Source organism: Somniosus microcephalus, unplaced genomic scaffold, assembly GCF_052327205.1.
Source record: "Somniosus microcephalus isolate GS21.2 unplaced genomic scaffold, FLI_Smic_1.0 unresolved_chr1, whole genome shotgun sequence".
NCBI lineage: Eukaryota > Metazoa > Chordata > Chondrichthyes > Squaliformes > Somniosidae > Somniosus > Somniosus microcephalus.
Window position 1 is genome coordinate 59,760,604 of NW_028225179.1, and position 72,089 is coordinate 59,832,692.

Genomic DNA, 72,089 nt, shown 5'->3' on the forward strand with positions numbered 1-72,089 from the left:
TGAAAGTCCAAAATACACCACATCCACTGGTTTTCCCTGATCTACATTACCAGTTACATCCTCAAAAAATTCCAGTGGATTAGTGAAGCACGATTTACATTTTGTAAATCCATGTTGACTTTGTCCGATCCTGCCACTGTTTTCCAAGTGCTCTGCTATTACATCTTTCATAATGGACTCTAGCCTTTTCCCCATTACTGATTTCAGGCTTACCAGTCTATAATTCCCCGTTTTCTCTCTACCACCTTTTTTGAATAGTGGGGTAACATTAGATACCCTCCAATCCATGGATACTGTTCCAGATTCCATCAAATATTGGAAGATGATCAGCAATGCATGTAATATTTCTAGGGCCACTTCCTTAAGTACCCTAGGATGTAGATTATCAGGCCCTGGGGAATTATCGGCATTCAATCCCATCAATTTCCCTAACACCATTTCCCTACAAGAACTGCTTTCTTTCAGTTCCTCCCTTTCGTCAGACCCTCTGTTCCCCGACATCTCGGGGGTGTTATTGTGTCCTCCTTTGTGAAGACAGAACCAAAATATGTATTTAATTTGTTTGCCATTTCTTTGTTCCCCATTATAAATTCCGCTGATTCTGACTGCAAGGGGCCTGCGCTTGACCTCACCAATCTTTTTCTCTTCACATATCTATAAAAGCTTCTACAGTCAATTTTTATGTTCCCTGAAAGCTAACTCTCATATTCTATTTTCCCTTCTTAATTAATCCCTTTGTCCCCCTTTGTTGAATCCTAAACTGCTCCCAATCCTCAGGTTTACTGCTTTTTCTGGCCAATTTATATGTCCTCTCCTTGGATCTTATGCTATCCCTAACTTCCCTTGATAGCCCCGGTTGAGTCACCTTTCTGTTTTATTTTAATGCCAAACTGGGATGAACAAATTCTGTAGTTCATCTATGAATGTTTGCCATTGTATATCCACCATCAACATTTGCGTGACATTCCCCAATCAATCCTACCAAACTCGCGCCTCAGACTATCATATTATGATCGCTCCGACCCTAGGGGCCTCGTACAACAAGATTGCTAATTAATCCTTTCTCGTTACATAATACCCAGTCTAAGATGGCCTGATCTCTGGTTGGTTCCTCGACATATTGGTCCAGGAAACCATCCCGTAAACACTCCAGGAATTCCTCCTCCACATTATTGTTACTAATTTGGATAGCCCAATCTATATTTAGATTAAAGTCACCCATGATGACTACTGTGCCCTTATTGCACGCATCTCTAATTTCCCTTAACGCTCTCTCTGATCTACAATATCTGCTTTATGTATGTGAAATTATCATTGCAGAGATTAAGCATTCTGTGCAGGATTAGCGGTTCCCTGCTTTAGAGTTGTGTTTCACGTTTTGGCACTTCACATCAATTAAAATGGAAGCGGTATCGGGTTCAAATCCTGGACGCGCCCCAATATTTTAATTGCATCACTTTCCTCGGCCAGGAGACATTCAACAAATCTTCAAATAATAACTGCCTGAAAATCAGCATGTGTTCAGTACATCGCAAGAAAACGGCAATTGTATTATTTAAAGCAGGAATTCAGTCCCAGAAGTACCGAAACTGTGAGGTAAATAATTAAATCCATTTGTTTCCAGAAGCCTGCTCCACATTTTCCACATTGTCAATCTGGGAGGACGGGCAGGACATGCGTGCTGTAAAGGGCCTTTATTAAAGGTTGTTTCTACCGTTTGGAAACAGAAATACTGAAATAAAAGGGATTTTTGGATGAGTCCTTTTGGATAATAATGTTAGTTCGAGGTTGGTGAGAGGTTAAAGTCTCAGGACTGTTAATCCAGTTGGAAGATACGTAGACTGAAAATGTTACAGTCCCCAAGTTAGACGATATTTTCTCTCCCTTTGGTAAAATTCTCCCAATTTCTCAACCTAATATTTCACCCAGCTCTAATGGAAAGAAGATGGAATCGAGTGCGCCTTCCTCCTTCCTCCCTTCCTTCCCTCCTTGCTTCATTCCCTTCCTCCTTGTTCGTGGTTTCCTGCCTCCTTGGACAATGAGGCTGACTTTGATTTTAACTGTGTGATCAACATCTTATCAGTTCCAGTCCTCACCTCGTCTTTATGCAGATTTATTCAAATCTATTTGATGGAAACTCTCCAAAATTTATAAAAACCACCCATTAATGCCTGTGAGTTATAACAGGCTTTTTCAAGGTGAAGGAAATATTAGAGGAACAGAACAACTCCTGCAGCAATCGAAATCTGCTGTTCGGGGCAATCCTCATCTCCTCGTGTTTCATTTTCACGTTGATGGGAAAATCTGAGTGCGAACTCCAATCTACACGGGCTTTACACTGGTTAACAGACATAAAACAAAGTGCAGGGATAAACAGGTTTTTTTGAGGATGGCAGGCATTGAACAGTCGGGTACCACAAGGATCGGTGCTTGGGCCCCACCTATTCACAATCTATATCAATGATTTGGATGAGGGGATTAAATGTAACATTTACAAATTTGCTGGTGATACAAAGCTAGGTGGCAGTGTCGGTTGTGAAATGGAAGTGAGGAGGCTTCAAAGGGATCTCGACAGGCTCAGTGAGTGGGCTAGAACGTGGCAGATGGAAGATAATGTGGATAAATGTGAGGGTATCCACTTTGTTAGAAAAAACAGAAAGGCAGAGTACTTCCTAAATGGTGAACAATTGGGGAATGCAGATGATCAAAGGGACCTGGGTGTCCTTGTATATCAGTCACTTAAAGTGAATGTGCAGGTGCAGCAAATCATTAGGAAGGCAATTGGTATGCGGGACTTCATTACAAGAAGATTTGGGTACAGGAGTGAAGAAGTGTTACTCCAAATATATAGGGCATTGGTGAGGCCGCACCTGGAGTACTGTGTACAATTTTGATCTCCTTTCCTATGGAATGATATACTTGCCATAGAGGGGCTGCATCGAAAATTAACGAGATTGATTCCTCAGATGGCAGGACCATCCTATGAGAAGAGATTGAGTAAACTAGACCTATATTCTCTTGAATTCAGAAAAATGAGAGGGGATCTCATTGAAGCATGCAATATTATTATAGAGTGGATGCTGGGAGAATGTATTCCAAGGCTGGGGAGTCTAGGACCAGGGGCCACAGTCTCAGGATAAAGGGTAGGCCATTTACGAATGAGATGAGAAGACATTTCTTCACACAGAGGGTGGTGAATTTTTGGAATTCTCTATCCCAGAGGCCTTTGGAGGCTCTGTCATTTGGTATATTCAAAACAAAAGTCGATAGTTTTCTGACTAGTAAGGGCATCAAGGGATATGCCGATAGGGCCGGTGAATGGAGCTGAGGCAGAAATCAGCCATGATCTCAATGAATGGCAGGCTGGGCTCGAAGGGCCGAATGGCCTACTCCTGTTCCTATTTCTTATCTTCTTATGTTCTTACACCGCTTGAAAGATTAACGGAAAAAGCAAATGATGAGGGAGCTGGAAGAAAGGGTTAACGTTATCCTTTGGAAATTAATTTAATTTCAAACTTTTACCGATCACAGGCCAGTGCAGTTTTCTGATTCGCAACAAGACAGTACATTTTATTTCTGTTAACCTTTATCCCTGCTCCCGCTCTTAATAAAGAACACAGGGTCCCGCGCCATGGGAATTCAAAAACATTTCAATTATGGCCAACCTCCTGTAATCGCTGCATTCACCCACTAGCGCTCTTTCCATTTATCCTCTATTTATTTCAATCACACACTTCAAAAGAATTGTTAAGATTAAGACGGAACACTTCTGATCTAACTGCAACATAACAGCGGGCAAATAGCTCACATTTCAACCCTCGTTGGCAGCTAAGTAGTGCTGCCTGTTGCTCACGTACTGCAAAAGTTTTGGCAAAAGCGCCAGCCAGCAGCAAAACAAAATCCAGTTAACAAGATATCACAAGATTCTCCAAGGAAATTTCGTGAACAATCCGGCCGCTGTCCTTCTAAAGTCCAGTCCTGCTTTCGTAGCGCTTATCTGTCAAGTGGTCACACAGATCTAAATGTATCGACTGGTTGTACATTGCTGCGAATGGGACATGTGCCCCCATGAACCGCGGTGGTAGCAGAGAGAAATTAACCACGTAAGCACATGAAAGTGAATGTTAGATTAAGGTAATACCGCAGGCAAGTGACAATGAAATGTAAGGAGGCAAGTAAAGAATGGCTACTGATTGTTGAAGAAGAAAAAGCTGGGAGAAGAGTCGGTTTTGAATTATGGAGCATCAAGCTCAGGCATGTGAGAGCGCGGGTTTAAAAGGAGTGAATGGGTTTTCACCGCCAACAAAACATAATTTTTCATGTCGTAAAGATTGATTTTTCAGTCTGTTCCATTAGCAGGTGCTGCAGAGGACAGAAGATGCAAAGCGAGCTGTGACGTGATTTAAGTTTGAACCGAGGTTACTGCGGCCACAATGCAGGGCACTAACCATGATGTGATCACAGCGCCACACGTCGGCTTCGCGTATTTTTTCTGACCACAGCATAGTTGTGCACGGCACGGATATTTTTGCTGTTAAATATGAATAAAATGCGATGAATGTTTGCAGCTGTTGATGTTTCTGTCCTGTTACTGTCATAGAAACATACAAAGAGGAGGCGGCCATTCAGGCCCTCGAGCCTGCTCCGCTATTCAATTGGATCATGGCAGGTCTGTATCTGAACTCCATCTACCTGCGATGATTCCATAAACCTTCACATCCTCGCCGAACACAAAGCTATCGATCTCATTTTGAAATTGTCAATTGCGCCCCAGCCTGAACAGTTGTTTCGGGAAGAGAGTTCAAGATTCCTACTACCCTCTGTGTGAAGAAACGCTTCCTTACATCATCACTGAACGGGGTAACTCTAATTTTACGGTTATGCCCCATTGTGCTGGACCCTCCCAACTGAGGAAATAGATTATCTCTCTCTCTCTTACACCTATTTGTTTGCAGCTCTGACCGAAGTTCTCACCCCAGAACATTAACTGTCCCTCTGATCATGTCCCGCTAATTTGGATTTTGAGTTCATGCCTCTTTCCCTGATGATTCTTAGCGCCCTGTCTCTGCAAACGGATTTGCTGCAGATTGCTGGCAGCAAGCAGCAGAAGCAAGTGGGATATGGGCGCTGATAGGGAATGCTGCTTCTCAAGGCTGTCTCACAACCCGCGGGAGCTGGCGGGGGTTGGAAAGCCTTCATGTGTCACACAATTATAATTGATGACGTGGTATCTTAAAATACCACCCTATAATGGTATATGGTAATGGTTGTGTAAAGGTCATTAAAAGGTTGAGGGTTCGACTCCCGCCAAATTCGCTGTTCATTTCGGTTTCGGTGATGAACTTTTGAAGCAAAACCACATTGCTGTCCTTCAAGGACTGAGAATCGCCAATGAGGTCGGTTGAATTGTGAACAATTAACATGTCAGCTTCAATCTGCGTACATTCTGCAACTGTAAAAAGACATCATTTGAACCTGGGATCCTCTCCCATATCAACCAATGAAACCCCCCGAGCGAGATTCAAACTCCGAGACCAACGAGCAGCTGGCAACGAAACCGTAAGATTTCTTTCAGACCGCTTCTTTCCTTCCAATCTCGCGTTTCTATAAAATGTACAGCAACTTCAAGTGATGCACGAAATATTTCAAGTCAACAATATCATCCTCACTTCACCGGGTTCGGTCTGAAAGTTCGATTTTGACTTTTTAAATACGTCCCCTGCCGTCTCAGTCATTATTTCTTTCTTTACCCTTTCCTGCCTGAGACGTCCATCAGTGGAAAACACAAAGAGACAAGACACAGAGACGGAGACATTGAAAGATGGCGTCTAGCGGTATGATTCCCGCAGAGAAAAACCCACTGATTTAAATGCGAGAGGCGAGGACCGAAATCCCGGATGAGCCCCCGCTCTTTAGACAAAAATCCCCAATTCCCTCAGTTTGACGACATTGCAGAAGATTTAAAATAATAACTGTCAAAAATTCTGCGGTTTTATTGTTAAAAGCGGGAATTCAGTCCCAGATGTGCGGAAACTGTGAGGTAAGTATATAAATCCGCTTGTTTACAGAAGCTTGCTCCACATTTTCCACATTGTCAATCTTCTGTTATTCATTGATGGGATGGGGGCGTCGCTGGCTAGGCCTGCATTTAGTGCCCATCCCTAATTGCCCTTGAGAAGATGGTGGTGAGCCACCTTCTTGAACCGCTGCCGTCCATATGGTGTAGGTACACCCACAATGCTGTTAGGAAGGGAGTTCCAGGATTATGGCCCAGCGACAGTGAAGGAAGGGCGATACAGGTCTAAGTCAGGATGGTGTGTGGCTTGGAGGGGAACTTGTCGGTGGTGATGTTCCCATGTGTCTGCTGCCCTTGTCCTTCTAAGTGGTAGACGTCGCGGGTTTGGAAGGTGCTTTTGAAGGAGCTTTGGCGAGTTGCTGCAGTGCATCTTGTAGATGGTACACACTGCAGCCACAGTGCGCCGGTGGTGGAGGGAGTGAATGTTGAAGGTGGTGGATGGAGTGACAATCAAGCGGGCTGCTTTATCCTGAATGGTGTCGAGCTTCTTGAATGTTGTTGGAGCTGCACTCATCCAGGCAAGTGGAGAGTATTCCATCACACTCCTGACTTGTGCCTTGTAGGTGGTGGAAAGGTTTGCGGAGTCAGGAGGTGAGACACTCACTGCAGAATTCCCAGCCTCTGACCTGCTCTTGTAGCCACAGTATTTATATGGCTGGTCCAGTTCAGTTTCTGATCAATGGTAACCCCCAGGATGTTGATAGTGGGGGATTCAGCGATGGTAATGCCATTGAATGTGAAGGAGAGATGGTTAGAGTCTCGCTTGTTGGAGATAGTCATTGCCTGGCACTTGTGTGGTGCGAATGTTACTTGCCACTTTACAGCCCATGTCTGAATGTTGTCCAGGTCATGCTGCATATGGACACGGACTGCGTCAGTATCTGACGAGTCTCGAATGGTGCTGAACAGTGTGCAATCATCAGCGAACATCCCCACTTCTGACCTTATCATGGAGGGAAGGTCATTGATGAAACAGCTGAAGATGGTTGGGCCTAGGACACTGCCCTGAGGAACTCCTGCAGTGATGTCATGTGATTGAGATGAATGACCTCCAACAACCACAGCCAACTTCCTTTGTGCAAGGTATGATTCCAACCAATGGAAAGTTTTCCCCTTGATTCCCATTGACTTCAGTTTTGCTAGGGCTCCTTTGCTGATGATTGAGAGTAGACTGATGGGACGGTAATTGACCTGGTTGGATTTGTCCTGCTTTTTGTAGACAGGACATACCTGGGCAATTTTCCACATTGCCGGGTAGATGCCAGTGTTGTAGCTGTACTGGAACAGCTTGGCTAGGGGCGCAGCTAGTTCTGGAGCACAAGCCTTCAGTACCATTGCCGGAATGTTGTCAGTGCCCATAGCCTTTGCAGTATCCAGTGTCTTCAGCCGTTTCTTGACATCACTTGGAGTGAATTGAATGGGCTGAAGACTGGCATCTGTGATGCTGGGGACCTCAGGAGGAGGCCGAGATGGATCATCCACTCGGCACTTCTGGCTGAAGATAGTTGCAAATGCTTCAGTCTTGTCTTTTGCACTCACGTGCTGGGCTCCACCATCATTGAGGATGGGGATGTTTTTGCAGCCTCATCCTCCTGTTATCTGGGACCGCTGGCATGACATATCTACAAGTCTGCCGCTCACCCACAAAGCAGCACAAACTCACGGATTCAGAAACAATTCATAGATGGAGAATGAAAGATAAACACAACCAGAGAAACCTGCAATACCTGTTACCCAGGGAAAATGCTTTGGCACAAAAGCAAAATACTGCGGATGCTGGAAATGTGAAATAAAAACAGAAAATGCTGGAAGTACTCAGCAGGTCAGGCAGCGTCTGTGGAGAGAGAAACGGAGTTAACGTTTCAGATCGATGACCCTTCGCCGAGCTGAAAAGTTACCTCTCTCTTTAAATTCCATGGCTCAGTTGGTTAAAGTGCCTGTTCAGTAAACAGGAGTTTCTGGCTTGGACTCCAAACTTTGTTTTATAATTTGTGAAATTAAGCAACAAAATAGCCCTGTCTCTGGAAAATCACACTGAACATAGCTTGGAAATATCAATTTTAATAAATTACCTGCAATTTTTTCAGTGATTGGTGCAAAACCTTAGATCTGAGGGGAGCTCATCGACCTGAAACATTAACCCTATGTTTCCCTCTCCACAGATGATCGCTGACCTGCGGAGTATTTGCACAATTTTCTGAATAATTTCATTTGCAGACGCTGCAGTATTTTGCTCTGTCTTTTATTCTTTCATTAACAGAATCAAGAATGTGACAAGAGAAGTGAACAACCGGGTATGTTGCACAGTGGTGGTTGAGGGGTAGAATTATTGCCTGTAATGCGGCAATCCAGGATTCGATTCGCGGTCTGTGCAACGTTGAAATTTATACTGTAGCATTTTGAAAGAACTTTTAATTTATGGAATTTTCATGAAACGCACTACAAAATATACAATTTTTAAAATATGTATCAAACTCTCCGTCATTCATCAGTTAAGAAAGGTAAATCCATCCTCTCACATCCGTGGGACAACCTCAGGCAAACAACTCCGAGCCTCTTTAAGAATTTCTTCACTCAGAGGGTTGTGAATGTTTGGAATTCTCTGCCCCAGAGGGATGTGAATGCTGAGTCTTTGAGTATATTCAAGGCTGAAACAGATCGTTTTTTGGGCTCTAGGGGAATCATGGGATATGGAGATCACACCGGAAAGTGGAGTTATAGTCGATGATCAGCCATGATCTGATTGAATGGTGGAGCAGGCGCGATGGGCCGAGTGGCCTTATCCTGCTCCTAATTCATATGTTCGTACAGATAACCCGTGAGTTTACACATCTTCTCGATGTGCCAATGTCTCAGTCACTGCGTTGAAATCGAATTTATTTCCTGCACATTATTCTTTGCTGGTTTAACAGTTATAACTGGCCCTAATTTCGTCCTGTCAATAAGTAGCATTGAAGGGATCCTTTAAAACTCTCATCCGTTATTGCAACACGGTGGGCCTGAGGAAACTAAGTGCCCACGTGGAACAGCTAATAAGGAGAAAGCTTCTGGAAACACCAATTGAACCATCTGCTCTGGTAGAAATATTATACCGCAATAGCATTGGCTGTTTGAGGTGTGGCTCGAACTCTTAACAGCGGCATTTTCAAACCAGTGCACTGTCAGAAGTACCACGCGATAATCAAATGCACCACTACAGCCCCGCAAGGAAGGTGCGAATTATCCGTGCACATTTACTTACACATTTCAAGTTGTTTAATAGTGCTGGGGGCTGGGACACTGGTTACTATTGTTTATTTGAGGGGCATTGGCTGTAGTTATATGATATAGTGCAGCAGGAGATACTCTCATGTGTTCGCGATTGCTGAATTTACTAAAGGCTGCACCAGGTTCCTGGCGTCATAAACATTGAACATTTTTACTCAACTCCTAAAAGTGCAGTCTATAAAATGAGAATGGGTGAAAATTCATCACATGCATAACACGCATTTTTTTTAAGTTTTGCGTATGGCTCGGTAACCATGTAAGTATTTCGGTCCGTATGAATCAGAAAGTTAGCGGTTGATTAATGGCGATTACCACAAACTTTTTGCACAGATTAATTAGTTTTGCATAATTAATAGAATAAGCAGTTTTCTAAATGTTAATGGAACCCATTAAGAGCATTTATAGATGACAGTTCTCTGCTGAGTTGTTCCTATAATTCTTTACAGAGCTGCATTTTCCGAAGTGCACCAGTTATCACTTCCGTCTAAAGTACAACAGGTCCCCGGTTCAATCATCTCTTGTAGGTAGAGATCAATAAAATAAATTAACAGCTACGCGGTATTCTCCTTTTCTCGATACAGTTCTGTATACAATCAAAATCTACATAGACACCGACAGTGTGAGAGATGGAATACAATACTGGAAAGTGTGAGGTTATGCACTTTGGCAGGAAAAATCGTAGAGCAGGCTATTATCTTAATGGCAAGAAACCTGAAAGTACTGAAGTACAAAGGGATCTGGGGGTCCTGGTGCACGAAACTCAAAAGGTTAGTATGCAGCTGCAGCAAGTGATTAAGAAGGCCAATGGAATGTTGGCTTTCATTGCTAGGGGGATAGAATATAAAAATAGGGAGGTATTGCTTCAGTTGTACAAGGTATTGGTGAGACCGCACCTGGAATACTGCATACAGTTTTGGTGTCCATACTTAAGAAAAGACATACTTGCTCTCGAGTCAGTACAAAGAAGGTTCACTCGGTTAATCCCGCGGATGAGGGGATGGACATATGAGGAGAGGTTGAGTAGATTGGGACTCTACTCATTGGAGTTCAGAAGAATGAGAGGCGATCTTATTGAAACATATAAGATTGTGAAGGGGTTGGATCGGGTGGATGCGGGGAGGATGTTCCCGATGATGGGTGAAACTAGAACTAGGGGGTATAGTCTTAGAATAAGGGGCTGCTCTTTCAAAACTGAGATGTGGAGGAACTACTTCACTCAGAGGGTGGTAGGTCCATGGAATATGCTGCCCCAAAAAGCTGTCGAAGCTACATCATTACATAAATTTAAAACAGAAATAGAAAGTTTCCAAGAAGTAAAGGGAATTAAGGGTTACGGGGAGCGGGCAGGAATTTGGACATGAGTCTAGGTTCGGACCGGACATGGCCCTGCGGGTCGCGGAGCGGGCCCAGTGGCCGTGTAGCCTGATCCTGCTCCTATTTCGTGTGTCTAATTCTGTTAGATTCAGGAGATGTTTCTGTGATAGTAGATTGGCGGTTAGGATCAGATCAGCCATGATCTTATTAAATGGCGGAGCAGGCTCGAGGGGCCCATGAGTTTGTTTGCTGTCCCCCAGCTCCCGGATTGAGTGAGGCCGGGACAGCAGCGAAGTTCAGGCCGCCTGCCCGGCCCCGTTCTCTCAAAGCTCCCACTGCCGGCGGAAAGCAGTGATTGCAGCCTCAGAGAGCGGAAACTGCCCATCACCGCGAAACAAAATATCACTGAAGCAGAGGAGGGCAGAGATTTGCATCTGCAGCGTGTATGTGAGGATGGTCGAGGTTGATACCGATCGACTCATTGTTGTTGAAACCTCTGAAATTGAATCTTTCTCCGGCACTTGTTTCAGGTTTACGTATGAAAAGTGCCCTCGACTTGCAATCGAAAAATTTGGAAACGCGGTGTCGTGGGACAAGTTAAAGGATCAGCACAGTTAATGTGGAGAACAAATTAAACAGTAGCTCAAGCTGATGAACATTGCATTGGTGAAAATGCTGGACGGAGATTGAGAGTAAGCGAAAGTGGGAAGGGCTGTACTGCAATTCTAACACTTCTCCAAGCACATTCCGGGCAAGTCATCGACAGTAAAAAGAGGGCTTGGAACGGGTATGGAACTGTGGGCACACGTGACAGAGCATTGGTATTGGGAATGTAAAACTGCTGACTCCAATACTCTGACTACCTGAATCAGACAAAATGCAATGGACAATACATGATAAATCCATTTTATTTTTGATAACCAGTTGATTCGGTCTGCATTCTAGACAGAATGTCTCTTACGTCTAGGGGCATGAATCTCGCTTTGGGGACTGTAGATTGAAATTTGCGACCGGTCTTGCGTGAGCCCCGTTTAATGTCGACTTCTAATATTGGACTTGCGCTCAAAACTTGTTCTAATCCGCCTAACAAAAAATCGGTCAGGACCCGAATCATTCTCAAACAAACTCCAGTGGCTTTGGAGGAACGTCAATGCAAACTGCCATGTAAATATCATGGCTTTTAAGACAAACTATTAAAGTATTTTATAGCAATCTATCACTGTGAAGGTTGTAACAATATTTGGGTCTGTCCATGTTGGATACAAATGTATTAGTGGGTTGCTATTGTGTTAGATGTAAATGCTTTTGCACCTCTGTTCGTTATAAATATAATTAGATTTATTTGTATTATTTTCGACTGTATTGGGTGGGGGAAACTGTGACATTTATAAATGTATTTCTGAGCGCTGCCAAATGTCCAGTCCGACCCCATTCTACCTTCTCATTTTCCCCACGTAGCATTTGGCATAATATCTGTTACATCAGGATTCAACTTTTGCTTTTATTAATATTTAGAAAATGTGAAGCTTAGAAAGTAATAACTCTGCATCCATCAGCCTCTCTGATATCTCCTGAGCACCCGTTACCCTGTCTGATAGACCCTGCGCGTCTATTCCCCTATCTGGCATCTCTTGAGCATGCCTTATGCCTCTGACAGATCAGGAACGTCTCCTACCATGTCTGATACATGCATAGCATCCCTTACCCTGTCTGGTACATCCGGAGAGTCCCTTACCCTGTCTGATGTATCCGAAGAATACCTTACCCTGTCTGGTACCTCTGCGGCGTCCCTTACCCTGTCTGGTATATCAGGAGCGTCCCTTAACCTATCTGGTAAATCCCGAGCGTCCCTTACCCTATCCGATCCATCCGGAGCGTCCCTTACCCTGTCTGGTACATCCGGAGCGTCCCTTACCCTGTCTGATGTATCCGAAGAATACCTTACCCTGCCTCGTACCTCCGGGGCGTCCCTTACCTATCTGGTAAATCCCGAGCATCCCTTACCCTATCCAATCCATCCGGACCGTCCCTTACCCTGTCTGGTACTACCGGAGCATCCCTTCACCTGTCTGGTCCATCCGGAGCGTCCGTTACCTTGTCTGGTACATCCGGAGCTTCCCTTGCCTTGTCTGATCCATCCAGAGCGTCCGTTACCTTGTCTGGTACATCCAGAGTCTCCCTTATCCTGTCTGACTCATCCAGAGCGTCGCTTACCCTGTCTGGCACATCCGGAAAATCCCTTACCCTGTCTGCCACATCCGTAGCATCACTTACCCTGTCTGTTAGTTGCTGAGCACCGCCTATCCTGCCTGATCCATCTGGAGCGTCCCTTACCCTGTCTGGAATATCCGGATCGACCCTTACCCTGTCTGATCCATCCAGAGCGTCCCTTTCCCTGTCTGGGAAATCCGGAGCATCCCTTACACTCTCTGAACCACGCGCAGCGTCCCTTACCCTGTCTGGTCCATCCAGACCGGCCCTAAAACTGTCTGCTACTTCCGTAGCGTCCCTTACACGGTCTGCTACATCCAGAGCGTCCCTTACCCTGTCTGCTACATCAGGAGCATCCCTTACCCTGTCCGATCCATCCAGAGCGTGCCTTGCCCTGTCTGCTACCTCCACAGCGTCCCTTACCCTGTCAGATCCATGCGGAGGGTCTCTTACTCTCTTTGTTCCCTCCTACGAGTCCATTATCCTGTTGGATTACCATTTTGCCAAAATTGCATATTTCTCCCCTCATTTGCAGCTATGAACCGCTTCCCGTCGCTCACGCTCATCAACTGTTTAGGGAAAAGTGCCAACTACCAGGTAAACAAAACCCAGTTCTTCAGTTAGCCTCCCCAGTTCACTTGATTTCTCAAGGACATTTCGTGTAAAATCGAGCTGCTTTGGTTCCAACCGTCGGCCCTGCTTTCGCAGCGCTTGTCTGTCGGGCGGTCCCGCAGGTCTAAATGTATCGACTGGTTTCAAAGCACCAATTCAGTTTGGTGCGAATGGGACATGTAACAGGTTTTTAAGCACCATCATCCCTTTTGTCTCTTAATCCCTCCTGCCTTCCATCCTATCACAGACCTTCCCTTTTGTTCTTTCCTCTCCTCCCCCATGTCCTTGCCCCTAAACTTGCTTAAAAAACCTGTTACATCTCCAGCTTTTTCCAGTTCTGACTTAGGGTAATCGACCTGAAACGTTAACTCAGTTTCTCTCTCCACAGGTGCTCCCTGAGCTGCAATGTATTTCGCGTTGCACTGCAAGTTAATGGCTGAAAAAGTCATTCAAAGTTTATGGGTTCCATTTCCACCAGAGTCGCTGTTCAGTCCGATTTCGGTGATGAACGTTTGCAGCAAAACCACAACTCGTTCATTTGCGTCCTTCAAGGAATGGGAATCGTAAGCGATGTCGCTTGAATTGTGAATAATTAAAATGTCAGCTTCAATCTGCTCACCACCTTGAAATATTTGCTTTATTCCTCGTGTCTTGTGTCGACAAACCCTGTGCATTCTGCCCTTTGGAGCTCAAAAATTCTCTGGAGAAACTTCAATCGTGCCTTCTGTAAATAAATCATTTGAACCGGGTAACCTCTCCCATATCAATCAATGAAGTCCTCTAACTGCAGAGCCTGTGTCCAGGAGAACAAGGGGTTGACCATTTAGGGCTGAGATGAGGAGAAATGTCTTCACTGAGAGGGTGGTGAATCTTTGGAATTCTCTATCCCAGAGGGCTGTGGAGGCTCAGTCTTTGAGTCTGTTCAAGACAGAGATCGATAGATTTTTGAATATTAAGAGAATCAAGTGATCTGGGGATAGCGCAGGAAAGTGGAGATGAGGTAGAAGATCAGCCATGATCTTATTGACTTGCGGAGCAGGCTCGAGGGTCCAAATGGCCTACTCCTGCTCCTATTTCTTATGTTCTTATGTACTTAAGTGAGAATCAAAATCCCGAGACCTACGAGCCGCTGGAAACGAAGCCGTAAGATTTCGCTACCACGCACAGCTTTCAGACCGCTTCAGTCCATCCAATCCCGCTTTCTAATACAATGTTCAACGATATCAAGCGATACACGAAATATTTCAAGTCAACAATATTAGCCCCACTTCACCAGATTCGTCTTGAAAGTCCATTTTTAACTTTTCTGAATTAATTCCCCTGCCGTCTCAGTCAGTATTTCTTTCTCTACCCTTTTCTGCTGGTGTTGCAGGTTAGATCAGCCTCGGCCGTTCAAGGAAACCTGAGAAGTCCATCAGGGTAAAGCACAGAGAGACTAAAAAACAGAGACAGGGAGAGAGATGGAATCTATTGGTACGATTCTCGCGCAGAAAATTTCGATGTTTCAAATGCGAGAGGCGAAGTTTCAAATCCCGGATGAGCCCCTCGCTTTTTAGTCAAAATCAACAATTCCCTCGGCTTGGCGATATTGCTGAAAACTTAAAATAAAAACTGCCACAAATACTGTGCAGAGCCTGTGTCCAGTTTATATCAAAAAACCCGCGATTTTATTATTAAAAGCGGGAAATCAGTCCCAAATGTGCCGAAACTGTGAGGTAAATATGTAAATCCATTTATTTCCAGAAGCCTGCTCCACATTTTCCACATTGTCAATCTGGGAGCGCGGGCAGGACATCGCTTCAAGCCCGCCGCTCTCCCACAAAGCAGCACAAACTCACGGGTTCAGAAATCACCTTATTTTAGCCTCTTTACCAAAAAACCACCGTTTCTAAGCAGTGCCGTGTGTGACTTTACTGTGGTCAGAACAGAATTGCAGCAAATAATGTGTGACGCCGTGATGGTATCGTGGTTAGTACTCTCTGTTGTGGCCGCAGCAACCTCGGTTCTGAATCCGAATCATGGCACAGCTTGATTTATATCTCCTGTTCTCTGCGGCACCTGCTGATGGAACGCAATCCCTTAATCAAAATGTTAACTTTTACTAAATGAAGAAAATATTTACTGATAGCGTTACGCACAAAACGTGGGATATGGGACAAAATAACCAGCATAAGCACGGTCGACCACATGGTTTCCTTATGCACTGTAAGTTTCTACGTAGTTTTTGATGAGGTAACAGAGAGGGTTGATGAGGGCAATGAGGTTGACGTGCTGTACATGGACTTCCAAATAGGCGTTTGACAAAGTGCCACATAAAAGGCTTGCCAGCAAAGTTAAAGACCATGGAATAAAAGGGTCAGTGGCTGCATGGATACGGAATTGGCTAAGTGACAGTGAAACAGGGAGTAGTGGTGAATGGCTGTTTTTCAGACTGGAGGAAGGTACACAGTTGTGTTCCCCAGAGGTCGGGACAAGGACCACTGATTTTCTCGATATATAGTAATGACTTGGACTTGGGTGTACAGGGCACAATTTCAAAATTTGCAAATTACTTTCCCTGACTGAAATGCGAGAGATCCCAGACGAGCTTTTGGCTTTTTGGTCAAACATCACCAATTCCTTCAGCTTGGCGACATTGGAGAAGTCTTGAAATAATAGCTGCCCAAAAGTACTGTGCAGAGCCTGTGTCTCGTATATAACAAGAAACCCGCGATTTTATTATTAAAAGCGGTGATTCAGTCCCTGATGTGCCGAAACTGTGAGGTAAATATGTAAATCCGTTTGTTTCCAGAAGCCTGCTCCACATTTTCCACATTGTCAATCTGGGAGAGCGAGCAGGACATCTCTACAAGTCTGCCGCTCACCCACAAAGCAGCACAACCTCACGGATTCAGAAACAACTCATAGATGGAGAATCAAAGATAAGCGACAGCAGAGGGACTGGCAATTCCTGTAACCCAGGGAAAATGCTTTGATCCGTGGGTTATTTGGTTAAAGTGCCTGTTTATTAACAGACGTTTCTGGCGTGGACTCCCAGCTTTGTTATATAATTTGTGATATTAAGCAACAAAATAACACTGTATCTGGAAATCACGCTGACCAGAGCATGGAAATAACAATTTTAATACAATTACCAGCATTTTATGGAAATGATTGGTGTAAACCTTGGATCTGTGGAGAGCTCTTCGACCTGAAACATTAACCCTGTATTTCCGTCTCTACAGATGATCCCGGACCTGCGGAGTGTTTACAGCATTTTCTGAATAATTTCATTTCCAGACTCTGTAGTATTTAGCATTGTCCTTTAGCCTTGCATTATCAGAAACAAGACTGTGACTGGACAATTGAAACTCTAGATTTGGAAAGTATTGGTGGTTCAGGGGCAAAATTCGCGCCTGCATTGTGGGAAACATGCTTTCGACTCCCGGCCAATGCAAGTGTGAGCTTCTTACCAAAATACTAACAGCAAAATACTGCGGATACGGGAATTCATACTAAAGTACTTCGATTAACATTTTAAATTAAAGAAGTTTCATGAAACGCAGTACAAAAAAAAATTGTATCAAACTTTCCGTCATTCTGCTTGCAAGGAAAAGAGTAATAATTTGAGTTAAGCATCCGTGGGACAAACATCAGGGAAACAGCTCCGAGCTTCCACGAGGAGGGAGACGCTGAGACCCGAGCGAGAAAGGAGAAGGATTGGGAGGAAGGATTTTGTTAAAGGCGGTTGGAGCCCGAAGCTGCGGTAATATTTTGGTGTTTGTGGTGGGTTTGCATGGTGTTCTGAATTCGGAACCCGTGGGACCATTTCAAAAGCCAGCTTCTCACATCGTTTCAGCGCTAGACAAAGCAGCACTGTCTAATATTCAGGGCAGAAGGTGTTTCAAGAGGATTGACGCTGAATGTAAGTTTAACACAATTCAGGCTAGCTCATGGGTGCAGAAAGCAAAATGTAAAGGTCCTCCATTGGCCAGATTCGAACACGGGTGTAACACGTCCAATGAAACACAGAGACGGACCCTTTAACTTTACTCAGTTGATTGGTTTTCAGTTGCTCCTGTGAAGCTCTGGGATTTCGAAAGAAAGGGTAAAAACGACATGTTTTTAATGGAAAGTATTTATGATTTCTACAATGTCGATTGGCTGTAAGAAGCTGAGTTTTGACTAAAATCTAGTGGGGTTCGTCCAGAATTTAAAGCTGGGACCTATTGCAATTCAGCTGTAATACGCCTAAAGTGATAACAATACGCCTAGACCAACGAGCCGCCGACCTATAAGTGTGAAACTCATTAACTACTGGAATCTCAGATTCTGACGGTACTGAAGTAAGCTGTCTCTGAGAGTGCTATCTAATTAGTCCCACTCTCCATAGACTTACAAGTGTTTTCCCTTTAAAGTATATATTGGTAACTTGAGACATGACATAAACTAAATTAAGCAGGCTTGGGAGCAAAAGGTGAATTTGGACATAACGTTAAAAGTGAGTGTGAAAAGAACCGAAGGTGTCAAAACTTTAACACAAACGACGAAGATGGGATTTGGAACCACGCGTACAAAGCACAATGGCTTAGCAATCCATCGCCTTAACTACTCGTCCACGTCGTCTGCCGTTAGTTATTTCGTTTACTACTCTTTGTATCCAAACAGAACTAATCTGCAAGAATGTCCGCTTCACCAATTGACCTGCCCGTGCACCCAGATCAACAATAAGCAAAAGGCCGTCCGTTAATTCAGGTGACGGACTGTCAAAAATGGTCGGTTTGATGTCAAATTCAGAACAGAGAAGAAAAAGTTTGCCGTCGTCAAGAAGTTGTGGGGAGGATTGTGAGCAAATCCAGCGCAACACCTCATATAAAGGAGTGGATTTAGGAAAAGATTGATATATTTCGAATTATGCGAGCTGGGTTCGCATCTGCGCAGGGAAACCCAATGCTACTTCGAACACAACACCTTAACAACTCGTACGATAGAAAAATACTGCAGATGCTGGAAATCCGAAATAACAACAGAAAATGCTGGAAAAACTCAGCAGGCCAGGCAACATCCGTGGAGAGAAATTAGAGTCGACGTTTCGGGTGATCCCTTTTTCAAAACTGGAATGGAAATTAAATAGATGGAAGGCAGGGCTGCGATGGAACAAAAGAAGTAAAGAGACATTAAGAAGTATTCAAAACCAGACGAGATGGTAATAGGACAGTGGAGACAAAAGACAGCTCAGATTAGGTGTGAAGTGTACTGGCAGGATGAGAGACAGCTGCCATGTGGGAAAGAGAAAAAAAGGAAACGGGGGGAAGGGAAAACCCAAAACAAAGGGGTGGAAAAAAATGTTAGTAAAAATGTAATAGGGGCCGAGGTTATGATCTGAAATTATTGAACTCGATATTGAGTCCGGAAGGCTGCAAAGTGCCTAATCGGAAGATGAGGTGCTGTTGCTGGAGTTTACGTTGAGCTTCCGTGGAACAATGCAAGAGGCCACGGACAGTGAGGTCCGAGTGGGAATGAAGCAGTGAATTAAAATGACAGGCGACCGGAAGCTCGGGGTCACACTTATGGACTGAATGGAAATATTCCGCAAAGTGGTCACCCAATCTGCGTTTGGTCTGCCCAATGTAGAGGAGACCGCATCGGGAGCAGCGAATACAGTATACTAGATTGCAAGAAGTACAAGTAAATCGCTGTTTCACCTGGAAAGGGTGTTTGGGGCCCTGGACAGTGGGAAGGGGGGAGGTATAGGGGCTGGTGTTACATCTCCTGCGCTTGCACAGGAAGGTGCTAGGTGAAGGGGAAGGTCTGTTGGGGGTGATAGAGGAGTGGACTAGGGTGTCTCGGAGGGAACAGTCCCTACAGAATGTTGAAAGTGGAGGGGAAGATGCGTTTGGTGGTGGGGTCACTTTGGAGGTACTGGAAATGGCGGAGGATGATCAGTTGAATGTGGAGGCTGTTGGGGTGAAAGGTGAGGACAAGGGGAACCCAATCGTGGTTCCGGGAGGGAGGGTCAGGCGTGAGGGCAGAAGTGCGGGAGATAGAACAGACGCGGTCGTCGCAGCTGAAATCGCATTCCTTTAAAAAAGGCTAACACACAGAATGATCCGGGGCTGTGAGCTCACCCATTTTAAATAGGCACAGAAGCATCCGTGACTGACAACAATCCCGATTACGATTAGCAGCGAAATCAGACGCTTTATCCATTAGGCCAAGGAAATTCCCTGTGCAATCCGGCTATTTTGCTTCTGAAGGCCGGCCCTGCTTTCGCAATGCCTGTCTGTCGAGCGGTTCCGTAGGTTTGAATGTATCGACTGGTTTCAAAGCACCAATTGAGATTGGTGCAAATGGGACATGTCCCCCCAGGAACAACGATTGTCACAGAGCAAACTTAAGTTTGCTGAAGTTAAGCAGTTGAAAGTGAATGTTAGATTAAGGTAATACCTCAGGAAAGTGGTAAAGAAATGGAAGGAGGAAAGAAAAGGAGGGCTATTGATTGTGGAAGGAAGAAAAAGCTGGGAGAAGAGGTGGGTTGAAATATGGAGCATCAAGCTCAGGCATGTGAGACCGCGGGGTTTTGAAGGAGTAAATAGGTTTTCACCGCCAACAAATAATATTTGTTTCATGTAGTAATGATTGATTTCTTGTTGCTTTCTAACAGCAGGTGCCACAGAGACCAAAATATATAAAGCGAGTTAAACCATGACTGGGATTCCAACCGAGGTTGCTGCAGGTACAACACAGGGTACTGACCACAATATGATCACGGCGCCACATACCAGCTGCTGTTCTTCTGCTCTGTGCACAGCAAAGTAACGCACGGCACCGCTTAGAAAAGATGGATTTTTGGAGAAGGCCAAAATCAGCACTGCCCGAAATTATGACAGCGGTGGAATTCGACCCATGTCCCATAGCAACTGGAGCCTTTATCCAGAGTGGGAACTAATGCAGCCGAAGTCACATTTAAAAGGATTATAGCCCTTTCACACGAGAATAAACTCACCCCTGGAGAGTCATAAAGAAGAAAAAAAAGGCCCCGCTGGGAGTCAAACTCAGGATCGCCTGTTTCCCAGACAGGCGCTTTGACCAGCTAAGCCATGGAGTCAAACTAAGCCTCCGTTGCTCGCCTCCACTCACTGATATTTATCAGCTACCAGTCACCGACTGCTGGAGTCTGAGGCTGTTCTGTTTTTATCCATCTCTCTTGTCCGCCTTGTGTCCCGATGCTGTCTGTGTCTCTCGCTGCATTTATCTCAGTGTCAATCTGTGAGTTGATTCTGAATGAATACCTGTGTTTGTGTCTTACATTAAATAAATGAGGAGATCAGACAATTCTTCCTCTGACATTGGGGAACAAATCAGCTAACATTCATAACAAGATATTGTTTATTGTGATGCAGCAAATACAATATTCCATCTTGAATGATTTAGGTTCAATTCTGTGCAAAAAGAAACTTTGACCCCAAACGCCTTCCACGACCACCGGACGTCTCAAAGCGCTTTACAGTCAATGAAGTACTTTTGGAGTGTAGTCACTGTTGCAATATGGGAAACGCCGCAGCCATATTGCGCACAGCAAGCTCCCACAAACAGCATTGTGATAATGACCAGATAATCTGTTTTTGTTATGTTGATTGAGGGATAAATATTGGAGAGGACACCGGGAATAACTCCCCTGCTCTTACTTCGAAATAGTGCCATGGGATCTTTTACATCCACCTGAGAGAGCAGGCGGGGCCTCGATTTAACGTCAGATCCAAAATACGGCACCTCCGACCGTGCAGCACTCGCTCAGCACTACACTGGAGGAGCAGCCCTGGATTTATTATGCTCTAGTCCCTGCAGGATGAATTTGAACCCACGATCTTCTGGCTCAGTAGGCCAGTGTGCTACCCGCTGAGCCACAGCTGACACTAAGTAGGCAAAAGTGAATGTCAGATTAAGGGAAAACCGCAGGAAAGTGACATTGAAATGAAAGGAGGAAAGTGAAGAAGGGCTAGCGGTTGTGGAAGGAAGAAACAGCTGGAAGTGGCGAGTGTGAATTATGGAGAATAAGGCACAGGTATGTGAGAGCGTGGGGTTTTGAAGGAATAAATAGGTTTCACCACAATCAAGACAGATTTCTTCTTTTAATAAATAATGATGATTCTCTGAGTTTTATTAGCTGGTGCCGCAAGGGACAGAAGATGTAAAGCAAGTTGTGCTGTGACTCGGATTCCAACCGATGTTGCTGCAAACACAACGCAGAGTACTGACCACTATACGATCATGGAGCCACTGATTATGCTTCTACCAATTACTTTAATCAATGCCCCTGGTTATCGATCCTTCTGCTAAGGGAAATAGGTCCCTCCTATCCACTCTATCTCGGCCCCTCATAACTTTATACCCCTCAAAAATCAACTCCGGGTATCCAATATTTCCTCATTAGCCAACGAACCAGAGGGAAGATGCAGAGATTTTGTTTTACGTTGCGAGTTGTTATGATCTGTAATGCTCTGCCTGAAAGGGTGGTGGAAGCAGATTCAATAGTTACTTTGAAAAGGGAATTGGATAAATGCTTGAAGAGGAAATGATTGCAGGGTATGTTGGGAAAGAGCTGGGCTTAATTGGATATCGCTTTCAAGAGCACGATCGTCCAAATGGCCTCCTTCTTTGATGTATGATTCAATGTTTCTGTGAAAGGTTTTATGAAAGTATTCATGCGAATGAGGCGGATCAGTTGCCCGCTCCACCATCCACCTTTATTTTTGTGCATTTGTGGCTGTGCTATTTCAACCTAATTGAAACGATTCAGAATTCGCTACCCAGGAAGTTCGAAACTGCACTCTACTGATGGCGCGGTGGCCAAGTGGTAAGGCTTGGGTCTTGTAAAACCCAAGATCATGGGTTTGACCTCCGTCCGTGCCTGGAGAGGTTTCATCACCTTAAATGTGAGATTTTTTAAACTTTTCTCCTGATGAACTCTATCAAAATCGTTCATAATTTTCAATATTACTATCAAATCTCTTCTTGGCAATCTCTGCTCTAAAGAGAAAAATCCCAGCTTCTCCAGTCTCTTCACATAAATGAAGTCCCTCACCCCTGGTACCATTCTAGTAAATCTATTCTGCACTCTCTCCGAGGCCTTGACTTTCTTCCTAAAGCTTGGTGCCCAGAATTGAAGACAATACTCCTTATGAGGCCTGGCCAGTGTTTTTAAAGTTTTAGCATAACTTCCTTGCATTTGAACTCTATTAATAAAGCCAAGGATCCCACGTGCTTTTTAACAGCCTTCTCAACGTGTCCTGACAGCTTCACAGATCTGTGTACGCACACCCCGTGTCTCCCTGCTCTTGCGTCCACTTAAAAATTGTACCATTTACAGGCGGTTAATAAAATGCAGGGGGGAGCTTTCTGACCAGCTTCGGGGCCAGTGATCTCCAGAGGGAGCCGATTAAAGTCAATTATTGTTCACGTTAAAATTGTACCATTTAATTCATTTTGCCTCTCCTCATTCTTCCTCCCAAAATATATCACTTCACACTTCTCTGCGTTAAATTTCATCTGTGACGTGTCTGCCCATTTAACCAGTCTGCATATGTCCTCCTGTAGTCTGTTACTATCGTCTTCACTGTTTACTACATTAGCGTCTTTCGTATTATTTGCAAAATTTGAAATTATGCCCTCTATACCCAAGTTCATTAATCTTCATCAAAAAGAGCAGCGGTCCTACTTTCGACCCCTGGGCAGCACCACTCTAAACTTCCTTCCAATCTGAGCATCTAAAACATCTCACTGCAAAAACTTCCTGACATCCGGAGCAATTCAAATAGACAGAGTGAGAAGCGAAAGCAGAGAAATTTCAAAACTAAGATCGATAGCTTGTTGTTAGGCAAGGTTATTAAATGTTACTGCAATAATGGAATTGTTCAACAAACCTGTTAAGATTAAAGCGGAACGCTTTCGATCTTACTGCACCCCACCAGCGGGCCAATATTTCACACTTAAACCCTCGATCACAGCGAGGTAGCGCTGCCCGTCACACACGCACCTCAACAGTTTTGGGAAAAGCGCCAACCAGCATGAAAAAAAACCCAGTTCTTCAGTTAACAGGCACTCTATCACAAGATTCCCCAAGGAAATTTCGTGAACAATCGGGTCCCTGTCCTTCCAAAGGCCCCGCTTTCGCATTGCTTGTCTGTCGAGCAGTCCCACAGTATCGACTAGTTTCAAGGTACTAATGTGCATTGGTGCGAATGGGACATGTGCCCTCAGGAAGAGCGGTGGTAGCAGAGAAAATTTTGCGCCGTAAGTAAAGGAAAGACTTACAGTTATATAGCGCCTTTCACGACCACCGGACGTCTCAAAGCGCTTTACAGCCAATTAAGTACTTTCGGAGTGTCGTCACTGTTGCAATGTGGGACACGACGCAGCCTTATTGCGCACAGCAAGCTCCAACAAACAGCATTGTGATAATGACCAGATAATCTGTTTTTGTTATGTTGATTGAGGGATAAATATTGGACAGGACAACGGGAACATCTCCCCTGCTCTTACTTCGAAATAGTACCATGGGATATTTTAGGTCCACCTGAGAAAGCAGGCGGGGCCTCGATTTAACGTCAGATCCAAAATACGGCACCTCCGACAGTGCAGCACTCGCTCAGCACTACACTGGAGGGGCAGCCCTGGATTTATATGCTCTAGTCCCTGTAGGAGGAATCTGAACCCACGGCCTTTTGGCTCAGAGGCCAGTGTGCTTCCCACTGAGCCACAGCTGACACTAAGTAGGTAAAAGTGAATGTCAGATTAAGGGAAAACCGCAGGAAAGTGACAATGAAATGAAAGGAGGAAAGTGAAGAAGGGCTAGTGGTTGTGGAAGGAAGAAAAAGCTGGAAGAGGCGAGTGTGAATTATGGAGAATAAGGCACAGGTATGTGAGAGCGTGGGGTTTTGAAGGAATAAATAGGTTTCACAACAATCAAGACAGATTTCTTCTTTTAATAAATAATGATGATTCTCTGGGTTTTATTAGCAGGTGCCGCAAGGGACAGAAGATGTAAAGCAAGTTGTGCCATGACTCGGATTTCAACCGAGGTTGCTGCAAGCACAACGCAGAGTACTGAACACTTTACGATCATGGAGCCACTGATTATGCTTCTACCAATTACTTTAATCCATGCCCCTGGTTATTGATCCTTCTGCTAAGGGAAATAGGTCCTTCCTATCCACTCTATCTCGGCCCCTCATAACTTTATACCCCTCAAATATCAACTCCGCCTATCCAATATTTCCTCATTAGCCAACGAACCAGAGGGAAGATGCTGAGATTTTGTTTTATGTTGCGAGTTGTTATGATCTGTAATGCTCTGCCTGAAAGGGTGGTGGAAGCAGATTCAATAGTTACTTTGAAAAGGGAATTGGATAAATGCTTGAAGAGGAAATGTTTGCAGGGTATGTTGGGAAAGAGCTGGAATTAATTGGATATCGCTTTCAAGAGCACGATCGGCCAAATGGCCTCCTTCTTTGATGTATGATTCAATGTTTCTGTGAAAGGTTTTATGAAAGTATTCATGTGAATGAGGCGGATCAGTTGCCCGCTCCACTATCCTGCTTTATTTTTGTGCATCTCTGGCTGTGCTATTTCAACCTAATTGAAACGATTCAGAATTCGCTATCCAGGAAGCTCGAAGCTCAACTCTACGAGGCGTCCGTCTCGTAAATCGCGAGATCATGGGTTCGACCCCCGTCCATGACTGCAGAGATTTCATCACCTTTAACATGAGATTTTTTAAACTTTTCTCCTGATGAACTCTATCAAAATCGTTCATAATTTTCAATGTTACTATCAAATCTCTTCTTGGCAAACTCTGCTCTAAAGAGAAAAATCCCAGCTCCTCCAGTCTCTTCACATAAATGAAGTCCCTCACCCCTCGTTCCATTCTAGTAAATCTATTCTGCACTATCTCCAAGGCCTTGACTTTCTTCCTAAAGCATGTTGCCCAGAATTGAAGACAATACTCCTTATGCGGCCTGACCAGTTTTTTTTTTAAGTTTTAGCATAACGTCCTTGCTTTTGAACTCTATTAATAAAGCCAAGGATCCCACGTGCTTTTTAACAGCCTTCTCAACGTGTCCTGACCGCTTCACAGATCTGTGTACGCACACCCCATGTCTCCCTGTTCTTGCGTCTACTTTAAAATTGTACCATTAGGAGGCGGTTAATAAAATGCAGGGGAGAGCTTTCTGCCCAGTTTCGGGGCCAGTGATCTCCAGAGGGAGCCGATTAAAGTCAATTATTGTTCACGTTAAATTTGTACCATTTAATTCATTTTGCCTCTCCTCATTATTCCTACCAAAATATATCACTTCACACTTCTCTGCGTTAAATTTCATCTGTCTCGTGTCTGCCCATTTAACCAGTCTCCATATGTCCTCCTGTAGTCTGTTACTATCGTCTTCACTGTTTACAACATTACCGTCTTTTGTATTATTTGCAAAATTTGAAATTATGCCCTCTATACCCAAGTTCATTAATCTTCATCAAAAAGAGCAACGGTCCTACTATCGACCCCTGGGGAACACCACTCTAAACTTCCTTCCAGTCTGAGCATCTAAAACCTTTCCCTGCAAAAACGCCCTGACCTGCGGAGCAATTCAAAAAGACAGAGTGAGAAGCGAAAGCAGAGAAATTTCAAAACTACGATCGATAGATTGTTGTTAGGCAAGGTTATTAAAGGTTACGGCAACAATGGAGTTGAGATACAGATCAGCCAAGACCGAATTGAATAGCGGAACATGTTCGAGTGGCTGAATGGTCTAGTCCTGTTCATGTGTACAGAGAGCCACACACACAAATCCAAGCACAGCTGCACACGCACGCAGAGATGGATAGACAGAGAAACAGAGCTGGAGAGACAGGCACACAGACAGGGAATGAATCTGAGTCTGATAGAAAGATAGTGAGAGAGAGAGAGAGCGAGACGGCAGGGAGAGAAACAGAATAGGAGGCAGAAATAGGGACAGAGAGAGAGAGAGAAGGAGGAACAGACAGAGAGTTACACAGAGAGGGAGAAACGAAGAAACAGGCGCAGAGCTAGTGAGTCATTGGAGTGCATAGCATAGCATCTCAAATAGAACATTATAAAATGTTAGAAATAACTACGAATGAGGATGAGATGACATTATTCACCGTTTCCACAGTGCGCGTGCCTGCCTCTCTCTCCGGGGAACCCATCTAAGGAGGAGACCTTACAGCGAGCCTGTGCTCCCAGTGATTCCCCATAGTAACTCACCCCGGGACAGGCTGCGATTGCATGTCGCTGTTCAGTTATAAAGAAGGAGGGACACCGTCTGATAGAGATTCAGACAGAGAAACAGAGAAACAAACAGAGACAGCGAGAGAGAGGGAGAGAGAAATAGAGAGAGAGAAATAGAGAGGGAGGGGAGAGAGAGAGAGAGGGAAAGACAGGAAGAAGCTGTTGCGAATTTGCTGCAGTTTCCCAAGTCCAGGGCGGGAACACCGAGTTCTAACACAATTGGCGGTAAAGCGCTTTGGGGCGTTCTGAAGTCGGGAAAAGCGATAAAATACAAGTCCTTCCGTTGATCAATTTACAAACTGCTGGGGATAACAATTAAATAGATTGACAAAGTAGTCTATATCTCTCTCCCGGTCTGTCCCTCTCGCTCTCTCTCTCTCTCAATCCCGCAGAATAGCGAATCACAGGGTCAAAAAAGGAAACAGATGTGTGTCTCTGTCCTGTTTCAAAACCGCAAAATGAAAGAATCCCGCGATGACGACTCGAGCAGAATTGTTTAAGTGGGGAGTTTGACCTTCCGCCAGAGGTGGCGAGAGACAAGGACGCGAGGCTATTAAGAGGCTTCGTGAAAATAATTGCATTAAAGTCTGGAGCCTAAAGCAGGTGCGGATCTATGAATCTTTCAGACACTTTACATCGAATGTACAGCACAGCAAAAGGCCATTCGGCACAACTGGTCTCTGCCGGCGTCTATGCTGCACACGAGCCTACTCCCAGCCCATATCATCTAACTTTCAGCATATCCTTCTATTGCTGTCTCCCTCATGTACTTATCTAATTCCCCCTGAAATGCTGCAATGCTATTTACCTCAACCATTCCTTATAGTAGCGAGTACTTTGTGCAAATAACTATCTCCTGAACTCCCTATTGGATTTATTGGTGACTATGTTATTTTGATGACTTTTAGCTTTACTTAGTGTGACACAAGAGCGCTCCAATCCCCGCCAGTGCCTGGAGACAGAGAAATCCGTCAGGAACCGCATTCACCGCCAGACGTGGAATCTTGCTCGGTTTAACTGCCTGTTGTCAGCAGACTGCAACACATCCAATGGTGAAAATGAGCGACAATATCTGGAAACAGTTAACAGGTCAGTGTGTTACAGAGCGGAACCAACAGTAGCTTAACTATCTTAATTATATCACACCTTTATCTTCTATATCCAAAAGAATACAAGCCTAGTCTGTGCCGCTGCTCTTGATAATCTAAACCTTTCAGCCCCGGTATCATTCTGGTGAATCTGCGTTTCACCCGCTCCAAGTCCAATATATCATTCCTGAGATGCTGTACCGGGAACTGGATGCAGTGTTCCAGATGTGGTCTAAGCAGAACTTTATACAACACAGGAACAGGAGTGGGCCATTTAGCCCCTCCAGCCTGTTCCGCCTTTCAATGGGAGCATGGCTGATCTGCAGCCTAACTCCATAAACCCGCCTTCGGCCCATATCCCTTAATACCATTGGTGAACAAAAATCTTCAATCTCAGATGTAAAATTAACATTTGATCCAGCATCAATTGTCGTTCGTGGAAGAGAGTTCCAAATTTCTACCGCCCATTGCGTGAGGAAGTGTTTCCTAATTTCACTCCTGAAAGATCTGGCTCTAATTTTTAGACTATACCCCCTAGGCCTGGACTCCGCAACCAGTGGAAATACTTTCTCTCTATCTATCCTATCTGTTCCCCTTAATATCTTGAAAAATTGGATCAAATCTCGCCTTAAACTTTACATTATCAGGAATACAATCGTAATTCGTGAAATCACTCCTCAAAATTTAAACCTTGGAGTCCGGTTTTCATTCTGGTAAACCTACACTGCACTCCCTCCAAGGCCAATATATGTGTAGCTTTCAAAAGCACTTATAATAATTTTTCCGTGACTACACATACCACTCTGGGTACAGGTATATTGTGTATAATAAAACAGGTTTATTAAGTATTAAACTTCCAGTCAAAAGAAGTAATACTGAACAAGCAGATAGTCACAGCCTGGTCGTTGAACCCTGGTGTTCCTTCCGAGTGACTGTGGCGCTGTCTCCTGATGTATCTTGTTGTGTTCTGTTGACTGAAGCTCGCTTCTTTGGGTTCTTGCTGTGTTCTGTTGACTGAAGCTCGCTTCTTTGGGTTCTTGCTGTGTTCTGTTGACTGAAGCTCGCTTCTTTGGGTTCTTGCTGTGTTCTGTTGACTGAAGCTTGTATCAATCTCTGGTTACCCGCTGCGCGCTACTTTCGGTGTTCAAAACCTGTATATTTACACCCTTTTTCCTCTCGAATTGCCTACAGGGTAGTAATTAACCCTCTGACACCTGGTAAAATTATTGCTTCCCTCGTTAGTCATCTTATGACCTTGTTAATCCCACTAGGTCTCTTTCTGTGCACAACAAAGTACCCTTATCATAGAAGTTCACTTTTCACAGAACATTTCTTAAAATGTTTTCTAAACAGTCTGTCCATCCTATAGCTTTACCAATGAAGGATGTCTCCAACTCATATCTCGTTCTCTAGTTCCTGTCTCTTTAAGCATAATATTACTGAATTCCTCGTCACCACCAGTCTCCATAAACATAGCACTACATTCCATTACTTCAGTAATTGAAAACACAGCAGTTTCAGTCAGGTTTGCATAATTTTCCATCCTGCTTTTCTCTCAGCCATTCGCCATTTTATACAGATTTTTAGGCTTTTAACATACAATTTCATATATTATAGTTCATAATAGTGTTTACTAAAACCTACAGAAACACCCTGTCCTACATATGGTTACTGAGGTGTGGTATCTCAGAACTGCTCACAGTGCTCTAGCTGTGGTCCAAAACCTCACCCAATCGATCCGGCAAAGTCCTGCTCACTTGCTTGTGCTCAAAGTGAGACAGCTGCCCACAGAGTAGTCAAGTAACAACCTGACATAGTCATACTCAAAGAGTCCTACTCAAAGAATCACAACTTTCAGCCAACGTTCCAGACTCCTCCATCACCATCCCTGGGTATGTCCAGTCCCACCGACAGGACAGACCCACCAGAGATGGGGGTCACATGTCCCATTCGTACAAATAGTCATTGGTGCAAGAATCGAGGCGATACATTTAGATCTATCTGACCGCAAATTCTCCAATCACTGAACCTGCACCGTGTGTTTTACCTCCGCAATCATTATTGGGCTGGTTTCGTGATATTCAATTTGTCGTGTAACCACAAATCTCATCGCATGAGTCATTAGAATAATGTTACGCCTCTGATATTTAACTGTAATAGAAGATGTTGAGAACAGTATGAGTATGCTGCAGGATAATGAATATAAACAGCAGGAATATTGCAATAAAAGTAGAAAATGTTGGAAACACTCAGCAGCTCGAGCAGCATCTGTGGAGAGAGACACAGAGTTATCATTGCAGATCGATGAGCTTTCATCAGAACTGGAACAAGTTAGAAATGTAGCAGTTTTTAAGCAAATACAATGGCAGGCAAAGGGGGAGCGGAGGAAAGACCAAGGGGAAGTTCTGTGATAGGGTGGAAGGCAGGAAAGATTAAATGACTAAAGGGGTGATGGTGCAAGGCTTTAGGGGTGGTATTGTGAGAAGCAAAGAAACAAAAGATGGATCCAGAGGAGGTGTAACTGGTAACAGCAGAGTCATTACCAACAGCTGCTGTCCACAAAATGGGAACAGTGGATATGAACTGAAATTGATGAACTGAAATTGATGAACTGAAATTGAGTCCAGATGAAAAGATGAGGTGCTGTTCCTCTAGCTTCTGTTGAGCTTTATTAGAACAGTGTAGGAGGCCGAGGACAGAAGATCAGAGTGGCGCTTGCGGTCTGAATGAAATTGTTCCACAAAGTGATCACCCAATCTGCGTTTGGTCCCCCGAATGTAGAGGAGACCACGGTGTGAGCAGCGAATACCGATTACTACATTGAAAGAAGTTCAAGGACTTTGCTGTTTCACCTGGAGCGAGTGTTTGGGGCCCTGGATGGAGGGAAGGGAGGAGGTCAAAGGGCAGGTGCTACATCTCCTGCGCATGCACGGGAAGGTGCCGTGGCAAGAATCAGCCTCAGCATCTGCTCCGTGTTCACTGGCTGCTGAAAGTTTAAATATATCCACCCAGAGGCAGCGTTAAATCTCCTGTATTGCCCAAATGCTTCAATATGTCAATATGACAATAACTGTGGTTAAAATACAGTGGGGGATTTAAAGCAGATTCTGGGCCAGTAGTTTCCAAGGTGATCTTACCTGCGTCTCTCTTGCCTCTCTCTCCCCTTCCTCCCACACGCTGCCAGTTTTTAAACCTTGTTTTAAATCTGCTAATCTGGGCCAGTGCATTCCACAGTCTCACAACCCTTTCTACAAATACCGTTTCAATTCTAAGTTTATTGATTCCGGGTATAGAAGATCCAAAGAAAAAAGTCCTGCATTTATCTAGGATGTCCCAAAAAGCTTTACGGCCAATGAAGCACTTTTGCAGGTGTAGTCACTGTTGTGATGGTGGAAACGCGGCAGCGAAATTGCGCACAGCAAGCCCCCACAAACAGATATGAACAGATATCCTGTTTTAGTGATATTGTTTGAGGGACAAATATTAGTCAGGGCACCAGAGATAATTACCCTGCTCTTTGTCGAAATAGTCTTTGCTGTCCACCTGAGAGGCCAGACAGGGCCTTGGTTTTTCGTCTCATCCAAAAGACGGCATCTCCGATAGTGCAGCACTCCCTCAGTATTGCACTGAACTGTCAGCCTAGATTTTTGTGCCCATGTCTTGGAATAGTTAGTGGATTTCAGGAGAGGGGAGGAATCTCTCCCAAGCTCCACCTTAAACTCCGCACAGACATGTCCCATAAACCCTTCATTTTCTTTGCATGTATCTCTCTATCTCTCCCTAACTGTTTTTTTCTGAATCTTTTTCCCCTGATGGACTTCGCAGGCTTCCTTGAACGGCCACTGCTGATCTAACCTGTAACACCAGCAGAAAACGGTAAAGAAACAAATAATGACAGAGGCGGCAGGGAAAGTAATTCAGAAAAGTACAGTGGAATGAATAAAATATTTCAAGTAGGTGCGCAGATTGAAGCTGGACTGTTCTTCAATCACAATTCAGGCGATCTCATTGACCATTCCCATTCTCCGAAGGGCATCAATGAACCAGTTGTGGTTTTGCTGCAAAATTTCACCACCGGAACCTGGCTAAATAACAACTCTGGTGGGACTCGAACCCACAACATTTGAATGACTTTTTACCGAAGTACAATTAACTAGAAGTCCAATGCGCTATCCATTGCGCCACAGAGCCGATGACAGATGATGGTTTCACATTACTCATTACAGGGATAGTCATTGTCGTCAAGTTCAGATTTATCTCCTAATCTCTCTGCTGCGCTACTTGTCGCTCTCACTGTCAATCTTCCTGCCTATCGCTTTGTCTCATTCTCAATATCTCGCTCTCAATCTCTCTCTCTCTCTGTGTGCCTTGCTGTGTGCCTCTGTGCCTTTCTCTGTCTCTCCGTCTCTCTCTCTGCTTTTGTTTCTCTTCCGCTCCCAGTAGGGTTGTAAACACTTCAACCTAAGTCTACAGATATGTGGTACAGATCGGGAAGACTCAAGGCTTGGAGACACCGAGTGTCTGTAGGGGCAGAACAGCAGTTTAATCAAGTAATGCCCCGCAGCCACCAGCACACAGCTCAGGTAAACTTCCTCATTTCTTGTCAGGACAGGATGAGCCCTCCCCAGTAGGGGCTGAGCTTTTCTGATTACAGGCAGTGTAGTGGGGAAATGGTCGGCAGTTGGAGCTCTGGTTTTGGAAATGTTGACATATATCAGATGCTTCCACTTGTAGGGTGTCCAAAACTAGGGGTCATCAATACTCGATAGTCACTGACAAATCCAATAGGCAATTCAGAATAAACTTCTTTCCTGAGAGAGTGGTTAGAATATGGAACTGGCGGCCACGTGGAGCGTTTGAGACGAATAGATGCATTTCAGGGGAAGCTGGATACACACAGGAGGGAGACCGGAACAGAAGGTTCTGCTGATCGGATGAGATGAAGCAGCTCGGGAGGAGGCTGGTGTGGAGCAGAAACACCGACACACACCAGTTGGGCCCAATGCTCCGTTTAAGATTAGTAAAAGTCAGCGTCATTCTACGTAATTCCCGCCTTCTGTTTGGCTTCGTTCGTTGATGGAATGGGAATATCGACAATGTTGGATCTGTAGATTCAGCTTCTGTCAGCAAACTTCAGCAGAAGAGCAGCTCTCACCACTGGATGCAGAGATACCGGAGAGACTGAGGACTCTGGGGGAGGGATGTCCGCGTGTTGCACAGACTCAGAACATTAGGAACAGCTATCGCCCAGTGTGTAAAACGGCCACCGACCGACTCGACCCTGAAAATTATTCGGGTAAGATTACACGCAGCAGCGAAGATCAGTTGCTTTCTCCACGAGGTTAGGCGGGAGCTGCGAGCTTGAGAAATAGCAGTGGAGAGAATGCTGAGCAATGTCAGGGTCAGCGCTCAGAGAAAAGAGAGGATTAAAGAACAAACAGCAGATTTAGAACTTCTGAACAGATCCGCCGCGAGCAGGTTCCGACCGTCTGCTAAACAAACCCCGAGACTTTCGAATCCAACATCTTAACCACTCGGCTGTCATATCTGAAAGCGCCTCCCTTTTAAACAAACCCAGAATGATCCGGGACTGAATCACTTTTGTTCATGTTTCTGTCATGGACAAACAAGTGGATTGCAGCTGTCAATCATAACATGGTTTGGAGGGAACTTCCTGCATTAATCAAACCACCAACAGCCTCCAGCTGTCAATTAACTCTCCCCATCAGAGAGAGAGAGAGAGAGAGACTGTCAGAGGTTCCTGCATCCTGAGCCTGTTAAACTCACCAGCTACTCACCCACACCCCGCTGTCAGAAACACTGAACATTTTTACCGAGACTCTTCAAATACAGTCTATAAAATAAGAAAAGATCAAAGTTCGTCAAAATTCGATTGAATGGAACAACGTTAATAAACTTTCCACCGTCACTCGGTTACCATTTTCGGCATTCCTTCAATCGGTAGAATAAATTATCGGCTGTTAGAATTATCTTCACTGGGTTGAATAATTTTTGTGTGAGGAATGTTCCAGCGTCATAAACCAGGGGAACGCGCCGACCGAGCTGTGCCTTGATCGCTTCTGTGCAGTCGGACAGTTCGCTCTTCATTCTGCTCTGATTCACTTTCCCAAAGCGGATCGACAGATCCTCAAATCTGCTGACTGGGTTTTCTGTTTTTGGTTGCTTTCGATTTGTCCCGCTCCCGACTGGCAATGTATTCCAGACCTCGGAGCAACCCTCCTCCTTGCATCGTGTCCCAGCCTCGATTGAAAGCGGCCCACAGCAACCCCAACCTGGTCACCTACCCGCTGACAGACACACGGCGGTCACACTCTGCTTATGTGAGATTAATGTCCAGAGCGGGTTCAAGGTCGAATGCAATCGCGAGCAGAGCAGATCACTTGAGAGCGAAACAACTTTTCCTTTTATACCTGTCCTCTAAAGTCTTCACTGCTTGCACTCAGACAGTTCATTAGGACGATAATGTATCCCAATAAGTTGATCCCAATTCAGCCGATCTTTGGGGTGCATAATGAAAAATGTGAAGGTACTGCATTGGCTGGAATCAAACGCGGGTCTAACACGGCAGGCAGAAAGCTGCAACTGAACCAGGCAATGTCCGCACAGACCCGCGCTGCAGGTGTCCAGTTAGAAACGTGTCTGAAAGGACATGCAGCCTGACAGAGCTCCTGTGATGACCTGACCCAGTCTGATCTACAGCCACAGCACCGGCTGCTTCCAGCTGCGATCACCGAATGTTTAGGACGTTCGCCGTGAAGTTGAGTGGGATATTTCTGCGCAGATGCGAATCCTGCCCCCAACGCTGCTGGTTCAAGCTCTGCTTCCTGAACCGGTCTGAAAGGATGGCTGATCAGCTGTGGGAGGCGGTGCGGTGCCGTGCTGTCCGTCACTACTGTCAGCTAGGCTGCATGTGTCCAGAGTGAAACCTGTCTGGACGCCCAGCTGACTGACTTTAGTTTGACCATCTTTTTAATTTGTTTTCCAAGAGTTGCCCTGAGCACGTGATGCGTTTCCTTCTGGAGAGCAGTTCGCCAATCCAGCTCCGAGGGAAAGTGCGTTGTGACTGGAGTCACTTGTGTAACAGGAAGTGTCGATTCGGCAGAATTCCCTTCCTGAAGGACATTCATCAACAAGTTGAGGTTTTAGCTGTAAAATCACCCGGTTGAGCCCCGGAATCAAGGAGCCCTGACCTGAAACAGGACTCGAACCAACAACCACTCAATGCTGCATCTTGATTCATTCATTCATTATTCACAGATCTAATGAGATCTCCAGTGCGCCACAAAACCGATTACGTCACAAAGCCTTTTCAGTTACCCGGCTGGTTGGTTTTCACGTTGCTCCCGTGAGGCTCGGACAATGTGGGGAAATCAGCGCAAAATCTGCTTGTCCCCTATTTAAAGGAATGTTGTTTTCTACAGTGTCGATAAGCTGTGAGAAGCTGAGTTTTTACTAACAATAAATGGAGCTCGGGTGGGATTTGAACACGAGACCTCCCACATTTACATCTGGAAAATATCCCAAACTGAAGGTCACAACCCTTAACCAACGAGGCGCCAGCAAAGCACCTGGCCCCCTCATGAAGCTTTACAATCTCAAAATCTGTCATTCGTGAAGAAAGCCATTCAACCCATCGTGCCTGCGCGGGCTCTCTGAAAGAGCTGTCCAATTAGTCCTACACCCCATAGTAGTACAAATGTTTCCCTTTTGAAGTATATATCAGTAATTTGAGACATGACATTCGCTGAGTGCAGCATGTTTCGGAGCAAAAGGTGAAATTGGACCTGACGTTTAAGATGATTGATATCAGACCAGAGGCGACAGGAGGAAACTCAGCGAGTTGTTGTGACCTGCAATGCACTGCCTGAAAGGGTGGTTGAAGCAGATTCATTAGCAGCTTTAAGAAGAGTATTGGCTAAATACCCGAAGGGAAATCATTTACAGATCTATGGGGAAAGAGCAGATGAGAGGGAATAATTGTGCAGGTCTTTCATAGACAACTACAGGCACGATGGACCGAATGACCTCGTTTTGTGCTGTATTCCTGGCCCACCTCACATCTTCCACCCTCGGTAAACTTCAGGTCATCCCAAACTGTTAACTCGCACGTGGTCCCGTTCACACATCACCCCGGAGCTCGCTGACTTACACTGGGTTCCGGTTAAGCAATGCCTCGATTTTAAAACGTTCATCTTTATTTTCAAGTCCCTCCACAGCCTCGCCCCTCACTATCTCTGTCACCTCCTCCAGTCCTTCAACCCTCCGAGATCTCTGCGCTCCTCCAATTCTCGCCTCTTGCGCATCCCCAATTTAATCGCTCCACCATTGGCGGCCGTGCTTTCAGCTGCCTCGGCCCTAAGCTCTGGAATTCCCTCCCTAAACCTCTCCGCCTCTCCCCCTCTCTCTCCTCCTTCAAGACGCTCCTTAAAACCCTCCTCTTTGACCAACCTTTTGGCCATCTGCCCTAATATCTCCTTATGTGGCTCGGTGTCAAATGTTGTTTGAAAACGCTCCTGTGAAGCGACTTGGGTCATTTTACTCAGTTAAAGGCGTTGCATAAATGCCAAGTTGTTGTTGTTGTATTATTGTATGATTCTATGACGAGGCTCTGTGCGGTTTTTCTTTTAATCTCTTTACTCTTTAGGGTAATCAGAGGCAAGATGAACCAAGGCTTTAAACCATTCTAATAATTGGTTTGATGAACATTATTACACAACTTTTACAGACAGAGATCAGGACAACATTTAAAGTGAGTTCTGCAACTCGAAACTCATAACGGACAATTTTTCTGCTTCGGGAGACGGGGAGGTTTATTATTTATAAAAACTGAAAATGCTGGAAATACTCAGCAGGTCAGGCAGCATCTGTGCAGTGAGAAACTGAGTTAACGATTTAGGTCCATGACCTTTCGTCAGAACACATTTCCTGAGCTGCTGAGAGTTTCCAGCATTATCTGTTTTTATTTCCGATTTCCCGCATCCGCAGTATTTTGCTTTTGTCTGAGGTCAGTTATTTGTCAAACGTTTCAGCGGCTCAGGAAAGTGTCCCTGGAGCAGACTGAGCAGCGTTCCCTGTGTCTCCGTGTTTCAGAGACGGATTCTTATGTGAAATAAAATCAAAATGCTTATAATACTCAGCAGGTCTGTCCATCACAGGACTGTTCGGGATTCGATTCCCGATACAGTGACTCGTCTTTTAGAGACATCGAGAGAGAACAGGAACACAGGACAGAACAAACGGAGGACGGGATTCCAGTTACGCTCCCGCAAGCTATTACTAACAAAAAACACCAGGAAACAGGAAAATAGAAACATAGAAGATAGGAGCAGGAGTAGACCATTTGGCCCCTCGAGCCTGCTCCGCCATTCAATGCGATCATGGCTGATCATCCAAATTCAGTACCCGGTCCCTGCTTTCTCCCCATTCCCCTTGATCCCTTTAGCCTTAAGAAATATATCCAAATCATTTTTGAATATATTTAATGTATTGGCCTCTACTGCCTTCTGTGGCAGAGAATTCCACAGTTTCACCACTCTCTGGGTGAAGAAATTCCTCCTCATTTCTGTCCTAAATGACCTACCCCTTATCCTTAGACTGTGTCCCCTGGTTCTGGTCTCCCCAACCATCGGGAACATCCTTCCTGCATCTAGTCTGTCCAGTCCTGTCAGAATTTTATACGTTTCAATGAGATCCCCTCTCATTCTTCTAAACTCCAGCGAGTACAAGCCCAATCGAGCCAATCTCTCCCCATATGTCATTCCTGCCATCCCAGGTATCAGCCTGTTGAATCTTCGCTGATCTCCTTCCATGGCAAGAACATCCTTCCTCAGATAAGGCGACCAAAACTGCACACAATATTCAAGATGTGGTCTCACCAAGGCCCTGTACAACTGCAGCAAGACTTCCTTGTTCCTGTACTCAAACCATCTCGCTACAAAGGCCAACATTCCATTTGCCTTCTTAACTGCCTGTTGCACCTGCATGCTTACCTTCAGCGACTGGTGCACAAGGACACCCTGATCTCGTTGCACTTCCCCCTCTCCCAATCTATTGCCATTCAGATAATAAACTTCCTTCCTGTTTTTGCCACCAAAGTGGGTAACCTCGCATTTATCCACGTTATATTGCATCTGCCATGTTTTTGGCCAATCACCCAACCTGTTCAAATCATCCTGGAGTTTATCGGCATCCTCCTCACAGCACACAAGCCCACCCAGCTTTGTGTCATCAGCAAATTTGGAGATATTACATCTAGTTCCATTGTCTAGATCATTGATATATATTGTGAATAGCTGGGGCCCAAGGACCGATTCCTGCGGTAGCCAGGTAGCCACTGCTTGCCATTCGGAAAAAGACCCATTTATTCCAACTCTTTGCTTTCTGTCTGCCAAGGAGTTTTCTATCCAAGTCAATACCTTGCCCCCAATCCCATGTTTACACGCTAATCTCTTATGCGGGACATTATCAAAAGTCTTCTGAAAGTCCAAATACATCACATCCACTGGTTCTCCCTTATCTATTTTACCAGTTACATACTAAAAAATTCCAGTAGATTAGTCAAGCACGATTTATCTTTGTATATCGATGTTGACTTTGTCTGATACTGTCACTGTTTTCCATGTGCCCTGCTATTACATCTTATATAATGGACTCTAGCATTTCCCCCACTACCGACTTCAGGCTTACCGGTCTATAATTGCCCGTTTTCTCTCTACCACCTTTTTTTGAATAGTGTGGTAACATTAGCTACCCTCCAATCCATGGGTACTATTCCAGATTCCATCGAATGCTGGAAGATGCTCAGCAAAGTATCAACTATTTCTAGGGCCTCTTCCTTAAGTACCCTCGGATGTATATTATCATGTCCTGTGGATTTATCGGCCTTCAATCTCATCAAACACCCTAACACCATTTCCCTACAAATACTGATTTCTTTCAGTTCCTCCCTTTCATCAGACCCTAAGTTCCCCGACATCTCTGGGAGGTTATTTGTGTCCTCCTTTGTGAAGACCGAACCAAAATATGTATTTAATTGGTCTGTCATTTCTTTGTTCCCCATTATAAAATCTCCTGATTCTGACTGCAAGGGACCTACGCTTGACTTCACCAATCTTTTTCTCTTCACATATCAATAAAAGCTTCTACAATCAGTTTTTATGTTCCCTGAATGCTTACTCTCATATTCTATTTTCCCTTTCTTAATTAATCCCTTTGTCATTCTTTTTTGAATCCTAAACTGGTCCCAATCCTCAGGTTTACTGCATTTTCTGGCCAATTTATAAGTCCTCCCCTTGGATCTTATGCTATCCCTAATTTCCCTTGTTAGCCACGGTTGAGTCACCTTTTTTGTTTTATTATTATGCCAAACTGGGATGAACATTTTCTGTAGTTCATCCATGCGGTCTTTGAATGTTTGCCATTGCCTATCCACCGTCAACCCTTTGAGTGACATTCCCCAATCAATCCTACCCAACTCGTGCCTCAGACCATTGTAGTTTCCTTTATTTAAATTTAGGACCCTAGTCTCTGTGTCGACTACTTCATACCCCATCTTAATCAAGAATTCCATCATATTATGATCGCTCTGACCCAAGGGGTCTCGTACAACAAAATTGCTAATTAATCCTTTCTCGTTACATAACACCCAGTCTAAGATGGCCTGATCTCTGGTAGGTTCCTCGACATATTGGTCCAGGAAACCATCCCTTAAACACTCCAGGAATTCCTCCTCCACAGTATTATTACTAATTTGGTTAGCCCAATCTATATGTAGATTAAAGTTACCCATGATGAATGCTGTGCCCTTATTGCATGCTTCGCTAAATTCCCTTTTAATGGTGGATTTCTCCGGATTTAAATGGTCAGGATTGAAACAAAGGCGTTCTCCCCTGTTCCCATACACCCCTTGAAGAATTGGGCTCTTGTAAAATGCGGGAAATACAGGAGGGTCAGGATTGCTGAAATCTCTGTGGCAGTTACTGACCCCTGGGTTGGAATATTTTCCAGCCCCGGAGATTGATAGCAGTGAAGTAAATCTTGGGCTGGAAACAGAACTGGAGTTCTTTTCAGTTCCTGCACATTAACTTTTATTAACAGAGGATATTGAACACCTCGAGTCTGTCCAGTGAACCTAAACCCACAATGCCCAGAGTCAGTGACCCTGTACCCTCAATGTCCATGGTCAGTGAGACAAAACCCACAATGCTCAGGGGCAGTGACCCTGCACCCACAATGTCCATGGTCAGTGACCCTGTACCCACACTGCCCAAGGTAAGTGTCCCTATACCCATAAAGCCCAGGGTCAGTGACTCTGTACCCACAATGCCCAGGGTCAGTGACCCTGTACCCACAATGCCCAGGGCCAGTGACTCTGCACCCACAATGCCCAAGGTCAGTGTCCCTGTAACCACAAAGCCTAGGATCAGTGACTCTGTACCCACAATGCCCAGGTTCAGTTACCCTGTACCCATAATGCCCATGGTCAGTGAACGTGTACCCACAATGCCCAGTGTCACTGATGCTAAACCCACAATGCACAGAGAACTATTCAAATAATAGGGTAATAATAGTGGGGGATTTAACTTCCCCATTATTAACTGGGATAGTCGGAGTGTGAAAGGCTTAGAGGGTGCAGAATTCTTAAAGTGCATCCAGGAAAGCTTTTTGAGCCAGCATGTAGAAAGTCCTACAAGTGCGGGAGCGGTACAGGAGCTAATTCTAGGGAATGTGGCCGGGCAAGTGTAGAAGTGTTAATAGGTGAGCACTTTGGTGACAGTGACCATAATTCGGTGAGATTTAAGGTAGTCATGGAAAAGGACAGAGATGGACCGGAAATAAAGGTTCTAAATTGGAGGAAGGCCGATTTTAATATGATAAGGCAGGATCTGGCCGAAGTGGACTGGGATCAGCTACTTGTAGGAAAATCCACATCGGAGCAATGGGAGTCTTTCAGAAAGGAAATTGAGAGAGTACAATGGCAACATGTTCCCGTAAAGGTCAAGGGTGGGACCAAGAAACCCAGGGAACCTTGGATGTCAAGGGATATACGAGAATGGATTAGGAAACAAAGGAGGACATTTGGCAGATACAAAGGACTAAAGACAGAGGAAGCCCTAGAGGAGTATAAAAAGTGCAGGGGGATACTTAAAAAAGAAATTAGGAGGGCGAGGAGGGGCCATGAAATAACACTGGCGAGCAAAATAAAGGAAAATCCTAAGGTGTTTTATAAGTATATTACAGGCAAGAGGATAACTAGGGAAAGAGTAGGGCCCATTAGGGGCCAAAATGGCAATCTGTGTGTGGAGCCAGAAGATGTAGGTGGGGTTTTAAATGAAATTTTTCATCTGTGTTCACGATGGAGAAGGACGATGTAGACATAGAAACCGGGCAGGGGGTCTGTGATATACTTGAACATATTAGCATCGAGAGGGAGGAGGTACTGGCGGTTTCAGCAGGCTAAAAAGTGGATAAATCCCCAGGCCCGGAAGAGATGTATCCTAGGCTGCTGTGTGAGGCAAAGGAGGAGATTGCAGGGGCTCTGGCACAAATTTTCAGAACCTCTCTGGCCACAGGGAATGTGCCAGAGGACTGGAGAACAGCTAACGTAATACCATTATTCAAGAAGGATAGTAGGGATAAACCAGGGAATTATAGGCCAGTTAGCCTAACATCAGTGGTAGGGAAAATATTGGAAAAAAATTTCAGGGACACAATTAGTCTCCACTTGGAGAGGCAAGGATTAATCAGGGATAGTCAGCATGGGTTTGTCAAGGGCAGATCATTTGTGACTAATTTGATTGAATTTTTCGAGGGGGTGACTAGGTGTGTGGATGAGGATAGTGCAGTGGATGTGGTATACATGGATTTCAATAAGGCTTTTGCTTAAGTCCCGCATAGGAGACTGGTCAAGAAGCTAAGAGCCCATGGGATCCAGGGTGCCTTGGCACATTGGATCCAAAACAGGCTTAGTGGCAGAAGGCAGAGGGTGATGGTCGAAGGTTGTTTTTGTGAGTGGAAGCCTGTGTCCAGTGGGGTACCGCAGGGATCGGTGCTGGGTCCCTTGCTGTTTGTGGTCTACATTAATGATTTGGATGTGAATGTAAAAGGTATGATCAGTAAGTTCGCAAATGACACAAAAATTGATGGGGTGGTAAATAGGGAGGAGGGTAGCCTCAGTCCGCAGGACGATATAGATGGGTTGGTCAGATGGGCGGAACAGTGGCAAATGCAACATAACCCTGAAAAGTGTGAGGTGATGCATTTTGGAGGGGCTAACAAGGCAAAGGAATACACAATGAATGGTAAGACCCTAGGAAAGACAGAGGATCAGAGGGACATTGGTGTGCATGTTCATAGATCCCTGAAGGCAGCAGAGCAGGTGGATAAGGTGGTTAAAAAGGCATTTGGGATACTTGCCTTCATTAGCCGAGGCATAGAATATAAGAGCAGGGAGATTATGATGGAGCTGTACAAAACGCTGGTTAGGCCACAGTTGGAATACTGTGTGCACTTCTGGTCGCCTCACTATAGGAAGGATGTGATTGCTTTGGAGAGGGTGCAGAGGAGATTCACCAGGATGTTACCTGAGCTGGAGCGCTTCAGCTATGAAGAAAGACTGGACAGGCTGGGGTTGTTTTCCTTGGAGCAGAGAAGGCTGAGGGGGAACCTGATTATGAGCGGCAGAGATAGGGTAGATAGAAAGGAACTTTTTCCCTTAGTAGAGGGGTCAATAACAAGGGGGCATAAGAAATAGGAGCAGGAATAGGCCAATCGGCCCCTCGAGCATGCTCCGCCGTTCAATAAGATCATGGATGATCTGATCCTAACCTCCAATCTACTATCACAGAAACATCTCCTGAATCTAACAGAATTAGACACACGAAATAGGAGCAGGATCAGGCATATATTCAAGGTAAGGGGCAGGAGGTTTAGAGGGGATTTGAGGAAGAACTTTTTCACCCAGAGGGTGGTTGGAATCTGGAACTCACTGGCTGAAAGGGTGGTAGAGGCAGGAACCCTCACAACATTCAAGAATCATTTCGATGAGCACTTGAAATGCCATAGCATACAAGGCAACGGACCAAATGCTGGAAAATGGGATTAGATTAGACAGGGCCTGATGGCCGGCGCAGACGCGCTTGGCTGAAAGGACTCTTTCTGTGCTGTATTACTCTATGACTCTATGACTCTATTTATGTGAGAAGATGATTTCGGATTTCACTTTTGAATGGAGCGGCTGTAGTTTTAAGTTTGTTCCCTCTTGTACTTAATTCCCCAGTCAGAGGAACTTGTTTAACTCTATGTACACTATTAAACCTTTTAACACTTAAAACACCATGATCAGGTCACCCATCCATCTTCTAATTTCAAGAGAACAGAAGCCAAATTAATTAATCCTCATAATTTAACCCTGTAAGCCTCGGTATTATTCTGGTAAATCTGCGCAGCACCATTCCAAAGGCAATATATCCTTCCTGCGTGCGGTGCCCAGAAGAGAACACAACAGGCTTGACTATTCCAATGTACGCCTAGTCGGCCTTCTACGTTCTATCCTTCGGAAAACTGAGTTAATTCTCCCTGCCCGTGTCCTTACTCGCACCAAGTCCCGTCCAGTATCATCCCTGTGCTTACTGACCTGGATTGGCAGGGTAACAATTTCTGTGTGAATTACTGGGAGAATCGGACAGCATAGGGACGTGGGAGGCTATTGAAACCCAGAGCGAACGAGGACTTTTTCATTTTGAGTCTAACTTTAGACAAACCAGAATCGCTAAATGGCAGCTTATGATCAATAATGATTATGGAGCCTGACATTGCTGGGAACTCGAATCGAAATAATGATGCATTAAAGGCGTGCGTCATTATTAATACTTAAATGTTGCAGCAAGCCCGAGGCGAGATGGGTTGCGCTGCGCCATTAACTGATGGTTTCTCACTACAAATGGGAACATATTGCGCTTGAGCGGGATTTGCACAGGAGACCTCTCACACATCAATCAGTGAAACCCTTTAGCGACAATCACACCACCAAAACAACGAGCCATTGGGAACGTAGCCGTTCAGCCAGTGTAGAATTTATCTGCCATCAACACCCCATCAGCCGGCCTTTCAGACAGCTTGTGTACATTCCATCTCGGTTTCTGTTTCGGGGAAATTCCTCTCTGACACATCTAGGTGAGCGGAATTAGCCCAGGAAATCACCCTGGCACTGTATTCTTCGCAGTACCGAGCTGTTGTACGAGGTGAATCTGCCGCAGCCAGAAACAGGTCCAGCTCTCGCTGGAAAAAATTCAGCGAATCGGCGTCCACTGCCCGAGCCGGCAGATTGTTCCAGAGTTCCACTATTCTCTGGGAGAAGAACCACCTCCAGACATCTGATCAAGATCTGTCCTTATACAACTTAAAATTGTCACCCCTGGTCTTCCCTCAAATATTTAATTGGAACAAATTGTGAACTGGAACAAAGTCTACTCTTCATCATCTTATAAATATCGATCAGATCAACCCTCAGTCTAGGCTTCTGTAAAGTGTCGACACGCAACTCGTTCAGCCGATCTTGACAATTAAACTGCTTTATACTGGGAATTAGTCCAATGGTTTTCCTCTGCACACTTTCCAAAACAGGTTGGCCTTTACCAGAAGAGGGCTGAAATACTAAAGAGGAGGAAGATATTCTCCAGTTTACAAAGTTCTTGTTGGACCACATCTGGAGTATTGTGTTCTGTTCTGGGCACGGCATGCAGGAAGGATATATTGGCCTTGGAGTTGTGCAGCGCAGATTTCCCAGATTAACACCGAGACTTACAGCGTTAAATTATGAGGATTGATTGTATAAAGCTGCCTTTGTTCACGTGAGTTTAAAAGATTGAGGGGTGATCGGATTGTGGTGTTTAACATGTTAAATGGATTAATAGGGTACATGGAGATCAACTATTTCCTCTGGTTGTGGAATCAAAGACAAGGGTCATAACCTCAAAATTAGAGCCGGGCCATTTAGAAATTAAATTTGCAAGTAACTTTTCTCTCAAAGGGTTTAGAAATCCAGAACTCTCTATCCGAAAAGGCTTTGGATGCTGGTGGTCAATTGTTGCTTCCAAGACTGAGATCTACACGGTGTTGTTAGGTAAGGGAATCAAGTTATTTGCAGGAAAAGAAGAAAAATGGAAGAGAACTGCAGATCTTCTCTGTTCTTAAGCCAGTTTCTTATCCATGCTGTCACTGACCCACCTGTTCCACGAGCCTCAATTTTATCAAATAGCCTTCTATGTGGTACTTTGTCAATCGCCTTCCGTAAATCAATGTAGACAACATCAATTGCATTCCCTTCATCAATCCTCCCTGTCACTTCATCAAAAAATTCAATTAGATTACGCAAACTCGATCTGCCCTTTAAAAATCCATGTTGGATCTCCTTAATTAGCTTAAACCTCTCCAATTGCCCGTTAATTTTAGACTTGATTATTGTTTCTAAAGCTTTACCCACCACTGATTTTAAACTGACTGGCCTGTAGATATTAGGCTTGTGCTTAGACATTTTCTTGAACAATGCTGTCACATTTGCCAATATCCAATCCTCTGGCACCTCCCCCGCATCCATGGAACATTGTAAAATTATGGCAAGCACTTCCGCTATCTCCTCTCGCAATTCCCTTAGCAACCTGGCATGCAGGCCATCTGGACCAGGCGACTTATCCACTCTAAAAATACCCAGCCTATCTAGTACATCCTGTTTATCAATGTTCACCCCTTCCATTGATTCTACCTTATCCACTTCTACTGATATTTTGTCAGCATCCACCTACTTAGTAAACACAGATACCAAGTAGTCATTGAGTATTCTAGCCTTGCCCTGCGCCTCTAAGCATATATCACCTTCTTTGTCCTGATCAGGCCCCACCCTGCCCCTTACTCCCCGCTTACTCTTTACATGCCGGTAGAAGAATTTTGGTTTTCGCTTTTATGTTAACCGCCATTCTACTCTCATATTTTCTCTTTCCCAATCTTATTTTCATCTTCATTTCCCCTCTCAACTTATTTATTTGGTCTGGTTCACCGTTGAAGAATTCACCTGACATTCATCATACACGCTCTTTCTTTGTTTCATCAGCTTCTCTATTTCCCTCGTCATCTAAGGTGCCCTTGCTTTGGTTCCCTTACGCTTCCCTCCTGTTGGAATGTATCTAGCCTGTATTTGGAACATCTAATCCTTAAAGATCACCCATTGTTCCGTTACAGTTTTCCTGTCATCCTTTGGTTCCATTTTAATCTGGCTGGATCCTTTCCCTTCCCATTTAAGTTAGCACTATTCCAGTTTAGAAGTTCCACTCTAGATTGTTCCTTGCTCCTCTCCATTGCTAATCTAAATCTTATGATACGATGATCACTCAGACGCAAGTGTTCTCTCACAGACACTTGGTCGACCTGGCACACCTCATTCTCCAGCACGAGATCCTGCAATGCCTCCTTCCTACTTGGGCCAAGAACATATTGGTTAAGGAAATTCTCCTGAACACATTTCAGAACTTCCTCCTCCTCCTTTCCCTTTACTCTGGCATTATTCCAATCGATATTTGGGTAATTAAAGTCCCCCAGTATCTCCATACTATAGAAACATAAACAGAGCTACATCGAAGATAGGAGCAGGAGTAAGCCATTTGGCCCCTCGAGCCGGCTCCGCCATTCAATGCGATTATGCTGCTCATCCAAATTCAGTACCCTGTTCCTGCTTTCTCCCCATATCCCTTGATCCCTTTAGCCTTAAGACATTTATCCAAATCCTTCTTGAATATATTTATTGAATTGGCCTCTACTGCCTTATGTGGTAGAGAATTCCACAGGTTCACCACTCTCTGGGTGAAGAAATTCCTCCGCATCTCTGTGCTATATGGTTTATCCCTTATCCTTAGACTGTGGCCCCTGGTTCCGGCATATTTCTGCGACTTCCCTGCAGATTTGCTCCTCTGCCTCCCTCTCACTATTTGGGTGCCTGTAGAATACCCCAATACCGCGATCAAACCTATTTTGCTCCTCAACTCTAACCAAATGGATTCTGTCCTCGTCCCCTCAAGAACATCTTCCCTTTCAAAAGTACAATGTCTTCCTTAATCAGCACTGTCACCCCATCTCCCATTTTTCCTTCCATATTCTTTCTGAACACCTTGTACCCTTGAATATTAAATACCAAGTCCTTGCCGTTTTTAAGCTGCGTTTCGGTTGTTGCCGCAACATCATATTGCCACATGGCTAATTGTGCTTGTATTCACCAACTTTATTCACCTCACTTTGTGCTTTTATGTACGTGCATTCTAAACCAATTTCTCATTTTTTCGTATTCTTGATTAGTCTGCTCCTATCTAATATTGTACTACTTCCTCCTCTAGTGCTACTTTCTTCTCTAGTACTATCCAACACACTCAATCTTTTATTCACCTTATTCCTCTTTTGTACTCCTATATTCTGGTGCCCATCCCCTTGCCAAGCTAGACTAAACACTCCCCAACAGCACTTGCAAACCTCCCCACTTGAATATTGGATCTGGCTCTCGAGGTGTAACCCGTTCAGCTTGTGCAGGTCCAACCTTCCCCAGAAATGGTCCCAATGCCTCAGGAATCAAAAGACCTCCCTCCTGCACCATCTCCCCAGCCACGCATATAGGACAAGAACTGGTAAAACTTCGTGGCCAATGTCTTCACTCAAATGCTTCTTCGCTGTCACAGTGAAATAACACAACATTTTCAGTACAGTTGACTATTCTAGAGTGTATTATATCAGGATGCTGAGACAGACGACAATGTTGAGCTATTAATTCTGCAATATCTTATAAGTCGTAGATTCAAAACTAGTTTTGTAATAAGAATCTAATATTGTTGACTTGAACTAGTCAGCAATGCTCGGACGGCAGTTGGATGCCTGTGTCCAGTTGGAAAGCTGTCTGAAAGAACATGCAGTCTGGCAGAACTGGACGTCCAGCAGATTGACTTTTCTGCTGGGCAGACGATGAGCCTCCTTCTTGAAAATGGTTCGTCAGTCCAGCTCAGAGGGGATTAAGCATCATGAAAGTAGGATGGGGCTGGGGCTACTTTGTGACAGGAAGTGCAGGGGGCAGTTCCCATCCTTGAAAAACATTAATGATTCAGTTGCAATATCTGTGTGCACCACTCGCCACTCGGCCCAAGGATGAACCGAGCCAATCACGTGGAGTTAACGTGATTCTGCCAGTCAGTTAATTCAGTGGTATTTCAAGAACAATTAGAAATCAGATAATAATAATCGCATCACATAATGGATACGGTGTTTAACTTTGATGTGTATTATAATGTTATCAGAAAATTGTAGTTTCCTGTCTGTCGCGGTTGGTTTGCACACTGGGTTCCAACCTGGAGCGGACCTGTTTTACACCTGACCATTTCTAACAATCACTGACCTTATGTAACGGAAATATCTAAATTCCGTTTGTTCACAGAAGCTGACTGTACATTTTCAACGTTGTTGATCCGGGTGTAACGGGCAGGACTTGTGGTGAAGAGGACTTTCGTGCACATTGTTTCTGTTTGGATGTCATATTTTTTTAAACACCGTCATTTCACTCCAGCCGAACGAACTGGCGGAAGAAGGAAGAAAGTTCTCTCTCTGATTCGCGATCTCTGTTTCACCTTCATTCGAGAAGGTGAAGAATTCCAATGGTCCGTGTTAATTTAAACAAGATATGAACAATGAAGAGGCCAAGACCAGTGGTTTGGACGAGATTAGAATTTAAAGCTAATTTTATGTATGATTCAGTCAAATGCTGGGGAGGTTTATCAGCATCAAACATTCAACACAATGAATAAGCACAATGGATTAGCATTCCATCGTCTTAACCTCTCGTCTCCCGTCTACGACAACTCAGACATTCCATTTCCTGCTTTTTGAATCCAATCAGAAATACTCCGCAAGAAAGTCCCCTTTACCGCTTGTCCTGCCCGTGCACCCAGATCGACAATGCTGAAAATGTGGAATCAGCTTCTGCAAGCAAAGGGAATTCCATTAATTCAGGAAGGCAGTAATGTGCCTGATCGAAAGAAGAGGTGCGCAGCCCTTTTAATAAGAGCAGGCAGGGTGTTCACGCCTGTTTGATTCCCGGTCAGTGCAGAACCCTGTACGGTTTGAATTCGGCACCCATAGGACCAATTGACAAGCAAGCTTCTCACATCCTTTCAGCGCTAGAGGAAGCAGGACTGACTAATATTCAGGGAAGAGGGTGTTTCAAGAATATTGACGCTGAATGTAAGTTTATCCCAATTCAGGCGAGCTCATGGGTGCAGAAAGCAAAATGTAAAGGTCCTGCATTGGCCGGAATTGAACACGGATGCGATAACTCCAATGAGACACCAAGCTGAATATACCTGGGAGCCTTTAACTTTTCTCAGTTGGTTGGTTTTCAGTTGCTTAAGTGAAGCTCTGTGATTTCGAAATATATGGGCAAAATGACACGAAATCTCATGTTTTTAATGGAAAGTATTTATGTTTTCTGAAATGTCGATGAACTGTAAGAAGCTAAGTTTTGACTAAAAGCGAGCGGGGCTGTGTCGGGATTTGAACACGGGGCGTCTCGCAGCTATGAAACACCAAAGCAAGAATGGGAGCAAACCCGTTTCAAAGAGACATCGAATAATCCGCTACTGACGGCGGTCCCAATTATGATTAGCAATGACGTCAAGAAAATTTCTTGTGCAAACCGGTTGTTTTGCTTCCAAGAGCCAGCCCTGCTTTCTAAATGCTTGTCTGTCGAGCGGTCCCGCAGTTCTAAATGTATCGACTGGTTTCAAAGCATCAACTCAGATTGCTGCGAATGGGACATGTGCCGCGAGGAACAGCGGTGGTCGCAGAGCAAACTCAACGGTGTAAGTCGGTGAAAGTGAATGTTAGATTAAGGTAATGCCGCAGAAAAGTGACAAAGAAGCGGAAGGAGGAAAGTGAAGGAGGGCTATAGATTGTGGACGGAAGAAAAAGCTGGGAGACGAGGCGGGTTTGAATTATGGAGCATCAAGCTCAGGCATGTGAGAGCGTACGGTTGGAAGGAGTAAATAAGTTTTCACCATCAATAAAAAAAACGCTGTTTGATGTCGAGAAGATTGATTTTTTGCTGTGTTCTATCAGCAGGTGCTGCAGAGAACAGAAGATATAAAGCGAGCTGTACCGTGATTTGGATTCGATCTAAGGTTGCTGTAGCCGCAATGCAGAGTACTGACCACTAAACGATCCTGTCGTCACACATCAGCTGCGCCAGCTCTATCCTAACCACAGCCAAATCACGCACGGCACTGCTTAGAAAAGATCGATTTTTGGTGAAGATGCCAAAATCAGCACCGCTAGAAATATTGACACCGGTGGAATTCGACCCACGACCCGCAGCGAATGGAGCTTTAATCCATAATGGGAAGTAGTGCAGCCGCAGTTACATTAAAAAGGATTGTATCCCTTTCACACGAGAAGAAACTCACTCCTGGAGATTCATTCGGACAAAGAAAAAAAGCCCTGCTGGGAGTCGAAGCCAGGATCTCCTGCTTGCCAAAGAGGCGCTTTAACCAGCTAAGTCACGAAGCCAAATCAAACCGCAACTATGCCGCATCCTCTCACTGATATCTATCAGCTACCTCTCACTGTCTGTTAGAGGCTGAGGCCGTTTTTTATTGATTCAACTCTCCTGTCTATTCCGCCGTGTGTCCCGATGTTGTCTATATTTCACTGTGTTTATCTCAGTTGCAATCTGTGGGTTGATTCTGAATGAATACCTGTGTTTGTGTCTTACATGAAATAAATGAGGGGGGTCAGACAATTCTTCCTCTGACACTGGGGAAATTGAGCCAACATTTTTAACAAGATTTTGATTATTGTGATGCAACAATTACAATATTCGAACTTGAAAGATTTCGGTTCAATTCTGTGCAAAAACACCTGTGATCCCAACGGAGGAAGCGGGAGAGAGAGGCAAGAGAGACACAGGAAAGATCACCTTGGAAATTACTGGCCCCGAATCTACTTTAAATCCCCAACTGCATTTAAACACTTTTACATAGAAACATAGAAGATAGGAGCAGGAGTAGGCCATTCGGCCATTCGGCCCTGCTCCGCCATTCAACGAGATCATGGCTGATCATCCAAACCCTAGCACCCAGTCCCTACACCGACAGCCATCCCACCCTATCCCCACGTATTTAATCCCCCCTAACACGAAGAGCCAATTTTTATCATGGCCAATCAACCTAACCCGCACATCTTTGGACTGTGGGAGGAAACCGGAGCACCTGGAGAAAACCCACGCAAACACAGGGAGAATGTGTAAACTCCACACAGACAGTCACCCGAGGCCGGATTTAAACCCGGGTTCCTGGCACTGTGAGGCAACAGTGCTAACCACTGTGCCACCGTGCCATCAATGTCATATTCACACATTGATGCATTTGAGCATTATAAAATATCTATCGCTGTCTCTGGTCTGAAATAACAGCTTTATATATTTGATCCCACCCGCTGTATTCAGTCTCTATCCTGAATATTTATCTCCAACCTAGAATGAGTTTATAATCTGGAGACAAGGTTTCTGCAGCCGGCGGGCAGGGAGCAGAGGCTGAGGCTGATCTGTGTCTTGTGGGAGCAGAACACAATGTTCCTGCTGTTTATTGTCATTATCCTGCAGAATATTCCATACTGTTCTCAACATCTTACATTACCGTTAAATATCGGAAGTTTTGTTTTATTGTAATGATCACTGCGATTCTTCTGGACTTGCTGAATTTACAGCAAATTAAATATCACAAAACCGTCATCACCAATAATAAACAGGGTCAGCGATTTGATAATTTATCTTCTTAGACGTTTTCGCAGCTGCGGTAGCGCAGTGGTTAAGGCGTTGTACTTAAAATCCATTAGGGTTTCCCCGCGCATGTTCGAACCCTGCTCGCAGCAGATTCTCTCATTATTGTAATTAATTACTTCAAATAATTTATTTTCTTCAATCTGCTCCCTCTGGAAGGATTTAGGAATTTTTAATGCCGGTTTTAAGGTAACTAAAGGATTGCCGAGAGACCTGGATCACTTATTTACTTCAAGAAGTTTTGCTGACCGAATTCCAAAAGTGTTCTGCAGATTGTCTGGAAGCTCCAGATAAGGAGGCCTCGACAGTCTCTGAGGAACCTTTGCATACACTCGGTGCTGTCCGGTAGCATCATTCTGTGTAACCATGGGAGAGAGAGAATGGAAAGTCACTGGAAGGCTTGTTTCTGTCAGCAGCAATGGTACAAGAGCAGCCATTCTAAAGTGAAAAGCAGAACACATTCCAGGAGACATTCCAGGAGACAGACAAACGGAGTGGAGATCTGGAAGACTGACCAGAAAAACACCAAGGAGACACCAACACATAATTCATCTCTCCCTCTCCCAAAGCAGAAGAATTGACCATTCTGAGATTTGAGTTGCACCACTGAGTTAAAGGTTATACAAATCTCTCTCTGTAAAACTTGTATTATTAGGTTAATAAAACGATTTGTTTAAAAAGTTTAAAGCTTTGGTTGATCTGAGCTCTGATTACCCTAAAGAGTGAAGAGAGTTAGAACTAAAACCCTACAGATCCTTCCGTCCAAAGTCACATTTACCTCCCAAGCATGCTACACTTAGCTCATGGCAAAGCTTAAATTATTAATATATAGGCGGAATGGAAAATCTTTTTGGACTATGGGGGAGAGCAGCGGAGTGGTGCGCAGTCTGTTAACTCACTGGGCGGAATTGTTCTTCTCTGCTCAGAATCCAGCTTAAAACTGACCATTAAAACCGATGGTCATTCGGACTAATCCATTGAGCTCTGGACTCGTGCGTTGAATCTCATCCTCATCATTGCTGGCCACACTGGGCTTTTCAGTCTGTGCCTCTGCGCTGTTCATGCGAATACTAAAATATACACGGACTCATTGCATAAACGTAGAACAGAGATTGCAAAACACAGATACACCATTTCCTCACTATTCTTTCCTCTGAGATTGAAACCCAATGAAAGACTTGCGGGAAAACAAATGATTAGAAAGCAGAAACATAATTTTAACTTTTAGGAAGAAATGTAATTTAAAAAGATTTTATCGACATTAATGTCCAGGTTATCTGTTTATTTGTCTTTCGTTGAGAGATAAATAATGGGCAGTGCACTGGGGAGAAATCCTCGTTCTTTTCGAAATAGTGCCATGATATCTGAGGCTTCGGTTTTACGTCTTTTCAGAAAGACGGTACCGTCGAAAGTGCTGCAGACCCTCAGTACTGCACTGTAGTGTCAGCCTGGATTAGGTGCTCAAGTCTCTGGAGTGGGGCTTGAGTTTGCTGCCGCTGAGCCACGGCTGACACATAAACTCAGTTCAATCGGCTCGAGTGAAATGGCGAAGACAAAAAAATGACAGTGGACTAAAACTTCAACTTGGGGCCCAAGAATAAACCGCATCATTGTATGACTGTTTAAAAGGGATGTGCTGTCAGTCCTTGATCATTTTGTCTCTGTTTAAAAGGGATGAACTGTCAGACCCGGATCATTCTGTGTCTGTTTAAAAGGGATGTCCTGTCAGTCCCGGATCATTCTGTGTCTGTTTAAACAGGATGTGCTGTCAGTCCCGGATCATTCTGTATCTGTTTAAATGGGATGTGCTGTCAGGCCAGGATCACTCAGTGTCTGTTTAAAAGGGATGTGCCATCAGTCCCGGATCATTCTGTGTCTGTTTAAAAGTGATGTGCTGTCATTCCTAGACCATTATTTATCTGTTAAAGGAGGTTGTATGATGCATATCAGGCGAATTCTTCAAGGCAGAATCAGACAAAATATAGTAAGTTGAGAGGGGATGTGAAGATACAAATAAGATTGGCAAAGAGACTATGAGAGTAGAATGGCGTGAAACATAAAATGGAACCCAAAAATCTGCTACTGGCATGTAAAAAGTAAGCGGGTAGTAAGAGGCGGGGTGCGGCCTATTAGAGACAAAGAAGGCTTGCCATAATTTTCCTATCTTCCTTAGCTGCGGGGGAGGAGCCTGAGGATTTGAAAGTGGTAAATATGACACCATTTTTCAAGAACGGATGTAAGGATGATCCAATGACTACAGGCTGGTCAGTTTAACATCAGTGGTAGGTAAAATTTTAGAAACAATAATCAAGGAAAAATTAACGGGCACTTGGAGAAGTTTAAGCTAATTAAGTAGCGCCAACACGGATCTGTGGAATGCAGAACGTGCTTGGCTAATTTAATTGATTTTTTTGATGAAGTAACAGAGAGGATTGATGAAGTGAATGCAATGGATGTTGGCTACATGGATTTTCGGAAGGCGTTTGACAAAGTACCACATAAAAGGCTCGTTAACAAAATTGAGGCTAATGGAATAGGTGAGTCAGTGGCAGCTTGGATAATGAATTGGCTTAAAGACAGAAAACAGCGAATTGTGGTAAATGGCTGTACTTCAGATTGGAGGATGGTAGACAGTGGTTTTCCCCAAGGGTCAGTGCTGGGGCCACTGCCTTTTTGATATATATAAATGACCTGTATATTGGAATACGGAGTAGAGTTTCTAAATTCGCCGATGACACCAAACCTGGGGATGTGGCACACAGTGATGATGATGCCAATCGACTACAACAGGACATAAAAAGGCTAGCAGAACGGACAGACAAGTTGCAGATGGGATTTAATACAGAGAATTGTGAGGTGATGCATTTTGGCAGAACGAACAGGGAGAGGGAATATACACTTAAAGGCACAGTTTTAAATAGTGCGCAGTGACAGAGAGACCTGGGAGTTAATGTAGATAGGTCCCTAGATGTGGCAGGACATATTGAGAGAGTGGTTAACAAAGCATTTGTGATCTTGGGCTTCATATATAGAGGTATTGCGTACAAAAGTAGAGAAGATTTGCTGAGACTTTATAGAGTGCTGGTTAGGCCACAACTAGAGTATTGCGTCTCATCTGGTCACCACACTTTAGGAAGGATGTGAAGGCCCTTGAGAGGGTGCAGAGGAGATTAACCAGATTGGTTCCGGCGATGGGGGATCTTAGCTACAAGGACATGTTGGAGAAGCTGGATTTGTTTTCATTAGAGTAAAGGAGGTTGAGGAGCGATTTGATAGAAGTGTACAAGATAATGACGGGTTTCGATAGGCGAGACAGGGAACGGCTTTTCCCACTAGTTGATGGTACAAGGACTAGGGGATTTAAGATTATAGGCAAGAGATACAGAGGAGTGTGAAGAAACAGAATTACACACTGGTGATGACCTGCCATTCCCTGCCGTTGGAAGTGGTGGAATCAGAGACACTGAATGTTTTCAAGGGGAGACTGGATAGGCATTTGAGGGAAATAAACTTGCAGAAATACGGCGATAGTGCGAGGGAGTGGCACTGACTTGATTGCACGACAGAGAACCGACACTGGCTCGATGGGCTGAATTACCTCCGTCTGTGCGATTATGACCATATGATTAAATCGGGTGAGTGCACAGTCACGGATCATCAATTGTGTAAGTCTTTTTAACAGGAGTGCGAATTTAGCTGTGATGACCCCGTTGTTAAGGTTGGCGGGGTTCAGGCCGGGACTTGAACCCGGGATTTCTCGCATTTATTTAAGCATCGAAATTCCCTGAACTAGAATCAGACGTCAAGACCAACGAACCGCCGAATTTGGGCTCGAAGTTGCGTTAGGTTTCCCTGCGCTGTTGCAAACCCAGTTCGCAGAGGACCTGTTCATTTTTATGAAATATGTTTATATTTTCCTAAATCCACTGCTTTATATGAGCCGTTTCCCTGAAACTGCTCACAATTCTCCCCATCACAAGAAGATCCGGACAGAAGTGGTCACGTCGTCAAATGGATAAGGATTTTGACTTCGGTGCGAATCATTCAGTTAGCAGATGATTGCAGATTCGAGTCCTGCCGTGGTCGTTTAAATAACTGGGCGAAACCTGTTCTGAATCTGCCTTCAAACCGACCATTTCTGACAGCCCCTCACCTGAAGATATCGGAAGGCCATTTACTTACATGGGCTGATTGTACATTTTCAACATTGTAGGTCTGTGTGCACGGGCAGGACAAGCGGTGAAGGGGACTTTCTTTCAGAGTATTTCTGCTTAGATGCAAATAGCAGGAAACAGAAACATAGAAGATAGGGGCAGGAGTAGGCCATTCGGCCGCTCGAGCCTGCTCCGCCATTTAATGAGATCATGGCTGATCATCCAAATTCAGTACCCTGTCACTGCCTTCTCCCCATATCCCTTGGAATGGTTGAGCGCAGTGTAATTCATTGTGCTTTGCACGTGAGGGTTCGAATCTCGTCCTCGTCGTTATTCCATTACACGATTGATGCTGATAAACCTTCCGAGCATTTCACTGAATTTTGCGTAAAATAGGCTTTGTAATCGCAATCTCGTCAAAATCACACTGGTGATTCAGGTCTGTGCACTATTCATATCTTGTTAAAATTAAAACAGACCACTGGAGTTCTTGAATGAAGGCAGGACGGGAATCAGAGATGGAGAATCATCCCTGCCTGTCTTCCTTCCTCTGCGATTGCCAGCAAATGAAAGACTAGCGGGAAAAAAGCCAAATGATTAGGGAGCAGAAAGACAACTTTATCGTTTAGGAGGAAATATAATTTCAAAAATATTTATCAAACTTAATGAGGAGATTTTCTGTTTTAGTGTCTTTAGTTGAGAGATAAATAATGGGCAGGACAATGGGGAGAAATCCTCATTCTTTTTGGCATACTCTCATGGGATCTGAGGCCTCGGTTGAAGGTCTATACTGGAAAGACGGCAGAACCGACAGTGCAGCTCTCCCTCAGTACTGCACAGGAGTGTCAGCCTGGATTATGTGCTCAGGTCTCTGTTCATTCGGCTGGAGTGAAATGACGGAGATAAAGGGAAAAATGATATGGAGTCAAACTTCAACTTGGCGCCCTAGAAAAATAGCGTATCGTAATCGGTCGCCCTTTATAAAAACCGCCCCAGTTATGTTTCCATCGATTTCATAAGCAATGATAATCAGCCCTGTCTATAATGGGCGGGGTCGTGGTCAGTCAAGGATCACTCTGTGTCTGTTTAAATCGGGTGTGCTCACAATCCCGGATCATTTAGTGCGTTAGTCTATTTTAAAGAAAAGCAATTCCAGTTGTGATGACCGAGTTGGTGAGTTTCATCTAAATGCCGTGGGGTTCGTCTGGGATTTGAGCCCAGAAGCTCTCGCATTATAATTTGTGAAATGTCCTCCGCGAGATTCATGCCCCAAGACCAAGGAGCTGACGATTTTTGTCCGAAGTTACATTAGGTTTTTCTGCTCTAGTGCGAACCCAATTCACAGAGTTCGTGTTCATTAATTTGAAATATGTTTATCTTTTCCTAAATCCACTTCTTTATATGAGCAGTTTTCCTGAATCTGCTCACTATTCTCCCCATAACAAGAGGGTCGGCGATAGCCTAATTGTTGATATGGTGTTTGGGCGATTGTCTGTACGTAACTTCCGTCCTTGTAATTCTCAACATCATGTTCAGGTGAATCGTTGTTTGTGTTCAACGTGATATCGGAAACCTGTACAGATAACTCGTGAGTTTACACATCTTCTCGCTTGTGCCAAAGACTTAGCCACTGCTTTGAAATCGAATTTATTTCCTGCACATTATTCTTTGCCTGATAGTTGCTGGTTTAACAGTTAAAACTGGCCCCACCTTCCCTCCTGTCAGTAAGTAACACTGAAGGGCTCCTTTAAAACTTCCATCCGTTATTGGAACACAGTGGGCCTGAGGAACATAAGAGCCCACGTGGAACAGCTAATAAGTGTATAGTTAGCGGAAAAAACAATTGTACCTTCTGCTCCGGTCGAAGTAGCGCACAGCAAAAGCATTGACTACTCTAGGTGAAGCTCGAACTCACAACCTCGGCATTTCTCCGAGCCTGTACTGCTATATTAGTACCGCGAGCTAACCGATTGCGCCACTATAGCTGCGCTTGGTTAGTGGTCGTTATCCGTGCTCATTTACTTGCACATTTCAGGTTGTCTAATCGTGCGGGGGTGCAATGTTGTTTAATTGAGGCGCATTGGCTGGGTTTATATGAAAGAGTGAAGCAAGAGTTTCTCTCATGTGTTCGCGAGCTGGTGAATTTACCAAAGGCTGCACCAGATCCTGGTGTCATAAGTACTGAACATTTTTACCCAACTCCTAAAATGCAGTCTGCAAAATGGGAACCGATGAAAATTCATCACATGCAAAACAAAGAAACGTTTTAAAGTTTTGCCCATGATTCGTTAACCATGTGAGTTACCGGTTGATTAATGACGATTACAGCAAACTTCTCACACAGTCTAATGAGATGTATGTAATAGAATAAACAGTTTTCTTAAAGTTAACTCCTCGACGTGGAATGGAATCCATATCGCGGGGTAAGAGTATTTGTAGATTATAATTGCTGTTCTGAGCTGTGTCTCTAATTATTTAATGAGCAGCAGTTTCCGAAGTGTAGCGGTTATCACTTCCGTCTAAAGTACAACAGGTCCCTGGTTCAATCATGTTTTGCAGGTAGAGATTAATAAAATACATTAACAGCCACGCGGCATTCTCCTTTTCTCTATACAGTTCTGTACACACTCAAACTCTACAGAGATGCCGACTGTGTGAGAGATCATTACAGAATCCTGCAGCGCTGCCTCTGTTAATAGCAACAGTTCGGAGCCGCATTTCAGATGTGGCAACAAACCAATGGGTTGGTGTGCTGGTCCCCAGCTCCCGGAGTGAATGTGGTCACGACAGCAGTGAAGTTCAGGCCGTCTGCCCGGTCCCGCTCTCACCAAGCGCCCGCTGCCGGTGGAAAGCAGCGATTGCAGCCTCAGAGAGCATGAACTGCCCATCGCTGCGAAACAAGAAATCACTGAAGCAGAGGAGCGCAGAGATTTGCATCTTTCGCGTATAGGTGAGGATGTCGAGTTTGATATCGATCGACTCATTGTTTTAGAACCGCTGAAATTGAATCTCTCTCTGGCAGATGTTGCAGGCTTACGTATGAAAAGTGCCCTCGAGGTGCAGTCGACAAATTTGGAGAGGCCGTGTAGTGGGACAAGTTAAAGGATCAGCACAGTTAATGTCGAGAACAAATTAAACAGTAGCTCAGGTTGATGAACCTTGCACTGGTGAAAATCCTGGACAGAGATTTAGAGGAAGCGACAGTGGGAAGAGCGAGACTGCGATTCTAACACTTCTCCAGGCACATTCCATCGACAGTAAAAAGAAGGCTTGGAACCGAAATGGAACTGCGGGCACACATCTCAGTCAAAATGCAATGGACAATACCTGACAAATCCATTTGATTTTACGTTTGATAACCAGTTCATTGGGCCTGTATTCTAGACAGAGTGACTCTTTCGTCTAGGGTTATGAATCTCGCTTTGTGGATTGTAGATTGAAATTTACGAAAGGTGAGCCTCTTTTTAACGGCGACTTCTAACATTGGACTTGCGCTCAAAACTTGTTCTAATCTGCCTAAGAAATGATTGATCAGGACCCAAATCATTCTCCATCAATCTCCAGCGGCTTAGGAGGAAGGTCAATGCAAACTGTCATGTAAATATCATGGCTTTAAAGACAAACAATTAAAGTATTTTTTTATCAAACAATCACTGGTGATGGTTGTAAGTATATTTGTGTGTGTCCATATTAGATACAAATGTATTTGTGAGTTGCTGTTGTGTTAGATGTAAATGCATTTGCACTTCTGTTCGTTACAAATATGTTTAGCTGTATCTGCATTATTTATTATTGTATTGAGCGGGGGAATCTGTGTCAGTTATAGATGTATTTCTGAGCGCTTCAAATGTCCAGTCCGGCCCCATTCTGCCTTCTCATTGCCCCCACGTGGGACACGGCAGACCATCTGTTACATTCGGATTTAACTTTTGCTTTTATTGATACTTCGAGAATGTGAGGTTTAAAAAGTAATAACTCTGCATCCATCAGCCTCTCTGATACTCTTGAGCGTCCCTTATTCTGTCTGATAGGCCCTGAGCCTCCCTTGCCCGCTCCAGAACCTATTGAGTATCCCTTACCCTGTTTGGTACATCCGGAGGGTCCTTTACCCTGTCTGGTAAGTCGGGAGCGTCCCTCACCCTATCTGAAACATCCGGAGCGGCCCTTACACTGTCTGGTACATCGGGAGCGTACATTACCCAGTCTGGTACACCCGGAGCGTCTCTTATCCTATCCGATGCATCCGGAGCGTCCCTTACTCTATCTGATGCACCCGGAGCTGCCTTTACCCTGTGAGATATATCCCGAGCGTCCCTTACCCTGTTTGGCACATCTAGACCGTGCCTCAACCTGTCTGGTGTATTCCGAGTGTCCCTTACCCTGTCTGGTAAAACAGGAGCCACCCTTACCATGTATGGCAAATTCGGAGCGTCCCTGAAACTGTTTGGTACATCCGGAGCGTCCCTTACACTGTCTGGTAAATCCGGAACGTCCCTTAAACAGTTTGGTATATCCGGAGCGTCCCTTCCCCTGTCTATTATATCCGGCGCGTCCCTTACACTCCTTGATAAATCCTGAGCCTCCATTTTTCTTTTTGATAACCGGTTTGCCAAAATTGCACATTTCACCCATCATCCGCAGCTATGTAGTGCTTCCCGTCGCTCACGCTCATCAACTGTTTAGGGAAAAGTGGCAACTACCAGGTGAACAATCCCAGTTCTCCAGTTAGCGTCCCCAGTGCACTTCATTTCCCAAGGAATGTTCTTGTACAATCGGGCTGCTTTGGTGCCAAAGGCCGGCCCTGCTGTCGCAGAGCTTGTCTGTCGAGAGGTCCCGGGGGTCTAAATGTATCGACTGGTTTCCAAGCTCAACTCAGATTGGGGCGAATGGGACATGTGCCCCAGGAACAGCGGTGGGAGCAGAGCACATTTAGCGGTTTAAGTTGGCGAAAGTGAATGTTAGCAGGAAAGTTACAATGAAATTGAAGGAGGAAAGTAAAGGAGGGCCGTTGATTGTGGAAGGAAGAGAAATCTGTGCCATGACTCGGATTCGGAACGCGGTTGCTGCGGCCACAGCGCAGAGTACTAACCGCGATACGATAACGGGGCCACACATCAACTACTGGAGCTCTGCTCTGACCACCACAAAGTAACACACGGCACTGCTTGGAAAAGATGGATTTTTGGTGAAGAGTCCAAAATCAGCACCGCCAGAAATTAGGTAGTGGTGAAATTCGACCCAGGCCCTTCAGCGATTGGGGCCTTGATCCAGAATGGGAACTAGTGCAGCCGCAGTTATATTTAAAAGAATTTTAGCCTTTTCACACGGGAAGAAGCTCACCCCTAGAGATTAATTACAAAAAGGCCCCGCTGGGATCCAAAACCAGAATCTTCTCTTTTCTAGACAGATGTTTTGACCAACTAAGCCACGGGGCCAAATCCCAAAACAATTCCTTGCCTCCACTCATTGATATCTATCAGCTGCCGGCCACTGTCTTCTGGACTCTCAGGCCGTTGTTTATTTCTCCAGCTCTCTTGTCCATTCCGCCATGTGTTCCATTGCTGTCTGTAACTCCCGCTTAATTTATCTCAGTGTCAAACTGTGAGGTGATTCTGAATGATTACCCTATGATTGTGTCTAATATGAAATATAGGAGGGGATCAGACAATTCTTCCTCTGGCACTGGGGAACTAATGAGCCGACATTTATAACAAGATATTGTTTATTGTGATGCAGCAAATACAATATTCCATCTTGAAAGATTCAGGTTCAATTCTGTGCAAAAGAAAATTTGACCCCAACGTGTTTGCAATTGGCCGCCTTTAAATTTGACGTCACAAACGCCACCATTGCACCTCAAGGTGATTAATATCTAAGAAACAGAGAAGTCATGCAGTGAAAGTGTATTTTTAGAAAGGGTTGTGAGACTGCGAAATGCACTGGCCCAGCAGGGCAGCAGGTTTAAAACAAGGTTTAAAAACCGGCTGCGTGTGTGAGGAAGGGGAGAGGGAAGCAAGACAACCACAGAAGATCTCAACAGAAAATGCTGGAAAAACTCAGCAGGCCAGACAACATCCGTGGAGAGAGAATTACAGTCAACGTTTCAGGTCGAAACACTTTGCCAAGACTGAAAAAGTAGAGGAAATGAAAGATTAAAATGCCAGGCTGGGAGAGAACAAAAGAGAAGTGAAGAGACATTAGGAGATATTCAAAACCAGACGAGATGATGATAGGAGTAGTGGAGAAAAAAGATGGATCTAGATTAGGTGTGCAATGCGCTGGCAGAATGGGAGACAACTGGCATGTGGGAGAGAAAAAAAGGGCGGAGGGCAAAAATAAAGGTGTGGATAACAAATATAAGTAAAAATGTAATTGGGGCCGAGGTTATAATCTGAAACTTTTGAACTCTATGTTGAGTCTGCAAGGCTGTAAAGTGCCTAATCGGAAGATGAGGTGCTATTCCTCGATCTTATGCTGAGCTTCCGTGGAACAATGCAAGAGGCCGAGGACGGTGAGGTCTGAGTGGGAATGGAGCGGTGAATTACAATGACAGGCGACCGGAAGTTCGTGGTCATCCTTATGGACTGAACAGAGGTGCTCCGCACAGCAGTCACCCAATCTGCATCTGGTCTCCCCAATGTAGAGGAGGCCATATCATGAGCAGCAAATACAGTATACTAGATTGCAAGAAGTACAAGGAAATCGCTGTTTCACCTGGAAGGCGTGTTTGGGGCCCTGGACAGTGGGAAGGAGGGAGGTATAAGGGCAGGTATTGCATCTCCTGCACTTGCACGGGAAGCTGCCGGGTGAAGGGGAAGGGGTGTTGGGAGTGATGGAGGAGTGGACTAGGGTATCACGGAGGGAGCGGTCCCTAGGAATGCTGAAAGGGGAGGTGAGGGGAAGATGTGTTTGGTGTTGGGATCACGTTGGAGGTGGCAGAAGTGGTGGAGGATGATCCGTTGAATGTGGAGGCTGGTGGGGTGAAAGGTGAGGACAAGGGGAACCCTATCATGGTTCCGGGAGTAAGGGGCAGGGGTGAGGGCAGAAGTGCAGGAGATAGAATGGACACGGTCGAGGGCCGTGTCAACCACGGTAGAGGGGATTCCTCGGTTGCAGAACAAGGAAAACATGTCAGAAGTACTGGTGTGGAAGGCGGCATCACCGGAGCAGATGCGGCGGAGATGGAGAAACTGGGAGAATGGAATAGAGTCCTTACAGGAGGCGGGGTGAGGAGGAAGTGTAGTCCAGGTAGCTGTGGGAAGTCAGTGGGCTTGTAGTGAATTTTGGTCAATAATCTATCCCCAGAGATGGAGACCGAGAAGTCGAGGAAGGGAAGGGAAGATTCGGAGCTCGACCATGTGAAGGTGAGGGAAGGGTGGAAATTGGAGGCAAAGTGAATGACAATGTCTAGTTCAGGGCGAGAGCAAGAAACGGCACCAATACTGTCATCAATGTACCGGAAAAAGAGGTGAGGGAGAGGACCCGAGTAAGACTGGAACAAAGAGTGTTCCACATCTCTCACGAAAAGGCAGGCATAGCTAGGACCCATGCGGGTACCCATAGCAACACCTTTGATTTGGAGGAAATGAGTGGAGTCAAAAGAGAAGTAGTTATCATACAGGGAAGATCGCCTTGGAATCCACTGGTACCGAATCTGATTTAAATCCCCCACTGTATTTAAACACATTTAATGTCATATTCACATTTTGAAGCATTTGAGCAATATTTGAGATTTAACATAGAAACATAGAAGATAGGAGCAGGAGTAGGCCATTCCGCCCCTAGAGCCTGCTCCACAATTCAATGTGATCATGGCTGATCATCCAAATTCAGTACCCGGTCCTTGCTTTCTGCTCATACCCCTTGATGCTTTTTGCCTTAAGAAATATATCCAACTCCTTCTTGAATATATTTATTGAATTGGCCTCTACTGCCTTCTGTGGTAGAGAATTCCACAGGTTCACCAGTCTCTGGGTGAAGAAATTCCTCCTCATTTCTGTTCTAAATGGCTTACCCCTTATCCTTAGACTGTGACCCCTGGTTCTGGACATCCCGACCATCGGGAACATCCTTCCTGCATCTAGTCTGTCCAGTCCTGTCAGAATTTTATAAGTTTCAATGAGATCCCCTCTCATTCTTCTAAACTCCAGCGAGTATAAGCCTAATCGACTCAATCTCTCCTCATACGTCATTCCTGCCATCCCCGGTATCAGCCTGGTGAATCTTCACTGAACTCCTTCCATGGCAAGAACATCCTTCCTCAGAGAAGGCGACAAAAACTGCACACAATACTCAAGATGTGGTCTCAACAAGGCCCTGTACAACTGCAGCAAGACATCCTTGTTCCTGTACTCAAACCCTCTCGCTACGAAGGCACACATACAATTTGACTTCTTAACTGCCTGCTGCACCTGCATGCTTACCTTCAGCGACTGGTGCACGAGGACACCCAGGTCTCGTTGCACCTCCCCTTCTCCCAATCTATTGCCATTCAGATAATAATCTGCCTTCCTGTTGTTGCCACCAAAGTGGATAACCTCGCATTTATCCACTTTATTTTGCATCTGCCATGCTTCTGCCCAATCACCCAACCTGTCCAAATCATCCTGGAGTTTCTCGGCATACTCCTCACAGCACACATGCACACCCAGCTTTGTGTCATCTGCAAATTTGGAGATATTATATCAAATTCCCTTGTCTAGATCAGTAATATATATTGTGAATAGCTGGGGTCCAAGGACTGATCCCTTCGGTACCCCACTAGACACTGCCTGCCACTCGGAAAAAGAACCATTTATTCCAACTCTTTGCTTTTTGTCTGCCAACCAGTTCTCTATCCAAGTCGATACCTTGCCCCCAATCCCATGTGCCTTAACTTTACACGCTAATCTCTTATGCGGGACCTTATTGAAAGCCTTCTGAAAGTCCAAAATACACCACATCCACTGGTTTTCCCTGATCTACTTTAAAAGTTACATCTTCAAAAAATTCCAGTAGGTTAGTGAAGCACGATTTACATTTTGTAAATCCATGTTGACTTTGTCCGATCCTGCCACTGTTTTCCAAGTGCTCTGCTATTACATCTTTCATAATGGACTCTAGCCTTTTCCCCATTACCGGTTTCAGGCTTACCGGTCTATAATTCCCCGTTTTCTCTCTACCGCCTTTTTTGAATAGTGGGTTAATATTAGCTACCCTCCAATCCATGGGTACTGTTCCAGATTCCATCAAATGTTGGAAGCTGATCAGCAATGCATGTAATATTTCTAGGGCCACTTCCTTAAGTACCCTAGGATGTAGATTATCAGGCCCTGGGGAATTATCGGCCTTCAATCCCATCAATTTCCCTAACACCATTTCCCTACAAGCACTGCTTTCTTTCAGTTCCTCCCTTTCATCAGACCCTCTGTTCCCCGACATCTCTGGGATGTTATTGTGTCCTCCTTTGTGAAGACAGAACCAAAATATGTATTTAATTGGTAACCCATTTCTTTGTTCCCCATTATAAATTCTGCTGATTCTGACTGCAAGGGACCTACGCTTGACCTCACCAATCTTTATCTCTTCACATATCTATAAAAGCGTCTACAGTCAGTTTTTATGTTCCCTGAAAGCTAACTCTCATATTCTATTTTCCCCTTCTTAATTAATCCCTTTGTCCCCCTTTGTTGAATCCTAAACTGCTCCCAATCCTCAGGTTTACTGCTTTTTCTGGCCAATTTATATGTCCTCTCCTTGGATCTTATGCTATCCCTAACTTCCCTTGTTAGCCCCGGTTGAGTCACCTTTCTGTTTTATTTTAATGCCAAACTGGGATGAACAAATTCTGTAGTTCATCTATGAATGTTTGCCATTGCATATCCACCGTCAACATTTGCGTGACATTCCCCAATCAATCCTACCCAACTCGCGCCTCAGACTATCATATTATGATCGCTCCGACCCAAGGGGCCTCGTACAACAAGATTGCTAATTAATCCTTTCTCGTTACATAATACCCAGTCTAAGATGGCCTGATCTCTGGTTTGTTCCTCGACATATTGGTCCTGGAAACCATCCCGTAAACACTCCAGGAATTCCTCCTCCACATTATTGTTACTAATTTGGATAGCCCAATCTATATGTAGATTAAAGTCACCCATGATGACTACTGTGCCCTTATTGCACGCTTCTCTAATTTCCCTTAACGCTGTCTCTGATCTACAATATCTGCTTTATGTATGTGAAATTATCATTGCAGAGATTAAGCATTCTGTGCAGGATTAGCGGCTCCCTGCTTTAGAGTTGTGTTTCACGTTTTGGCACTTCACATCAATTAAAATGCAAGCGGTATCGGGTTCAAATCCTGGACGCACCCCAATATTTTAATCGCTTCACTTTCCTCGGCCAGGAGACATTCAACAAATCTTCAAATAATAACTGCCTGAAAATCAGCATGTGTTCAGTACATCGCAAGAAAACGGCAATTTTATTATTTAAAGCAGGAATTCAGTCCCAGAAGTACCGAAACTGTGAGGTAAATAATTAAATCAATTTGATTCCAGAAGCCTGCGCCACATTTTCCACATTGTCAATCTGGGAGGACGGGCAGGACATGCGTGCTGTAAAGGGCCTTTATTAAAGGTTGTTTCTACCGTTTGGAAAAAGAAATACTGAAATAAAAGGGATTTTTGGATGAGTCCTTTTGGATAATAATGTTAGTTCGAGGTTGGTGAGAGGTTAAAGTCTCAGGACTGTTAATCCAGTTGGAAGATACGTAGACTGAAAATGTTACAGTCCCCACGTTAGACGATATTTTCTCTCCCTTTGGTAAAATTCTCCCAATTTCTCAACCTAATATTTCACCCAGCTCTAATGGAAAGAAGATGGAATCGAGAGCGCCTTCCTCCTTCCTCCCTTCCTTCCCTCCTTGCTTCATTCCCTTCCTCCTTGTTCGTGGTTTCCTGCCTCATTGGACAATGAGGCTGACTTTGATTTTAACTGTGTGATCAACATCTTATCAGTTCCAGTCCTAACCTCGTCTTTTTGCAGATTTATTCAAATCTATTTGATGGAAACTCTCCAAAATTTAAAAAAAACCACCCATTAATGCCTGTGAGTTATAACAGGCTTTTTCAAGGTGAAGGAAATATTAGAGGAACAGAACAACTCCTGCAGCAATCGAAATCTGCTGTTCGGGGCAATCCTCACCTCCTCGTGTTTCATTTTCACGTTGATGGGAAAATCTGAGTGCGAACTCCAATCTACGCCGGCTTTACACTGGTTAACAGACATAAAACAAAGTGCAGGGATAAACGGGTCTTTTTGAGGATGGCAGGCATTGAACAGTCGGATACCACAAGGATCGGTTCTTGGGCCCCACCTATTCACAATCTATATCAATGATTTGTATGAGGGGATTAAATGTAACATTTCCAAATTTGCTGGTGATACAAAGCTAGGTGGCAGGCTCGGTTGTGAAATGGAAGTGAGGAGGCTTCAAGGGGATCTCGACAGGCTCAGTGAGTGGGCTAGAACGTGGCAGATGGAAGACAATGTGGATAAATGTGAGGGTATCCACTTTGTTAGAAAAAACTGAAAGGCAGAGTACTTCCTAAATGGTGAACAATTGGGGAATGCAGATGATCAAAGGGACCTGGGTGTCCTTGTATATCAGTCACTGAAAGTGAATGTGCAGGTGCAGCAAGTCATTAGGAAGGCAATTGGTATGCAGGCCTTCATTACAAGAAGATTTGGGTACAGGAGTGAAGAAGTGTTACTCCAAATATATAGGGCATTGGTGAGGCCGCACCTGGAGTACAGTGTACAATTTTGATCTCCTTTCCTATGGAATGATATACTTGCCATAGAGGTGCTGCATCGAAGATTAACGAGATTGATTCCTCAGATGGCAGGACTATCCTATGAGAAGAGATTGAGTAAACTAGGCCTATATTCTCTTGAATTCAGAAAAATGAGAGGGGACCTCATTGAAGCATGCAATATTATTATAGGGTGGATGCTGGGAGAATGTATTCCAAGGCTGTGGAGTCTAGGACCAGGGGCCATAGTCTCAGGATAAAGGCTAGGCCATTTAGGAATGAGATGAGAAGACATTTCTTCACACAGAGGGTGGTGAATTTTTGGAATTCTCTATCCCAGAGGCCTGTGGAGGCTCTGTCATTTGGTATATTCAAAACAAAAGTCGATAGTTTTCTGACTAGTAAGGGCATCAAGGGATATGCCGATAGTGCCGGTGAATGGAGCTAAGGCAGAAATCAGCCATGATTTCAATGAATGGCAGAGCAGGCTCGAAGGGCCGAATGGCCTACTCCTGTTCCTATTTCTTATCTTCTTATGTTCTTACACCGCTTGAAAGATTAACGGAAAAAGCAAATGATGAGGGAGCTGGAAGAAAGGGTTAACGTTATCCTTTGGAAATTAATTTAATTTCAAACTTTTACCGATCACAGACCAGTGCAGTTTTCTGATTCGCAACAAGACAGTACTATTTATTTCTGTTAATCTTTATCCCTGCTCCCGCTCTTAATAAAGAACAAAGGGTCCCGCGCCATGGGCATTCAAAAACATTTCAATTATGGCCAACCTCCTGTAATCGCTGCATTCACCTACTAGCGCTCTTTCCATTTATCCTCTATTTATTTCAATCACACACTTCAAAAGAATTGTTAAGATTAAGACGGAACACTTCTGATCTAACTGCAACATAACAGCGGGCCAATAGCTCACATTTCAACCCTCGTTGGCAGCTAAGTAGTGCTGCCTGTCGCTCACGCACTGCAAAAGTGTTGGGAAAAGCGTAAATAGCATCAAAACAAAATCCAGTTAACAAGATATCACAAGATTCTCCAAGGAAATATCGTGATCAATCCGGCCGCTGTCCTTCTAAAGTCCAGTCCTGATTTTGTAGCGCTTATCTGTCAAGTGGTCACACAGATCTAAATGTATCGACTGGTTGTACATTGCTGCGAATGGGACATGTGCCCCCATGAACCGCGGTGGTAGCAGAGAGAAATTAACCACGTAAGCACATGAAAGTGAATGTTAGATTAAGGTAATACCGCAGGCAAGTGACAATGAAATGTAAGGAGGCAAGTAAAGAATGGCTACTGATTGTTGAAGAAGAAAAAGCTAGGAGAAGAGGCGGGTTTGAATTATGGAGCATCAAGCTCAGGCATGTGAGAGCGCGGGTTTAAAAGGAGTGAATAGGTTTTCACCACCAACAAAACATAATTTTTCATGTCGTAAAGATTGATTTTTCAGTCTGTTCCATTAGCAGGTGTTGCAGAGGACAGAAGATGCAAAGCGAGCTGTGACGTGATTTAAGTTTGAACCGAGGTTACTGCGGCCACAATGCACGGTACTAACCATGATGTGATCACAGCGCCACACGTCGGCTTCGCGTATTTTTTCTGACCACAGCATAGTTGTGCACGGCACGGATATTTTTGCTGTTAAATATGAATAAAATGCGATGTATGTTTGCAGCTGTTGATGTTTCTGTCCTGTTACTGTCATAGAAACATACAAAGAGGAGGCGGCCATTCAGGCCCTCGAGCCTGCTCCGCTATTCAATTGGATCATGGCAGATCTGTATCTGAACTCCATCTACCTGCGATGATTCCATAAACCTTCACATCCTCGCCGAACACAAACCTATCGATCTCATTTTGAAATTGTCAATTGCTCCCCAGCCTGAACAGTTGTTTCGGGAAGAGAGTTCAAGATTCCTACTACCCTCTGTGTGAAGAAACGCTTCCTTACATCATCCCTGAACGGGGTAACTCTAATTTTACGATTATGCCCCATTGTGCTGGACCCTCCCAACTGAGGAAATAGATTATCTCTCTCTCTCTTACACCTATTTTTTTGCAGCTCTGACCGAAGTTCTCACCCCAGGACATTAACTGTCCCTCTGATCATGTCCCGCTAATTTGGGTTTTGAGATCATGCCTCTTTCCCTGATGATTCTTAGCGCCCTGTCTCTGCAAATGGATTTGTTGCAGATTGCTGGCAGCAAGCAGCAGAAGCAAGTGGGATATGGGCGCTGATAGGGAATGCTGCTTCTCAAGGCTGTCTCACAACCCGCGGGAGCTGGCGGGGGTTTGAAAGCCTTCATGTGTCGCACAATTATAATTGATGACGTGTAATCTTAAAATACCACCCTATAATGGTATATGGTAATGGTTGTGAAAGGTCATTAAAAGGTTGAGGGTTCGACTACCGCCAAATTCGCTGTTCATTCAGGTTTCAGTGATGAACTTTTGAAGCAAAACCACATTGCTGTCCTTCAAGGACTGAGAATCGCCAATGAGGTCGGTGGAATTGTGAACAATTAACATGTCAGCTTCAATCTGCGCACATTCTGCAACTGTAAAAAGACATCATTTGAACCTGGGAACCTCTCCTATATCAACCAATGAAACCCCCCGAGCGAGATTCAAACTCCGAGACCAACGAGCAGCTGGCAACGAAGCCGCAAGATTTCTTTCAGACCGCTTCTTTCCTTCCAATCTCGCGTTCCTATAAAATGTACAGCAACATCAAGTGATGCACGAAATATTTCAAGTCAACAATATCATCCTCACTTCACCGGGTTCGGTCTGAAAGTACGATTTTGAATTTTTCAATACGTCCCCTGCCGTCTCAGTCATTATTTCTTTCTTTACCCTTTCCTGCCTGAGACGTCCATCAGTGGAAAACGCAGAGAGACAAGACACAGAGACGGAGACATTGAAAGATGGCGTCTAGCGGTATGATTCCCGCAGAGAAAAATCCACTGATTTAAATGCGAGAGGCGAGGACCGAAATCCCGGAGGAGCCCCCGCTCTTTAGACAAAAATCCCCAATTCCCTCAGTTTGACGACATTGCAGAAGATTTAAAATAATAACTGTCAAAAATTCTGCGATTTTATTGTTAAAAGCGGGAATTCAGTCCCAGATGTGCGGAAACTGTGAGGTAAGTATATAAATCCGCTTGTTTACAGAAGCTTGCTCCACATTTTCCACATTGTCAATCTTTTTTTATTCAGTGATGGGATGGGGGCGTCGCTGGCTAGGCCTGCATTTTGTGCCCATCCCTAATTGCCCTTGAGAAGATGGTGGTGAGCCACCTTCTTGAACCGCTGCAGTCCATATGGTGTAGGTACACGCACAATGCTGTTAGGAAGGGAGTTCCAGGATTTTGGCCCAGCGACAGTGATGGAACGGCGATACAGGTCCAAGTCAGGATGGTGTGTGGCTTGTAGGGGAACTTGTAGGTGGTGATGTTCCCATGTGTCTGCTGCCCTTGTCCTTCTAAGTGGTAGAGGTCGCGGGTTTGGAAGGTGCTTTTGAAGGAGCTTTGGCGAGTTGCTGCAGTGCAGCTTGTAGATGGTACACACTGCAGCCACAGTGCGCCGGTGGTGGAGGGAGTGAATGTTGAAGGTGGTGGATGGAGTGACAATCAAGCGGGCTGCTTTATCCTGAATGGTGTCGAGCTTCTTGAGTGTTGTTGGAGCTGCACTCATCCAGGCAAGTGGAGAGTATTCCATCACACTCCTGACTTGTGCCTTGTAGATGGTGGAAAGGCTTTGGGGAGTCAGGAGGTGAGACACTCGCTGCCGAATTCCCAGCCTCTGACCTGCTCTTGTAGCCACAGTATTTATATGGCTGGTCCAGTTCAGTTTCTGATCAATGTAACCCCCAGGATGTTGATAGTGGGGGATTCAGCGATGGTAATGCCATTGAATGTCAAGGAGAGATGGTTAGAGTCTCGCTTGTTGGAGATGGTCATTGCCTGGCACTTGTGTGGTGCGAATGTTACTTGCCACTTTTCAGCCCATGTCTGAATGTTGTCCAGGTCATGCTGCATATGGACACGGACTGCGTCAGTATCTGACGAGTCTCGAATGGTGCTGAACAGTGTGCAATCATTAGCGAACATCCCCACTTCTGAAATATCATGGAGGGAAGGTCATTGATGAAACAGCTGAAGATGGTTGGGCCTAGGACACTGCCCTGAGGAACTCCTGCAGTGATGTCATGTGATTGAGATGAATGACCTCCAACAACCACAGCCAACTTCCTTTGTGCAAGGTATGATTCCAACCAATGGAGAGTTTTCCCCTTGATTCCCATTGACTTCAGTTTTGCTAGGGCTCCTTGATGCCACATTCGATCAAATGCTGCATTGATGTCAAGGGCAGTCACTCTCACCTCACCTCTGGAG

At 44.7% G+C, this 72,089-nt stretch overlaps 1 non-coding gene across 1 annotated transcript; it reads right to left on the reverse strand.

Moving 5' to 3' along the window:
• Window positions 1-31,943: 31,943 nt before the first annotated feature.
• trnar-ucu (transfer RNA arginine (anticodon UCU)) lies at window positions 31,944-32,041 on the reverse strand. The gene is made up of 2 exons: window positions 32,005-32,041; window positions 31,944-31,979 (listed from the first exon to the last, which is right to left on the reverse strand). It is a non-coding gene; the product is annotated as a tRNA-Arg (tRNA).
• Window positions 32,042-72,089: the final 40,048 nt, after the last annotated feature.